The sequence below is a fragment of the Sparus aurata genome, chromosome 21 (genome assembly GCF_900880675.1).
Source record: "Sparus aurata chromosome 21, fSpaAur1.1, whole genome shotgun sequence".
Classification (NCBI taxonomy): domain Eukaryota; kingdom Metazoa; phylum Chordata; class Actinopteri; order Spariformes; family Sparidae; genus Sparus; species Sparus aurata.
The window spans coordinates 9973656-10044278 of record NC_044207.1 but is presented as its reverse complement, the minus strand read 5'-3'; the positions used below and the strand labels follow the sequence as shown (position 1 = coordinate 10044278).

At 41.3% G+C, this 70623-nt stretch overlaps 6 protein-coding genes across 11 annotated transcripts in view; 5 read left to right on the top strand and 1 right to left on the bottom strand.

Moving 5' to 3' along the window:
• Window positions 1-105, top strand: part of LOC115572193 (regulator of G-protein signaling 21-like) — a 2370-nt gene extending 2265 nt beyond the window's left edge. For all 5 annotated transcript variants that reach the window (XM_030402026.1, XM_030402025.1, XM_030402024.1 and 2 more), the window contains exon 4: window positions 1-105. This exon is cut by the window's left edge and continues 500 nt beyond it. The gene's annotated coding sequence lies outside the window, so the exon portion shown is untranslated.
• Window positions 106-7109: 7004 nt separating this feature from the next.
• rgs13a (regulator of G protein signaling 13a) lies at window positions 7110-8915 on the top strand. Its single transcript, XM_030401733.1, has 5 exons — window positions 7110-7308; window positions 7436-7489; window positions 7584-7645; window positions 7738-7904; window positions 7998-8915. Exons 1-5 carry the CDS (start codon window positions 7226-7228, stop codon window positions 8181-8183), a joined length of 552 nt encoding a protein of 183 aa, XP_030257593.1. The 5' UTR covers window positions 7110-7225; the 3' UTR covers window positions 8184-8915.
• Window positions 8916-18726: 9811 nt separating this feature from the next.
• On the top strand, window positions 18727-21646 carry LOC115572094 (regulator of G-protein signaling 21-like). The gene is made up of 5 exons (XM_030401909.1): window positions 18727-19085; window positions 19179-19247; window positions 19343-19404; window positions 19499-19665; window positions 20283-21646. The coding sequence occupies exons 1-5, from the start codon at window positions 19033-19035 to the stop codon at window positions 20616-20618; spliced, it is 687 nt and encodes a 228-aa protein (XP_030257769.1). The 5' UTR covers window positions 18727-19032; the 3' UTR covers window positions 20619-21646.
• Window positions 21647-22707: 1061 nt separating this feature from the next.
• On the top strand, window positions 22708-30694 carry ro60 (Ro60, Y RNA binding protein). 2 transcript variants are annotated; one of them, XM_030403956.1, is made up of 9 exons: window positions 22708-22841; window positions 23804-24407; window positions 25636-25856; window positions 26183-26329; window positions 26433-26570; window positions 26667-26783; window positions 27149-27265; window positions 27749-27895; window positions 28580-30694. In XM_030403956.1, the coding sequence occupies exons 2-9, from the start codon at window positions 23822-23824 to the stop codon at window positions 28730-28732; spliced, it is 1626 nt and encodes a 541-aa protein (XP_030259816.1). In that variant the 5' UTR covers window positions 22708-22841; window positions 23804-23821; the 3' UTR covers window positions 28733-30694. The 2 variants fall into 2 exon arrangements, with proteins under 2 accessions (XP_030259816.1, XP_030259818.1); XM_030403958.1 differs by lacking the exon at window positions 22708-22841 and adding an exon at window positions 22907-23122.
• A 324-nt stretch (window positions 30695-31018) lies between these two features.
• On the top strand, window positions 31019-58971 carry cdc73 (cell division cycle 73, Paf1/RNA polymerase II complex component, homolog (S. cerevisiae)). Its single transcript, XM_030402780.1, has 17 exons — window positions 31019-31229; window positions 31936-32041; window positions 32580-32649; window positions 32890-32952; window positions 33211-33263; window positions 34783-34871; window positions 35012-35225; window positions 36815-36913; window positions 37252-37330; window positions 37546-37610; window positions 49078-49135; window positions 53815-53850; window positions 54003-54090; window positions 56526-56687; window positions 57310-57410; window positions 57905-58046; window positions 58167-58971. Exons 1-17 carry the CDS (start codon window positions 31099-31101, stop codon window positions 58201-58203), a joined length of 1593 nt encoding a protein of 530 aa, XP_030258640.1. The 5' UTR covers window positions 31019-31098; the 3' UTR covers window positions 58204-58971.
• On the bottom strand, window positions 39518-45990 carry LOC115572574 (beta-1,3-galactosyltransferase 2-like). The gene is made up of 2 exons (XM_030402781.1): window positions 45139-45990; window positions 39518-42573 (listed from the first exon to the last, which is right to left on the bottom strand). The coding sequence occupies exon 2, from the start codon at window positions 42353-42355 to the stop codon at window positions 41093-41095; it is 1263 nt and encodes a 420-aa protein (XP_030258641.1). The 5' UTR covers window positions 42356-42573; window positions 45139-45990; the 3' UTR covers window positions 39518-41092.
• Window positions 58972-70623: the final 11652 nt, after the last annotated feature.

Genomic DNA, 70623 nt, shown 5'->3' with positions numbered 1-70623 from the left:
GTATTATCAACACTTTATCTAATTGATTATGCAAATATACATCCTAAGTCTCTGAGAAATTCAACTTTCACATGCAAAATAAAAAATGTGACTGTATTGTTAAAACGTCCGTCTCAGTTTTGCTTTCTAGCACCTGTTTCTTGATCCATTTACGTGGATAAATGGAGCAAATACGTGGATTTCCATTTAAGACTGCGGGTGGAGTTGCGTTGGGGTGCGGTCCTTTTGAATGCAATGCAAATCAGCTTATTTGTTGTCAGACTGTAACGTGGTGACTGGTCAAAAGATACACCAGGTGGCAACAGAGTCCTTCGAGCAACATCATTCAGTGAACAAGTCGACACGACGAACCCGGCCAGAAGAAATGCCTCACACTTCCTCTGACACCTTTGCGTGGTGTACTTCTCCAGCGTCTCAGCTGCAGTTGGAAGAAGAAGCATAAAGTACAACGTGGAGAGGAAGTGACTCAATCAACACCGTCTGGAGCTGAATTCACCCGAAATGCCAGACGCAGGGCGGTGGTGTACTTTTGGTGGCAACTCAGATGGTTACATGTTGCAAGGCGGGTTGATTGAACATGAAAACGTATCTGACCTTGAATCTTGTGTAATGGCAAAATCTCTAACAGTGCACATGGTTTAGGTATTTTGCTTGTCATTTTTGGTTAGAACATGGTGAATTTTACTAGCTTATATAATCGTCTATGTAAAAAGTATGCAAATACAGAGGAGCGCGCGGTTCCTACGCAACCAACCTCTAGTTCAGACGAGAGCATGTAGGATGTAAATTAATCATGAAAGCTGTTGTTCTCCTTTTGCGCGTACAGCCTGAAACATGATTGTTGCCTGACGTGTTTTTTTTTTTTTCTTTTGGAGAGGTTGGAAAGTGGAAGTAGGCACAGCGTAGTTTCTTCATGTCACTGCTGGACGAACACTTTGCTCTGTGCATGTCGGTGGCATTGAATGCACATGGGGATTTATTTTTAGGAGCCATGTATAACACCCGCCGTTGTGCAGACAGCTCACCACAACTTCCTCTAGTTCAGACTCTGGTAACTCAGGTCACAGTCACCTCTTAGGGGGAGAAGGGTTAAGTTCGTAGGTTGCTGCAAAAAAAACAAAAAAACAAGACTGTTATTAACCACATGTTCAACCTGCTCTCGCTGTTTTGACGCATTACGACAAGCAGTCAATCTTAAGGGTAGTCGGTGTCGCTTACAAGAAACGCGGGCGACATTAAAAAACGAAAGGAATTGAAAGAAAAAGCTATAATCCTCAGACAACCGTTGATGGAGGAAATCCACAGACGGGTGTTTCCACCGATAAAGAAAAATGTTGAGATAACAGTCTATGTCACCGCAGAAAGGCATCAGCAGCTGCCTTCTCACACCAAACACTTCCTGTCAAGAATACAAACATCAGCAGAGGCAGTGTGACAAAACAGTACTAATCTCTGGTTGAAACCAACTTATTAAGGTGACTGCAATACATTTGTCAGACCTGCAGCTTGTTAACCAAACAATATCCGGTAAATGATAACAGTAATGAAAATCGTATTTACTGGAAACCCGCTTGAGATATGACAGGCATTCATCATTGTGACTGCTATGTGCAGTGGTGGACTGACGAAAAAAGAAGGGGACCAGCAGTATATTTACATTAATATTACAGCAATGTAACCCAAAAATATTACTTGTTAGCATTATTAGCCTGTCAGCATATGTGACTTGTAAGACCACTTGTCCAACCTTGGCCTGTTAGCACATTAGCCTGTTGTGTTAGTATTGTAGCCTCTTAGCATGTTGTTAGCCATTTGGCATGTTAGCATGTGCACCTTGTTGTAAAACTACAATATTTCAATGCTATATTACTGCACCATGCTGAACCCCAATTACAGTTTTTCTTTGTGTACCCTTTTCAATCATTTGATGGTCGCTTCAGAATGCCACTTAAATTCAAATTCACAGCAGCTGTAATATTCCTAATAATTACCCATCATGCACTGCAAAAGCATAATTACAGTAGTTTACTGTGGGACTTTACTATGAAAACCTGCTCTTTGTTCACAGTGTACTATTTTAATACCATAATAACAAAATAACAAAAGCAAAGGGGTGCAATACAATGGCTGCAAGGTCAATCAAATGAATATGGATCAAGTCTGGAAACCCTCATTCACTCAAAATTGTGTTTTCATGTCACTTCTGTTTTATGTTTGAGCTTCGCTGTGCAGAATGTCTGTGTAGAGTTTAACACTACGAGGCAGTGCTCAAATGAACTCGCTAAAGGGGAGAAGTTCCCCTGCACTCAACTGAAACTGATTTTCCCAGATTCCAGATTCACCTCCGCAGGTGAGTTTTTAGCTCTAAGGATGGTAGTGTCAGTCTGTCTTTGGACACTGGTTCTATTATTTTAGTTCAGACTGAAATATCTTGATGACTCTGCCATTTCATGATCATTCACTTAAAGTGCTAGTCTCATTCCAGAGTCGGGGATACTGATAGTTAAGGCTTCTTCATTGCCTTTGCCACTTAGTGTGGAGCCAGACTTATATCTGCTTCAAAATTATACAGTAAAAACTTTAAATTGGTCCTAAGATTTGCAGGTAACTGGTGAAGCAATGCAAGAGTTGAAACCATTTTAATGCACCTTAAAAACCTTAACCACTGTCCGACAAGACAGAATTATAGTGAATGAATCCACATGAGAAAAGGAGGAAAGCATATGTGAAATGGTCCTGATAATTTGGATGGATGAACACTACTGTTTGAATTTCAACTTTTCATGAGCTGAAAGAAGCAGGTTTACCAACTCCAGATATGGACGTGACTGGGTAACAAATTTAAGGTTGTTGACAGAAATATGGCCGATCAAGCACTCTGCATCACGCAAGAGGACCAAGGAATCCATTTAGCATTAGTGTGTACATTTGGAAGCGAGCACTCATTTTCCTATTCCCTGCTGTGTGTTCTGCTGTGAGTCTCCCAGAACTGGCACCATCTCTGGCACCAATACTCAATTCAATGATGTAATGTCCCTTCTATATAGGTCCTTGAGGAAGATCAGGAACTTGCACAATTTTTTGGATATTCGGTAATGAAATTGGTGTCCATTTCTAACTGCCACAGCGTTTTTCTTAAACTTCCACCTGAGGGGGCCAGTGTCGAAATTACACTCATAGCTTAAATAGAGACATATTGGGGTTTTTGGGTTTTTTTTTTTTTTTGCTTTCACGTATTATTATGAAATAAAACCTGATGCAAGGTAAAAGCAATAGAAGGAAGACACCATCAACATTTAGATTGGTTCCTATAACCCTCTCTTTCACCATGCAATTCTGTCTGCTGGGCAAAAAATCTCCCAGGTAAGCGAAGGTGACCCAGTCAGGCGGGCCGCCTCGCCCCATTTCTTTCTACTATTCACGTCTCCATTATAGACTACATGAATGAACACACTCATGTTGCGTCCTGTGCTGTTGGTAGGTGCTTCTCTGAGGAAACAGAAACAATAATAAAATCACAATAAAATTGTGACAGCCGCCAACGATGACACCAATTAAAAAACACTAGGTAGGAAAGGAGGTTGTCAGTTTTCACTTTAAATGACTTATACATATATGCATTGTCCATATTTAAGGGCAAATAGCATCGTGAAGAAAGGCATAAGATGTGATCAGGTCCACGTACAATACAGCAATGCAGTTTTTCAAGAAATCAAGTGAAGACTTCTGAAGGATACCCTGGAGCAGCTTCGGGATGGATATTTTTGCTTGTCAACAAGATTGTGAAAGCAGATAAGTAAGGACGGCTTGGCCACTGTGTACTGTCAAACCTGACTGAATGTTTGTTGGCATTATAAACTGGACGTGACCTGCAGCAGTTCTGAGTCTCTGATCATCGTCATATTACTTACATCATTAGGACTTAAAGTAACCATGGGGCGGAGAGGGAAGGTAAAGGGAATATACCGATGAACCTAATTAAGCGAAAGTCGGATCTTGTTCTCTTTAAAAAACTCAAGTGGAATGTCCAGATGACACGTAAATACTTTGGTCTTGTCACAACTTCCTGCTGATGTCAAAACAGGAAGTGAATAGAAGAGTAAAATAAAACCTGTTATCTATCTAAGGGCATTTACCGTGAGGGCGAGGGGGATCTTCAGTGACACAGCTGAGGAAGAACTGACAGTGTTAGTGGTTTTACTCAATCATGTTGAGAAGTTCATTAGTTCTACATCCTTTAACCTCTGTGAAACCTCTTTTAAGAGATGTCTTGATAAATAAACAGCGATTTCTTGATATTACACCTGTGCTTTAAGCCACGGATATCTGGGTTTTTGTTTTCTTTGATGGTATCATACTTTCTGTGTCTACAGGCTTCAGTCCTGTCCACAATGGAAAAACTTAGTTGGCATCATTATACACTTAGTAACTACAGTGTCCCTGCTTTGGCTCTGGTGGGTGACTTTAGTTTCATGTCATCCCCCTCTCTGTTTCCCCTGTGTATTTCCTGTCTCAACTCCACTGTCGACGATCAAATAATGGCAAGAAGCTACAAAGTGGAAAGAAAGACATTATGAAAGTTATGTAACAAGTCATTAGCAGAAAGACGAGGTTCAAACTGACCATAAGCAATCTGAACTTGTGTTGTGATCGTGTTGTCTGAGGCTATGTTCCCGCCGGAAGCAAAACAGGACATAAGAGAGGCCAGAAGTGGAGAGAGTCGAGAGTGTGTCACCACAGAGTGGGTGAGATCACAGACAAGTTAAAGGAAAACACTTTGTTTAGAAACTCAGATGCCATTACAGGAGCAATGAATAAAAAATGTATTTAAAAAAATACTCTATAGCAACAATTTGTCATTTCTACACAGGTTCAGGTTCACACCGACACTACCAGTCAAAGAAACTACTACTCAATCAGTGTTTTTTTGCTATATTTTTATCATTTTCTACATTGTAGATCCATACTGAAGACATCAAAACTATATACATATGACATGACACATGGAATTATGCAGTAAACAAAAAAGTGTTAAACAAACCAGAATATGTTTCATATTTCATATTCTTCAAAGTGGCCACCTTTTGCTTTGATGACAGTTTTGCTCACTCTTGGCATTCTTTCAATCAGATTCATGAGGTAGTCACCTGGAATGGTTTTTGTAATTAACATGTGGGCAATGTGTGTGTTAATTTGTGTAATGTCTTGCCTTTTTAATATGTTTGAGACCATCACTTAGACACATCTCTACTGTTCAGAGGAGACTGTGTGAATCAGGCCTTCAGTGCTGGGGCCAAGAAACACAAGGGATGGACATTAGAACGGTGGAAATCTGTACTTTGGTTTGATGTGTCCAAATTTCAGATTTTTGGTTCCACCCACCATGTCTTTGTGGGGTGCAGAAAAGGTGAGCGGATGGTTTCTACATGTGTGGTTCGCACCATGAGGCCTGTAGGAGGAGGTGTGATGGTGTAGGGGTGCTTTGCTGGTGACACTGTCATCAAAGCAAAAGGGGGCCACTTTGAAGAATATGAGGTTTAAAACATATTCTGGTTTGTTTAACACCTTTTTGTTTACTGCATCATTCTATGTGTTCCTTCATAGTTTTGATGTCCTCAGTATGTATCTACATTGTAGAACATAATAAAGATAAAGAAAAAACTTTGAATGAGAAGGTGTTGTACATCAGTGGAAAAAATATGTTTCTTTCATAGATGAAGAAATATCTTGTATTATGCTTGGCATTTGCCGAAATAACAAGTAGGCCCACATAGTTTATACATCTAGTGAAGTACAGTAAAGTGAACAAAGTGACCTAGTCAACATTTTGATGTTGCGTTTGAACACATTCTCCCACTTGGCTAATGCTTAACTATCTGGACACTATCAAATGGTGAGGTTAGCTAGTAAGTGGTTGACTGCTATATTAGCTGTTGTCTAACTGAAGTAATTGATAATTACTTTTAACATATAACTATTTGATAATAGAAGTGAAATTATAACAATTTATCAGATTGCCTACGTTTATATGAGGTGCAACCTTATATTTGAGCTTTCCACCCTGAGCACGTTGTCTGAGGAAAAAGGCCGCCATGTGAATATGGTCTATAGCGAGGATGATCAATAGCGTTTTGAAGCCAAAAAAGCTTGACTTCCCGGGCATGAAAATATCTGGATCTTCCCTGTTGTTCGGCCCATACAGTGTGCGCACAAGGGCCCTCCACCAACCGAGAGGGCTAACTTTCAGTTTAGCACCTGGCTAAATTTAATTTTGCGGCTCTTCTAGACTCCCCAAATTTTATTGGACTGAATAGCTCAGATTATGAGATTATAACAAGTCATTTTGTGGTTTGTGTCTCCGAAAAAACTGTATCCACTGTTTTATGGCATCTTCTTTCACAATGTAAGCTTACGGGAAAAGTCTTTTCGGGGGCGCAGTGCATCAAGTAACAATGTAATGACACAGTTTGACCACTACGACAACTGGCTTCAAAGCCTGGCGCTCTTTTCATGTGAGCTTGGATTATAGCACGCCAAGTAAGGCTGTTCACCCCTGAATGTTGAATTGAGTGAGGATGAATTTTGAGGCTTAGCATAAAGTAAAACAGTCTCATTTTAGAAAAAAACATGATAACATGAGAGGAATAGATGCTATTGTCAGGATGCTACTGCTTCTTTATTGCAAGCCATTAGAGTTGTTTGATGTGAAAGTCTTAAAAAATATATATCTTTACCATCTGATACAAGTGCTCCATAAAGCTTAACAGGATATTATTACCTGTTTAAATTGAAGTGCACTGAGTGAGTGATGACACAGCCTCGACATCTAGTTGATAAAATGTTTTCAAAGCCATAAAAACTGTGGCAGTGGCTCCCGAGGCCGACTGGAACAGGGACTAAATCATTTGCCTATCTCCTGCAGAATTTTCCGCTGACCCATTTGCATCCGTACACTTTGAACCAAACAATTACCGATGCAGCAGCTCTCAGCACAGTACACAAAGACAGCTATGGTTTGCAGTGCGCACGTGTTTGCGTCAAACCCAACTTCCTCTTTCTCTGCGGTTAGCTCAGAATAATGCTGTGACGCTACTCACAACCTCGTTCAGGACTTCTGCTGTACTTATATAACCTGACGCCGCGCGGGTTCAACAGAATAGACACAGCTGCAGATCTCCCAAGAGCAACTCAACACGGAATCGCACTTCTACACTGCGTTGTTGTCATGCCGAGTCTAGTCGCATCACCGCCGAGAGAGCTACAGCACCTCAACATGGACACTGACAACAAGAAGAGGGGGAAAGAAAGGTAGATACTATATTATGACGGATGTACTGGATCCACTTTTTTTGTGTTGTGCTGATCAACCTTTTAGTACAAGACGAACATCTTGGTGAAATAAGCCTCATTGCGTTGTCTTTGTTTGGTCGACCAGGGGAGGAAACCTGAAGTGTCAGCTTAGAACGTCTCAAGCCCCTAACACTGACGGGTAAGTGAAGAAAACCTCTCTGGAGGAAACCAAACGGCTGAACTGTTGACATGTTCATTGCATCTGTGAGTGACACCGCGCCCCTCTTTTGCAGGCTTTGTTTCGAAGAGATGTCCCAGTGGTCCCAATCGCTGGAGAGGCTTCTATCATCCAAATGTAAGTTAGTTATTCCCACAGTCTAACACTTTCACAGTCGGTATTCATCCTCGACGTTGGCTAACTGTTGCCGAATTCTCCTATCTGTTCAGACGGCACGAAGATCTTCCAGGCCTTCTTGAAGACAGAGTTCAGCGACGAAAACATTGAGTTTTGGCTGGTGTGCGAGGACTATAAGAAGATTAAGTCTTCCTTCAGGATGTCAGCCAGGGCCAAAAAAATCTTCAAACGCTACATTCAAGCAGAGGCTGCGAGAGAGGTATGTGCAGAGGTCTCTTAATGCAGACAGATGCACTGCTGCTGTGAGTTTACCGTTTCTGTCCGTGCTCATTATTCTTTCCTCTGCTTCCAGATCAACATTGATCACAAGACCAGAGACTTGATCAGGCGCAACATTAAGGCGCCCACCACGGTGTGCTTCGATGATGCCCAGAGGATCGTCTACAGCTTGATGGAGAGGGACTCGTACCCGCGTTTCCTCAGGTCCGACATCTATCAGGCTCTACTTGACTCCACGTCAGAATCAGTGAAGATGTAAAGAAACTAGATGCCCGAGACATCATCTTTGTAGACGTTGGACTGCGAGGCTGATCCCAATGCTGTACTACCTGAGAGAAGCTGTGTTGCGTGTTTGCTCGTCCTGGGACCGCGGGTGGCAATTCCTTAATGCCACAAGTACCAAAGACATTTCCTGGAGCTGGAAAGGACATGCTTTAGGGTTGACCATGGCCACATTGGACTGGGTGATAGAGTAGAAGGCAGCTCAGTTGTAAAAAAGCTGAAGAGGGTTTGCTCAGAACCAGCTGGTATATTGTAAAAGGATATGGGTCAAGGCCAAGAATGGCTACAGTAGTACATGAGTCAATGCTGTAATAGCTGCTAAAGCAAAAGGACTTTCCAGGGATGCTACGTTTGTGCTGTGAAAATGCTGGGGACTTTCTATAGAGACAGCAGGAAGTGTATGTGGTGCAAACAACAGCTTCCACTGATCGCTTTATCTGCGCACCGCCTTAGGGTTATTGTTATCCCACTAAAGCAGTAGAAAAGTAGATGCTCTCCAGATGTGGATTTTCATGCGCAGCATTATGCATTTAAAAGTTACTGACACAGTGAAATAACTGATGTGTTACAACTATCATAATCTGTTATAAGCTATACCGTATGTTGAAAGGCATCCCACAGCTAAAAAAAAAGCAAGTGAAAATGTTGTGTATGTGAATATTTAGATGGATCTGTACATATTTAATAAAATATTATATTTGCATTGATACCTATATGAAATCAATTTATTTGAACCGTAAGATGTGTTCTTAGAGGGAAAGTCACAAGAGAAGTCAGGTTCCCATCAGTCATTCGATACACATTAACTTGAGAATCCTGACTCAGTCACCAATTCATTCATTCATTATTCATTCATTCATTCATTCATTCACATATTCACTCACAGTTGCAGTGTTACTGGCTTGTGGTTATGGGGAGTTTAGAAGTGCCTACAGCAGCACAGTTCAGCATGAATACTTAGTCATGCTCCTGCAATAATGAACAGTGCACAGTGACTCACATTTCTGAAGCTATGTGTCCTTGTCATGTTTATACATTCTGGATTTTACTTAAAGGGGCACTGTGTAGTTTTGAGAAGAAATTCAATCTCAGAATTATAATAGTCATGAGGTAATAATACAAACTCAAATATATCTATTTAATGAACAAGCTGTTCTCAGAGGAAAATAACCAAGAACACTGTTTGAAGCCAGAAAGGTGGCAGGGTCCGTCACATATAAATAAAGCAAAACAGTATGAACTTGTCAGTTTGTTCATTCAATCATGAAAATGAAGAGAGTTTGTTTATTTGGTCAAAAAAAACTTTAGTCTATGACGATCTTTCTATTCTGATTATAATTTCTTCCTACACAGTGCACCTTCAAAGAAACAATTTGATTTCAAACAATTTCGGGAAATATGCTTATTATCTTTCTTGTATTAGTATTAGATGAGAACATTATCTCTCTCTTATCTGTACATTCAGTATGAAGTCAGCTAGCTTAGCATAGCATAAATGCTGGAAATAGCTAGCCTATTTGTGTCCAGAGGTGACAAAATCCATTTACCAGCACTTCTAAAGCCCACATATTAACACGTTACACATCATTTGCTGAAAGCGTACAGAAACAGAATATGTTTGAACAGAGACAGGCCGGCTGCGTCCCCTTGTTTCCAGTTTATGTGCTAAACTAAGCTAAGCTAACCAGCTGTTGCAGATACCATATCTGTTCTATTGACGTGGGGTACAAATTGTCTCATCTAGCTCTCAGAAAGAGTGAATGTGTGTATTTCATTGAAGCATCAGTTTGAGGTGTTAACACAGAGTGACACATTCAGCCCATTCCTGTTCCATTTGGTCATGTTAAAAGACTCAAGATATGTTGTTCATCATTTTGAGCACAGTTCAGTTCAGCCCTGCACGTCAGATGTCTTTGGCAACTTTGAGGTTACCACTGGAGTTTATAATAAGAAATAGAAACGGTTCTGTGGGTTTAAACTGTGCCTGGCTGCCCAGCATGAGGTTTTAACGCAGATCAGCGAGGTTTGAAGGGTTAACAACTGGCACCGCAGTGAGACCTACACTAATAACGCTCCCACCTACGCGGCATCTGTTCTTACATCAGCCTTCAATTTGTCATCAGCCTTTCATGCTTTTTGAATGTGTTTCAAGCCCTTCCCACCATTCATTCAGCCTTCGTTTCAAGCAATCTTTCAATTATCAGTGTAGCAATCAGACATCACCCTCAAGAACTGTTCTCAACGAGGCAGAGAGGGTTTAAAACTGAAAGTATGTACATATCACAGAAAACCCAAAGAGGAAGCTTTTCTCTGGGAACCCATCAAGTATCGGTCTGTTAAAGGTTACAGAAATTAGGGAGAAGTGTTGAGACCCAACTGCTCAACCACATCCTCTTTAAATCTCACTCCTATGTCCTTGTGTTTGCACAAGCACACACAGACACACACTGGCAGATTCACTTACATGTGTAAAAATGTCTCTGAAAGTCTCTTGTGCTTTTTGATAGTTAAAGAAAATAAATTGTTAGTATATAAAGGCACCACGGTAAGTTCAGCTTCTTATTTCTCACACAGGTCGTTAGCTGTTTCTTAAATCAGATGCTGCTGAGGTGTCAAACTGACGTTTGTGGCGACTGCCTGTCTGGTCATCATTTCCTTATTTGCACACCTCTGTTTATTAGTTACACAATGATCCACCGGCTGATTAGTCATATGACTATGAGAAGCTATAAGACCAAAAAAAATCGAGGTCACATCTGAGAGAAAGGATGTTCGAGTTGTCACGCAAACCATGACTCACATCTACAAATCATTGATGTAAAAGGCAGCTAGCCACTACATAAACCTCTCAGTCATCCAGACATTCACACACTCTCTGAAATTCACCTCCTCTCTGAAAGCCATAGGTTAAGCCATGATGTGTGTCACAAGACAGAAGTCATCCTTTTGGAACTACATGGCTCTGTATACAGGAGGTCACTGGATTACTGTGTGATGCTGCTCGACCAGTTTAACAAAGGAGGCTTTGTTTCAGGTTTATTTCAGTGGCTGTTCAAAAATGTTCCACTGTGGAAATTTCATCCCCAGATAAAAATCTATTTCAGTCAAACATGAGGTTTAAAAAAAAATCTGTCAGTGATATAACTAATTACATCACAATAAGATCAACAACGGAATGATTGTTAGCATTTGGACAAATTACAGCACCTAACAGACAAAACAACAGTTGGGTTCACAAAGGGAAGTGTTGTAAAAAGTACCCAAAGTCTTCCTTATATAAAAGTAAAGAGATGTTACTAGAATATGACTTTGGTAAAAGCGAAAGTCAACCAGCTGAATGTCAAAAAACTTGACGTATCTCATATTAAATGTATTCAATCATCACATGTAATTGTCAGGCAGTAAATGTCAAAAGCCAAGTCAAAGAAAACATGTATTTACATGTGCAATATGTATATACTGTATGTATGGTGTGGGTTGACCTCTAATCAGCTAGGCAGATTTCTCTTGGTTCCAGCTTCTATCAAGATTTGTCAGCCAATGGTGTCTGTGCTTCATCTTAAATTGCCAGTTTATAATTAAAATGTTTCTTTTAATGGCCGATTTCTGGAATCCAGCCAGCAGACTATACTGACCTTATGTTAGCTAGCTAGCATTAGTGACGTTAAATGAGGTAGCATTAACGTCAGCATTAGCGAGGTCAGCATTAGCGAGGTCAGCATTAGCGAGGTCAGCGCTAGCGGCGTTATCTATAACAAACTGGTAACCTCTTGAGGGGTCAGATGAATCCACTTACTGAATGTTATCAAGTTAGTAATTTATCAAATCAGTGCACTACAAAACTTTACTTATTGTACTTGAGTAAAAGTAGGGGTGGTGAAAAAAATCGATTATTGATTAATCGCGATTATAATATTGACGATTATGATTCGATTATTAAATTTCCAAAAATCGATTTAAAAAATATATATATATATATTATTATTATTTTATTTATTTTTTTTAAATAGTAATACAAACTGGAGTCCTCCTCTTACTGGCTTCCGCTACATGGTCCACAGTCTGGAGCCAAGACATGTTATTCCATCCCGGAGCTTTTTCACACTTAAATCGATTCCAAATCTTTACAAGGAGACAAAACTTTCCGTGCAAGTGTCCCTCAACTCTGCTCACAGGGTAGCAATAACCTGCAATGCCTGGACATCCAGAGCTACAGTCTCATATGTGACCGTTACAGCTCATTATGTCAGCAGTTAATGGAAGCTAATGTCCTACGTACTTCAGACAAGAGCTATGGATGATAGCCACACAAGCGCAAATATGTGTGAGTTTCTCAAAGCAATGGCAGACGAGTGGGGAATAGAGAAACATGCCCTGGTTCTCGTCACCAACAATGCTTCTAACATGAGTCCGGCTGCTGAGCTTGGCAGCTTTCTTTTAACAGTGAAACACTACATTTAAAACAAATTAAAGAATAATAATTTTGATATTACAGTTACACTATACAATATTGAAGGTGCTGTGAGGTGTTACTCCCAAGATAAGTAAAATAATTCAGCAGCTGACTGAATTGAAAATCGAATCGATAATCGTTAATAATCGAAAATCGATTTGTAATCGAATCGAGACGTCAATAATCGGAATCGAATCGAATCGGGAAATTGGGCCGATTAACCACCCCTAAGTAAAAGTACTTAGATTTCATCACTGACATACTGTAGGGTCTGAATCAGCAAAGCTCACAGTATACAGAGACAAGAGCTAGCGTCTCAGTAAGGCTGTGTCATTGTGAACTGTACTTCACTGCAATGCCGTGCTTCCAGCTAAATGCTAACATCAACATGCTAATATGCTCAAAATTGCTGTGCTAACTGATGTTTAGCATGTCTACTATACGCAGCATCTTAATTTAGCATGTTAGCATGCAATCAATTTAATAACAACCCATACCTAAACTTACAAGATATTTAGAAAGCAAAAACTGTTGGTGTGCAGGTGTTGCTAGAGGAAAAGTCAGGTGATCCCTAAAGTCAGTTGGAAGTTCGGTCTGGACTGAAGTGGTGGACCAGCCGTCATTGACATCCTTTGCTTCATGCTGCAAACATGGCCAAGAACAAAGAGTGCACTGTCCATTTTTCAATTTGCATTTTTAACTGAAAGCAGGACTGACTATATACCACATGCAAGCCTTCAAATGTCAAACCTCATCTGCCAATACAGGGTTAGTAACATGTATACTTCTCACCGTCTTTAGCCACATGGCAAAATTTAGTATCAGGGTTAGGGTTAGGTCTTAAATCTATCAAATCTATTCTAGCCCACCCAACCCGCAGGTATTCAAACTGTGAGTGGATACTAAAGCACACAGGGGAAAAACCCCCCGTTGACATGTAAGCAATCGTTTAAACATGTTAAACCAAGCGATGAAACCACCTTTTTACCACATAGCCACTACACTGGCCTGATGTGAAATGCAGACGGAAAGTTATAAAACTTTTTTCTACCTTGGTTTTGGCTGCCAGAGCTGTAAAAACCTGATCTAAATTATACCCGAATGAGTGCAGTCATGTAAATCTAGGCTCCATATTTAGATCCACAGTATATTAGGGTTGTATAACTCCTTAATTTAGAACAACACCGTTTTATATGCTGTAAGATTTGACTAAAGTATTTGTGCGAGTAGATGATTAAAGCTTAAAATGATGATGACAGTGATCTAAGATGAGGGTGACCCACTCTGAGTTTTATCAACACATCAGAAAGTAACACATGACCTGAATTAGTGTGATCACACCAGGTTTCTATGTAGGTAATGGTGTGACGCTCACGTAAAAGCAGACCTAGATGTTCTATTTTGCTTCCCTGCTTGTGTTTACACTACTTCCTCAGCAATGACCTTAATAATGAATCATGTGGCCTACAAAACTGTCGTATCATCTCACACACATGCTTTTAACTCTTGCTGAATAGATTAGTTCATGTTTTTGAGTCAGGTGAAGCTTATGAAGGGTCCTGTTGTGTGAGGCAGAAAAGAAGGTGTTTATTGCAATAATGTAACTGAGATGAAATGTATGCATAACGTTCTATACAGGTCTCATTTTTCATTTGCGTTGGCATCTCTTAAAGATATGATATACAGTGTCTGTGCTTTCAAACAATGTTGATGGGTTTACATCAGAAATGCTGGTTGTTAAACAAAAGACCCCCGCTCCCATAATCCCACACTACTTGTGTTGTTTGTGTTGTTTTGATTGAGAGCCCCATGGCAGCAGTAATTACATTCGATTCATAGCTTAATGAAGTATGTTGTGTGCCTATACCTGACTAAACTGTCTCCGTTTGTAATCTAGCGTATCGTAGCGTAGTGTAGCTTAGCTTACCTTAGCTTAGCGCGGTGTAGTGAAGCGTAGCATAGCGTAACGCAATGCAATGTTGCAATGGGCTTCCATATGACTCCAAAAAAACAATTTCTGCTTCACAAAATTCTGTTTCTTTGTTTTGTGCAACGCTCGACTGTTTTCTTTGTTTTTCTTTGTTTGTCATTCATCAGTAGCCATATATTTGTATTCAGGCCTCCAAAAATAATTAATTCTAAAAAAAGTTATACAATCACAACTGTAGTTGCAACTTTAAAAGTGTGCATACTAGTAGTAATTGACAGACAGCATATTTAGAGGTCCCATATTATACTGTTTTTCACTTACCTGTGGCTCGGGTGCAGTTGCTGGGTCCAGTATGGCTGGGACTGATCCTTTTACGAGGGTCAGTGTCGAGGAAGCCGTCCGACGTGAAGTGGTTAGCACACACATACAAGCTGACAGGAAGCGCAGCCAGCACGTTGTCGTTAAAAATGAAACGCAACCACCGTCTCTTCTGTTGTTCTGTAGCTGGGACAGAATATAGGCTCTTGTTGATTTATACAACCAACAACAGAGCAATTTGTGTGACTAGCTCTGAGCGATGACATTGAGAAACACTGCTAGCTTAGCGCTGGACACACCAAACCTCACCTCGGAGATGAACGCCCCCCTCTCTGATATCTCCTATCATCACGCAGAGGAGGCCTGCCTATGAACATCTCTCCTTTCGTTACGTGACGACAGGAGCTGAATCTGAACAGCCTGTAGGAGCGCCGTTTTACCAGTGGGTGGGCTGCAGAGACCATGCAGGAATCGTTTCCTCCTTCTGGGAGTTGGTAGGCTCAGGGAGGACCAGTTTATATATGTAAAGACCAGAGAAAATGTGTTTTTCATAATATGGGAACTTTAATTACAAATACATACAATACATACAATATAGGCCCCAACACTGAGTTTATGAGTCGCCGATTGCTTGGACAGGAGATTTTCACTGATTTGTTCAACCCAAATGAGAAACCACTGAAAATGTTTGCAGTGTACATTTATGCAAACCGTGAAAATGTTGAAACTCTACACTTCTTCATGTTGCAACTTTATATTTCTTAAGGTGTATGTTACGACAACGCTTGTAATCAGAATCAGAATCAGAAATACTTTAATAATCCCAGGGGGAAATTATTTGAAAATATAAATATTGTACTAACGACTATTACAACTAAAGTAGGGTCTACTGTGTGCATGGTTTTATTGTTAATGCTGCAGGATCAGTTACACTGCTTAAGATAAAGGCGTACTCTAAGAACATGAGATTAACTACACTTTTTTTTTTTAGCATGCAAGCTTTAAGTTATAAAAACTTTACAGCTCACTTTTGGGTGGCTGTGAGGCCACTCTCACTGCTACTTCCTTTTCCACACAGCGCAGCCTTTTCCTATAAAGCACACGCAAGTTATTGTGCAGTAAGTTCAAGTTTCAGCGGTGAGTTCAAGTTTAGTCTCGTCCAGACCGGTTTTGTTTGGTTTGTGTGATAGCATCTCACTCGCGATGACGTTGTTGTCAACAGCTCACATTCCAGTCATTGTACATAGCCCACATTCATACCCTGATGGTGTTTTATTTTTAGCTCTCAGAGTCTATTAAAAGAACAGTCCTACCGCATGTACATTCTGATCATACTAAAGACGTCCTAACAAAGAGACGGATGAGCCTTGATGTGTTTTTGATGAACAGCCAGAAGGAGGACAACACAATAAATCCTTTCAGATTCTGATACTGAGTCGTGACTATCACTGCCTAACATTTAAAATTTCAGTTTTTCAACTGTTGGCTGGATTGATGTGATATTAGGTCAGTCACTTTCTCTAGAGTCATCTTTGGGTCAAACTAAATTTTGTCCAATAGACTACTCTGGCTTATGACCAAATACCCTTAGAACTGGAAGAATTCCCATCAACCTCAGCTGTACTTTGTGCTAAGCACTAATTAGCAAATGTTAGCATGCTAACATGCTTAACTAAGATGGTTAAAATGGTAAACATTACCTGATTAGCAAAAAGGGTTAGGGTTATCATAGCATGCTGACACTGGTGGACTGGAGCTATTGCCTCGGAAAGTGCCCTCTTGGATGGCCCTGTGGTGTATAAAACACAGTGTGTCCTTGTCTATTTTGTCCACCTTCAAATAGACAAGGTCAGGTACCCTCTAGGATGGTCTTTCAGAGTAAAAAATCAGTATATCACAATTTTTTGTGCACTGGTGCCCTGCCTCATACATGTGATGCTCTTCATATTTTTTTCGCCCCTGCCCCTCAAACACCCCGAGTCCACCACTGCATCTGATCTTACCTCAAAACAGCATTGTGCCAAAATCACCTGCTAGCTGTAGACTTTTAGCATTATTATCTAATTTTATAATTTTGACGTAATGTCAAGTTATTATTCATAACAGTAACTGCTTCCAAAGGAATCAAAGAAAGATGTGTGTGTCCTCCTTGTTCTCCACGCCCATCTCCTCCACCTTTGCATCCCTCAACACAAGTAGAATCAAACACATCAGATAAATAACTATGTCAATTTAAGAAGCTCAATCTAACAATGAGTCATTCATGAGCCACGTGTGAGCAGATTGTTGCAGATAGCAGATAGCCACAGTAGCAAACATTAGATTAGAAATGGACTCTGCTGACGTAAACAACCAGCTTCCAGCACAGATGTTCCACAGAGCACCTTTGAATAATGGAGGAGAAGAAAAGCAGGTTGAGTTCGCTCCTTCCAATCTGCATATTTGCACCCATCATATCTTTTCTCCCTTTACTAGGCTACTGTGAAATATTAATTATAAAATCTCAATATGCAGAATATTCTCAGTTTATAATGTCTGTTTCTCTGGTCTTATTCCGCCTGAGGCTCTAATTTAACTGAATTTCTAGTTGTACGAGTGTCCGTCTTCATTTTGTGACCTTGCGGTGCAGATGGTCTCGGCCAGTGTTTGCTTATCTGCTAAAGTGCTGCTACTCTTTAAATTCTAAAGAGGCACTTATCTGAGCGGGCAGAAAGTAACTGAAGTGATTTATTTGAGAGTAATTGCTCTTGCCCCAAAGAGCATGTGCACTGAAATATAATATCCATAACTAAGCCCATTCAGACCTCTGTTAATGCCATCAACAGCTAAATCTCTGTTTGTCTTACTTTATGTAAACAGCTTATAAGCAATATATTAAACATACTCCAACTATATTGTGTGTTTAAACACACTGTACTCGTATTTAAGTGGTCAAACTTTACAGATTGGGCCTTTGAACCTTACCTAAATGCTAATTATACTGAAGTGACTTCAAAATGATATCGGATTGTTCCCTTCTTGAAAACAGCTTCCACCATATCCCAGCTTCCGACATCCCAGTGACAATGCTATCACTTTCAGAAAGACCGTTTCAAATACGCAAATATGTATATTTTAAAGGGGCACGCTGCAGTTTTGGAGAAATGATTCAAGCTCAGAATTTTAAAAATGTCACAAAATTAGTTATAACTAAATAAATGAGCTGTTCTCAGAGGACGATAAAGTCTCAAAACATTGATTGGGGTTAGAGAGGTGTCGGGTCCGCCACATATAAAAACAGTACAACAGTATGTATTGTCCTTCAAGGTCAGTTTGTTCATTCAGTTTGTTCAGTCTTGAAAACAAAGAGAGTTTGTTTATTGAGTTTGTGGAGGCATAAAAGATGAGTCACTAAAGATCTTTCTCTTCTGAGTAAAATCTCTATATAGTGCACCTTTAAATATACTTGTTGGTTAAAAATGATTTTATACAAAGGCCTGTGGCTTATTTAAATCAAGACGGTTGAAATACAAAAACTGCCAAAACACTGAAGAACTTACAATGGTGGTGGAGGGGAGGTAATCTAGAAAATGGGAAAGGAAGACAGACAGACAGAACAGCAACCAAAAAGCCAAACTGCCAAAAGAAACCTGTGACTTGTTGACCTGTGACTAAGAATAGCACAGACTTGAATGGTGAGTTAAATAACGAAGACGCTGGATGACTTTCAAAAGCCAACGTAATGCACTTAACTGAGGAGAATGTGATGGGTGTTGTGATAAATTAAGGAAGAGCATGAGGTCTGACGTACTTTGAGCATTCATGTGGCTTCTTCTCATTATGTAACAATCTGTCCGTATGTCAACAGAGGTTAAAGATAGCGAAGCACAAGGGAGGGAACCAAAGTGCTGAGACCCTTAAGCTAAGGGAGAAACGTGGTGTCTTGACATAACAGACGGATCCCACTCCGGCTTTGACCCTCATCGGAAGAAGGAGGCTGTCTGAATCCAGGGGTGAGGCTGCGAGGTTGGAAAATCTGGTGGAAATCTATGGAAGAATTTTCAGGGGACTGAGAGCATTGTGCTTATAGAGAGATATTGTGGAATTATATATAATTCACAGAGGAGGTAGTGTAACTCAAGATCAATGATGAATGGGCTCTCGAATACATCTCTGGCCCTTCAGGACACAAAGACGATGTAAGTACATTATGTCTCATTCGCAATGCAATGTTTTACACAACTGGGACGGTCAGACTTTCTTAATACATCTACTGTTGACTTCTCTTGCAGACATAATGCGTGGAAGTCCCGAATACACAAGTTCATCCAGAGTCCATTACCATGGAGAAAAATCAGCAGGTGTTCTTTTTATTTAATCATGCTGTGTATTAATATTGTGCCTTCTAATGTTTTATTCAAGATGTTAACAAATCTTCCTTTTCCTTCGTCCGCAGACAGGAAACAAATGAAGCAAGCCTGCTGGTAGAATCTCTGGAGGCACTACTTTCACAGAAACGTAATTTCCCTCTTACTGCAAGCAATACAACGCTAATATCATGGTTGTTGCCCTGTTGTCTTTATGATGAGGTCATGTTCCCTCGTGTGTAAAGGTGGGCAATCAGCATTTCGGGACTTTCTGAAATCGGAGTTCTGCGAGGAAAATCTGGACTTCTGGCTCGCCTGTGAAGACTTCAAATCCTATGACAGTCAGGAGGAGCTGACACGGAAAGCAGCAAGTATTTATGAGGAGTTCATCGAAGCTGACTCTCCTAAACAGGTAAAAAGAACCTCCAAAACCAAAATACAAGATTAGCATGAGGAAGTCATAGTTTGCACACCTGTATTCTATGTGTCAAGTAAGTGACAATGAGTGCATTTGTTTTTTTTGTTCTATTTTTTGAGAAAAAAGGTCCAATTAGTTACTGCCCTGAATCATTAAAGGGGCACTACATTGTTGTGGAGGAGAAATTCAAACTCTTTTTTTTATGCTTACAATATTAATCAGGTATTAATACAAACTCAGATATTAATTTTTTCTATAAATATAAACAGGCTGTTCTCAGAGGAAAATAAGGTCCCCAGAAAACTGTCTGAAGCTAAAGAGGTGGCAGGGTCCGCCACATACACAAAGTAAAACGGTCTGAAATTGTGTCAAAAAGAGTTTATTTGGTTTCAGGCATAAAGAATCAGTAAAGATCATTGTCCTCCGATCACAGTGTATTCCCCCAAAACTACATAGTGCACCTTTAACACAGCAGCCAGCGTTTTAAATAGTAACATTCTGATTGTGGCAATGATGCATGTGGCAGCACATACTGTGTATACAATGAATGTCTGAACTGGAACAGCGGTGATCAGTTATTTTAGCTGCGTTTGCTTAACATGTCTCTGCAGGTGAACATAGACTTCTACACGAGAGACATCATCAGCCAGAGTCTCCAGCAACCGAGTCCATCGTGTTTTGTTGTGGCACAGAGGAAAATCTACAGCCTGATGGAGAATGGCTCCTTCCCACGCTTCATTCAGTCAGAGCAATACAAAGTCCTTTTTGATGCAACTTCTAAGCCGAGAGGCCCTGGGAAGCACAGAACGGCCTTGAAGATAAAGAGCACTGGAGATCTAATGCAGCATGATTCAAAACCAATCATTCTGCAGAGAGAGCTCTATCTTTGCACAAGGACTGACTTTGCACATGCAGATGCTGCAAAGTGTTGCACGGGAACAGACTGAGACACTGGTGTTGACAGACAGGGTGGAGGCACTTCCCCTTCCTTCAAAATGTCAACAACATAAGACTCGGTGACAAGACTCAAAGTTGTTTTATGGACATAACACACAGCAGGGGGTGGCATCTGATGCACAGTGAACACTGTGAAAGTAAAACGTGAACTTTCGGCTGAGACAGCCAGCCTTTCAAATGAACATGCAAATGACTATAGGATTGTTGAGCTTGAACAATATTTATAAGAATGTGAAAGATTGTGATGTGTATTTATCATAATATCTTATCTTAATATCTAATATCTTAATTCATACACAAAGTTTAAACTGTTGAAATGACTCATTAACTGAACAGCAAAACTATTTATGTCATCGTGTGTGTCATAAAAATGCAGCCTGTGTACAGCTGATATGCTACTGGCACCTAGTGGTGACTCACAAAACCTACATTTGGAGCTACTGGATCGTTCACAGTAATGATAAACGCTGTGTGCAATAATGAGAAAAACACATTTTGTGACAAGAATGATGATATTTATTATAACCTGTATTGTTTCATTTGTGAAGGCTTGGTGATTATTTTTGAAAACCATGATTGCTCTCTGCTTGTCATCACACTCACCAGAAAAACACAAACAATGACCAGCAGGAATGTCGAGTACGGAGTCTGCTGTAGATCATTTAGCCTCACCGATTCCCTCAAATAAACAAGTCACTTTGTCATATTAAAGAGGGGTTCCTCCTGGGTTCCAGTCTGTTTAGAATCCCATGGCTGAAAAAAGCTCCAGCTTCCTAAAGGGGCACCATGTTGTTTTGGAGAAGAAATTTAAACTGAATCAACAAGCTGTTCTTGGAGGAAAATAAGGTCCCAGAACACTATTTGATGCTAGAAAGATGGCAGGGTCCGTCAAATATAAACAAAGTTAAACAGTATGAAGATTTCATTATTTAATTTGTTTTAGGCATAAAAAATAAAAAAAAATCAGTCGCTTCCATGTCCTGTAGTAAGAGGTAATAAAAGTCAGTCTAAAAGGTGATTCTGTTTGTATAGTATATTTTTTTTCTAATGTTGATTGCTTAAAGGTGCACTATGTAAGAATTACCTCCTGTCAAACTCATACTTAAAACTAACAGAGAAAAGCACCCAGCATAACAGCTACCTGCTGCTAACTTGTTATTGTGGTGGTCCACCACTTCTACTGAACTACTGAAGTCCTCTATCTCGGTGCCACAGAACTTTGTATGTATGTAGCACGTTTGAATGCAGGACTTTTAGCCTGCTTGTTCAGTTTGGTATTCTTACACCGTGATAGAATTACCTTTAATAGTGTAATGATGTGTCTTACTCTGCACAGAAATCAGCCTTATGAGCGAAATTAAGCTGTCAGATGTAAAAACAATGTTTTATGACCTTGTAACCCGGCTGTAAAGCGAAATGAAGATAACCTGTGGCCATCAGTGCAGCTGATGCAGCGGACTGTGAGCTATAGTTACCCACAGTAGACACACCTCCACTGTGGCTGACAGAAGTTGTAGTGTCTCTGTGGCAGGGCAGCCGCTCTACAGTCAAACGAGCGCATAAGTCTCTTTGAGTCTAGTGTCAGGGTCTACAGGAAAAACTTTGGCTGCCTTTAAGGCGAATTCATGGAAGGGGCTGGTGTTCAGATTCAGATTCAGACAACAAATGCTAGTAGCTACTCGAGTTGCACGCCGAGCGCCACCACATGCTGGTCCGTGGTCAATGTGATTGTGGTGCTGTTCCAACTCACTGCAATTAATTTAATCATCAGTGTGTGTATATGAAGTGTGTTTCTTTCTGCTCAGTGGGAAAACCAGCGACACTGAAAAAAACACCCTAATAATCCCGTCATTTAAAGGAAAAAAAAAACATGAAGGGGAAAATTTGAAAGACTAATTGAAACCCACTGCAAAATCCCCCAAAATAATACAAGTAAAAGGAAATTATTTTTAACGTCTAGTGTTTAATTTCTATGTAATCTGTAATCTGTTTTAATGTGGATGTCTCCTCTGTTCCTTCTGGTTTTGTTTTCAGTGACAACTGTTACTTTCAATGCTACAGTTCACTGTCACTGTTCTGGCTCCATGGGCACTCCATATCCCGGCACCCATTGCGGCTCCGCCCCTTGTTGACTCACTGACGGTCAGAGGGGAGGCCTCTTTCCATCTAGCTAGCTGACATCAAAAACTTGAGCACTGTGCACATATATTGTGGTAAGTTCATGTAGCCTTATATGTGGTGTCACTGTTGACCGAAATGATTAGCAAACACTGCATGTTTGCAGCTAAGCCGACTCAGTTTAGTCCAGGTTAGCGGAGCTAGGGAGTTAGCCAGCTGCCCATCCCAGGCGAGCTGCATCAAGCCGCCTGGTAAACTCAGCTGTCCGGTGTCCGGCGAGAAAAAAGCGCAGATTTGCGACTTTATAGTTGGTCGTTAGATGAGAGCAGAGGGCGAACACTTCAATAGAGCTGTAGCTGAGAAACGTCAGGAGTAGGTCGGTTATTTTTTTTGTTAAATGACTGACCAGGTTTTTATTAACCATCACTGTTGTTACACTCGGCTAAACCAGTTGGCTAACGTTAACTAACTAACTTCGCCTTGTCCAGACCGCCCTCCTTTGCTAGCTTACCTAAGTGACCGGTGGCAAACCTGAACTGGAAACGTTAGCTCACTAAAGCTTTGCTAGCTAGTTAGCAGTTAGGTTTTTCTACTGTCCCCTGTTTGTTGCTCAGTGGGGCTCGTATCTGTCTCAGGTGTACCATCATGTCCTGTAATCGGCTTTAAGTTATTTCTGTCGGCGCACCGATGCATTGAGTTAAATTGCAGTGTTGCCAACATTATCTTGTGTTCATGGAGGCTCCCCGTTTGGATATTAATCTTGACAGCACTTCAGTGGAGTTCAAACGGGTGGCTTTTTGTTAAGGCTTAGCCAAGTTGCATAATAAGCAATTTCCCATGCTGCCTGGGTCCTATCCCATACCAGCATCCTCTATATCCTGAATGGGAAATTCACTCTGGTGTAATCCCTTTAATCTCAGCTGTGGTTGGTACATTTATCCACTTATTGTATTGAGTTTGATCTGATGTGTGACAAAGTTGTTAAGGTACATTTCAAGTTTCAACCAATGTGAATATTAATGACATTAAAAGTCCCCTGTACCACTGTCTGTTCCAGGCCTTCTCTAGTGTTACAATGGAGCCATCGGGAAGTACCACCATATCTTCATCGAGCAACCACACCCTGAACTCAACAGGTGGCGGTTGTCCGTGGGACGTCAGCGAGAAGGCCAGACTGTGTCGCTTCCTCTGCTATGGCTCAGAGGGAGATGTCTACACTGCCAGAGAGGAGGGTCAAGTCAGCATGGAGAGCGCCGGAGCTCTGCTGTCGCTGCTGCAGGAGGGTCGAGGTGCGGAGGTGGTGGAGGAGATAAAAAGGTTCACTCAGGATGGGCGAGCTGTCGGACTCGGCCCGTCCTTTTTCGCCTTGGCTTTGTGCTCCCAGCACTCCGAGCTGAAGACCAGACAGGCGGCGTTCAAAGCCCTGAAGGAAGTATGTCGGGACCCTGCCCACCTGTTTGCTGTCATCCAGAACAAGAAGGAATTGAAAGAGGGGATGAAGTGTGGGATTTGGGGACGTGCCCTGAGGAAAGCGGTGTCTGACTGGTACAATGAGCAAGATGCCATGAGTCTGGCTGCGGCTGTGACCAAATGTAAACAGAGAGAGGGATGGTCGCACCAGGATCTGCTCAGGCTCTCTCACACAAAACCAGCCAATGAAGGTTAGTGTGCACAGACCAACATCATACACAACTGTTGAGAGGGGATGGTGCAAAATATCATCCCTGTGCGATCCTCTCATCCTTGCAGTAAATAACAAGGTATTAACCGAAGTCTGTGTTATTGTTTTTTCACTAATTATCTGTAGAGTTCTTCTTTGTAGAAATATGCCTTGTCATTACTACCAAATTACTGTCATGTTTTCGGAAACGTTTTACCTTGTTATATTATTTACAGTAGCTGCACAGTGTTTGTGGATTCTGGATCAGCAGGAATAAGGAAGTGAGGCTAAATTACAGTTAGCTGTATGTTGGAGCTTTAACAGAGATCTGACATGTTGATTGTGCAATGTAATGGCTCTAGAATATTTGACAATAGGTTGGTTCCCTATAAACCTCATTATGCAGTTCTGTCAGCCACGGGACATGAAATCTCCCGGGGAAAATGAAGGCTGACTGGCGATCTACTCAGGCTGGCAGCCGTCTCCATTATAGACTAAACAAGTAAATATACTCATGATTTGCCCTGTGTTGTTGATAAAAAGAAAAAAACAAATGCATGACTCTACTTGCTTCTCTATTATGGCATTGGCACTGTATTGTAAGATATATCTGTCTATATTAAACCTGACATGCTCCTCCCTCAAAATTAAAACTGCACCTTGCAGAGAGGCAGACTGCAACGACTTTGATTGGTCAGCTTGGTTGCTACGCATTTCGGGCTTTTCCTCTGGTGCTTTGATGTGGTGATTAACAGGACGTTACAACATGCCGTTTCCCCCAGTAAACACACCGACCTCGTATGACTGACCGACCGTTGCACTGCTTCTGGACTGTGTCTGGGTCAGAGAGAGCGGGCTGGATGTCCAAAGGGTGAGCCGCCCCTCCAGTAGCCCGGTGGCAAAAAAGCTGCCTTGTCAAAACCAAAATCCTGTGTCCAAGCTCATTTTTTTTACGGAAGGGCAGCCCTCCGTGCAGACATTCAACCTGTCCACTCTGCCTAGGCTACAGACACAGCTGCGAGCCAAATGGGTCAGTGTGTTTACCGAGTTACAACCAGTTACATCTTAGTGCACATATACTAATGCTTACAATTCCATAGGCTCTATTTAGAGCATACGTGCAACCATTGATCAGCCTTAGGATGTACATTTCAATCCTGAGTTGTGACTTGGATGAAAAGAAATACCCCTTAACTATGACTATAATGCTCATTTATTTGGGTTTTCAGCTATCACCTTGATCAGCAAATATGTAACAAAAGGATGGAAAGAAGTCCATGCTGTGTACGCAGACAAAGAGAATTCAGAAGAGGTCGTCAAAGTGCTGTCGTATCTCGAAGTTGTGGAGAAGGTCAAGCACAGTTGTGATGAAACAGAGGTCATCAATTTAATAGAGGAACACAAACTGGAGAGGGAACAGCTGCTGACAGACCACCTGAAGTCCAAACAGGTGAGTGTTTTGTGTGTTTTCAAGTCATCATTATTGTCACGGAGATTTAACAGCAGGACTATTTTTCAGACCTGTCCTTGTCGTCATAGCAACTGTAAACACTGGTACTGAGCAGATTTTCCCACAGATTAAGGTTTTTTTTATGTTGGACCTGGCTACACTTTTATTTCTAAGCAGACAACGAAAGAAAGAAAAACTAAATTATTATTAAAATGTGGGTAGCAGCACATTGTTGGATGGCCTGTGAAAGATATGCATCTATAGTATTTTGCCCCATTTGTCCTGTATCTAATGTTTGTTTATATTTGTGTGTTTTTTTTTCTGAGGTATGGAGAGCTTTGTTGAAGGAAATGCCTCTCCACTCACTGCTGAGGTGTTTGGGAAAGATGACATCAAACAAAATTCTTGAACAAGGGAGTGCGGACACACAAGCAGTGTGTGACAGAATCCAGAATGAGGCAACACTAAAAAAGGTACGAGATCTTTCTTATTAATATACCATTCTATGTTTTTATCTGTTTTTTAAGTTTGAAGTCAGCATTTTAAAGTATTTGATTTCTGTCTTGAAACCATTAGGCAAAGATCCACCCTTACAGCATACTCTTGTTTTCTGAAAACTACAAAAGAGGCCAAGGCTATCAAGGTAAAACAAAATGGGAACCAGACAGCAGCATCCTCAAAGCATTGGACTCTGCCTTTTATAAGAGTTTTATGGTAGGTTCTTTTTATTTTCACAGCTTTGAACAGACCATCAAAGAAGTATACAACCAGTAGCATTAGCTAACATTCAACCTTTCATTTTGTCCCCAGAACGTGGAGCCTGTAGGTAAACGCATCGTAGTGGCAGTAGACGTGAGCACATCGCTGAGCAGCATTGTCCCAGGGTCATCAGTCAGCACTGCTGTTGCTGCTGCAGCTATTACTATGGTAGGATAATTCTGGATGGCTACACAGACAGTGTGTGGGTGATTGTTGCTCCGGTTGGAACAGCTGCGTCTGTTAGCAGGGCTCAGGCCGCCCCATCTTTGGAGGACATCTGGATCAAAGAATCGGTCTGTTTGCACATACTGTGGATTCCTGCAAAATTCCTTCCGCATTGCGATTATCTTAGTCCAGAGGGCCTCCAAGGCCGCATGAGCTGAGGGACATGTCATCACAGTGATGATTCTGAGCATTATAATTCTTGTTTTTGTTTTATTTTTGGAGCATTGGTCATGTGCGAATGAGAGCGAGAGGAATTTTAACGAATAGCGATGTCATGTTTTTGCTTTCTACCTTTGTGACTGACACAGATTTTTGCAAGGACAGAGGTGGACACACATGTGCTGGCCTACTCTGAAGGAGCCTTGGTTCCGTGCTCTGTCACTGCTGACATGACTCTCACACAGGCAACAGTTGAACTCGTTAAGGTAACACATGTCACAGCATCAAAAAAATAAAGCAGAAGATTGCATATCTCTGACAGGAACAATAGGAAAACACTGTTGATGTAACCCATAACTTCAAAAAAAAAAAATGCAAACAAAAGAATCAACTAATACATTACTGCCATTCAAAGAGGACTAGTTTGAGGATATCCCCTTAAGCAAAGGTCTTGTAATGTCAAACTTGTATTAAGATTCAGTGCCACGTTGAGTATACCAAAATAGCCTACACCTGTATGTATACAACAGCAACTTTCCAAATCAAATGAATAAAGGACAATTCAGTAGTATTTAAAAAAATATTGTCAGTTTTCACATTGAACTGGAGGGATTACCCCAACCACAAGAGGTCCTTGAGCGTACAATCATAAATGCATGATTAGACTTTTTTTTTTTGTTCTGTCTGAACATATCTTGCTCTTGAACTCAGTTTCTGATCTTTTTTTTTACCACACTGTCTGTTTCCAGATCCCGGGTGGGAGCACAGACTGCACCCTTCCCATCACATGGGCCACGGAGAATGGGAAAGCAGTAGATATGTTCATCATTCTGACCAACAACCCATTGTGGGCGTTCACTGCCAGCCCAGTGGAGTCTCTAAGGAAGCACAGACAAGTACATTCATTCATTCTTGTCTGCTTGGGGAAGGGGTTTAATTGAATAATGCCCCACTGTGATAAAGACTGTCTCACACACAAACACTCTTAAACACTATTAAAACTGATACCTGTGCTCTCAATTTCAAAAATGTATGGCATTTGACCTTTCCAGTTACTTTCAGACATCACGCTTGGGGCTGCACAATACAATACACCTTAACCCCAACAAATGTCACATCATCATGATTTCGACTAATAATGTGATATTATTGTCGTTATGTTTGATGGACATGATAGGACACAGTCAGTTTTCTGTACTAACATGACAGTTACTGGATACATGCATGCTGCTAGGTCCTACCAATTGTAACTGGAAAAGACTCACAATACAGTCAGCAGTACACTTTAAAAATGTTTCTTCATCAAATCAAGGAACGTTTAACGATTTTACCCAATTTGGCTTTTTATGAGGAACAGACATATTAAGCGTGCATTTTAAATAGATCTGGGCATACCAGGGTTTGTGAAGGTGCTTGGAATCCTTAAACACTTTTTTTTTTTTGGATAAGTTCCTGAAATTACTTGAAATTGAAACTGAATTGCTTCATAATTAATAATTAATAGATGTAGGAACGCTGGTATACATACAAATGCTTTTCGCTCATACTTAACCCCAAATCTTTTTTTTTTCTCTAAACAGAAAACAGGAGCCAATTCCAAGATGGTAATGTGTGGGCTGACTTCCACTGGACACGCCATCGCAGACACTGAGGACAGGGGTTTACTGAGCATCTGTGGCTTTGACCTTGGAGCTTTGAGCGTCATTCATAACCTCGCCCAGGATCTGATCTGATCATGTATTAGGACTGTCTCTGAATTAAGTGGTTAGAGTACAAAGAGAAGGCACAAAGTGGACCAACGTGGCTCACTTAGCATGAAGAGCGCCCTAAGACAGCACTAATCCAAAAGATGTTGACATTTACAATTCCAATTTCTTTTTGTATTATGTCACTGACAATTCAATTGACAAAGTGTCCAGCGGGCTGGACAACACTCTAAAGTGTTTTATTTTTTTTCCTGAAATGTGAAGAGGAAGTGATAAGACCTGATATGTCTTTGCATATCATGCTGTCAAGAGGGCAAACAGTGCATAGTATGATGAGCTGTTTAGTGCCTCGATGGTACCTGGTGAGACACTAACCCATTCAACAATAAATTCCACTAATTTATAGCAAGATGATTGCAGATTATAAGAGGAACAGTTTAAAAGTCAGAATGTTAGAGGCTTAGTTTAACTGGAGGTTTATATTATGGGGATTTACTATAGTTTGTAGTTTGCTGCTATGATATGATTTTTAGCCGGTTTGATGTTATAGTAGAGGCATTTTTAAGTGGCACTATGTTGTTTTGGAGAAGACATTCAAACCAAGAATTCTAATTATTACAATATAAAAATAATTAATGAAAACTCGGAAATATGTATTTTTCCAGAACTGAATAAAGCTGTTCTCAGAGAAAAATAAGGTCCTCAGAACTCGGTTTGAAGCTAGAAAGGTGGCAGGGTCCGCCACATACATATAAACAAAACGAAACAGTTTGAAATTGTGTTTAAGGTCAGTTTATTTATTCAGTCATGAAAACGAACAGTTTATTTGTTTAGATTGTTAAGTCATAAACAAATCAGTCAATAAAGATCATTATCTTGTGATTAAAATGTATTTCCAAAACTACACAGTGCACCTTTTAAAATATGAAAGCCGGTCCCTCTGTTTTATGTAGCATTATCATAAATTATTACAGTGTATACTCTAAGAGAGAATAATTGAGACAAAGCACTAAAAGTTAAAAGACTACAATGTATTCTGATGACTTCTCTTTAATTTTTTTGATCAGTAAATGTTTTTTGTAATAGTAATGTTAATGTCTAGAATTTCATTCAAACTATTATCTTTAGCCCATCTACAATTTTAGTTTTTGTATTAACACTTGTTTTCCCCTAACCCAGTTTTATTTTAAAACTGCACTGTCTGTTCTGCTGTTGTTGAGTTTTGTCAACCAGAAACATACTCTTGGTGCTCTTAAATGTGATGATACATTTTTGGGGGAATATTTGGAATTGGCCGATAAAGCCAAGGTTTGGGACTGTAAGTCGGTTTACTGTAAGTTGGAGAATGGACTTGTCATATTATTAGTCCGAATTCTTTGCATTACAATTTTGGATTTTAGTATGTCCGGGAAGGAAATATCATGGCTAGTTAATAAGTGTTAACTAGCAAGACTGAATCTGCTGGCAAATGTTTCTGTATTTTTGATGTAAGACTGTTCGGTAGGCAAAAGCTGAAAAAAACGGATAATTGCCACCTTCCTGGAACAAAATGAATTGAATGTACTTTATAAAACCTGTAGCAGAAAAGATTTAAAGTACACTGATCAGTTTCACGGAATAAAGACAGGCTGCTTACAGAATTTTAGCATTAGGGACCAATTCATTTGGCGAAATGGAAATGCTGTTATAGTCAACAACAGGTGCTGCAATTACAAACAGCATTCAATAAAGTTGTTACTGATCAATCATTCTGATGTTATTCACTCCTTACAAAGAAATATTTGTATAAAGTGATTTTTGATACGATTGTAGTTGAAAGTCTGGAACGAAGGATAGCGAGTAAGAGGTATGGTAGTTCACAAGTGTTTTACCACCATGACTAACTTCTTTTCTGATCATATCGTCTGTCGTGTCCAGTTTGCTTAACATGCAAGTACTTGACTGTAGTTGCGATGAAGCTCCCTAATAAACACCTTGCTGCTCTTCAAATATAGTTGTGAGTTTGGCTTTCTAAACTATTATTACTGACTTTATTGAGAATATATAACAGGGACTGTGCCTCAAGTGTCCATGCAGTGGAAGTGTCTTTGAGCAATGTACTGGGACCATTCCAGTACTGTGTGTGTGTTTGTGTGTGTGTGTGTGTGTGTGCGCGTGCGCGCGGGCCTCGCGAGCCAATTGGTCAAGCAAACCAGTAAAAAATGTATATTAACGTTTAGCAACGGCGCATATTTAATTCCGCCTGCCACAAATTGAGAAAATGTGTCTTTTGCTCGTGCTGGGGTGGAAATGGTCCCCAAAAAAAGTTTGAGTCAGATCAGGCATCCTGCGCGGCCGCATCATGTTGATAACTGGGGGCCTCGCAAACACACTACATCAAGAGACAAGTGAAGATGGCGGATGTGTTGAGTGTTCTCCGTCAGTATAACATCCAGAAAAAAGAAATCGTCGCTAAAGGAGATGAAGTTATATTTGGAGAGTTCTCCTGGCCGAAAAATGTCAAGACAAACTACATAATCTGGGGGTATGTCAGCGGTAAAATGTCCTTAAATCGCTTCAGTAGTAGGCCCGCACGTAAAGCTCAGCGCAGCCTTGTGCTGCTGGTAACGGAGGAAGGCTCGCTACAGCTGCTAAGATGCTAACCAAACTCCTCTCCCTGTTGTTTTACCCAAAACTTTAAGCACTCTGAAATTACTTTTAGCGTGATACTCGAGTTCTGTGCTATAGTCCATGGACTGTCTTTACTAGTTTAAGGCTTTGTCTTTTTTGTTTAAAGCTAAAAGGTATCTACGGGTGGTGTAGCTACAGCTAAACTTGCAGTAGTAATTTGCTGCTAACTCACCAGCTAGCGTTGAGTTGTGTTCCCATGGAGTCCAGTGGAAATACTAGTAATTTCAGTTTCCACTGTCATGACTGAAAGCAGCCGTGTTCGACAATGCAACAAGCAAACTTTGCTCATGTAAATCAGAAAATAAAGTTGTACAAGGATTAGCAGATTAGCACACCGGGTAACTTGATAGTTCCGTGTTTATGTCACGTCAGAACTTGTGTTTCGTCATAATCAAATCACTTTACTATGTGTATTGCATATTGTACACCTGTGCAACTCAGATCCACTTAAATATTCCACCTCCAGCGGTCTGTGCAGAATAAATCGCATGTTGTGGTTGACAGATAATCTTGTCGGGGGTGATGGTTATGTTTTTCTTTGCTTGTGTTTCTTCCTTCAGTACTGGTAAAGAGGGCCAGCCCAAAGAGTACTATACTTTGGACTCTATCTTGTTCTTGCTCAACAATGTACATCTCCCGCATCCATCCTATGTGCGAAGAGCTGCAGTAAGTGCCCTGGAATAACTTCAAACTGCTTAATCCTGACTGTGCCTGTACTTCATTAAAGGTGCATTATCTAGTTTTGAAGAAGAAATATAATCTCGGAATTTAAGTATTTACAGTAGTGATGAGGTAAGAACACGAAAGCTGAAATGTATAATTATTTCCACAACTGAATAAACAAGCTGTTCTCAGATGTAAACAAAGTCCCCTGAACACTGTTTGAAGCTAGAAAGGTGGCAGGGTCCGCCACATATAAACAAAGTTTAACAGTTTGAAATTGTGTTGTGCTCCAAATTCAGTTTGTTTATACAGTCATGAAAACAAAGACATTTTGTTTGGTTGGTTTGTTGAGGCATATATAATTGGTCAAAGAAGATCTTTCTCTTCTGATAAAGATTTCTTCTTCCAAAACTACATAGTGCACCTTGAATTGGTAAAATACTACTTGAGGGGAGTCCCCTGTTTCAGTCTCTCTTTTTGTCTCGCATGCAAAATTACTCAGTTACTCATTTTGGATAAAATGATTTTATGTTGTTTATAGACAGAGAACATCCCTGTTGTCAGACGACCTGATCGAAAAGGCTTGCTGTCATATCTCAATGGCGAAAGTTGTAAGTAGCACTTGGGAGATCTGTGGTGATTGTCTATTGTGTGCAGAACATTAGGGATTTGTCTGTGTGTCCTCCCTCAATGTATTTAAACAATGTCCTGATTTCTCATAGGCTTTGACTGACTATAACATTGTACAGCATTGACAGGTTTCATTGATGGGAACATACGAGGAGTAGAGCAGGTTTCGTTTTTCTCACTGGTTACCTATTAATACAGTTTCTTATCTTGTCTTTTCACAGCTACATCAACAAGCATCGACAGAAGTGCGCCTATAGAAATAGGTTTGCAACGGCCAACGCAAGGTAAGTTCACACTATATTTGTTAAATGACGTTTGGATAGCTAGTTACACCTGCAGTAAGAATGTATTGCCTTGTGAGCATGGATCAGTAATTTTCATTGATAACTCTGGTTACAAGCCAAATCTGTATCCTGCTGCCATCTACTATTTCATTTCTATTGAAATGGTATTGTCTCAGTCAAAGTTTTGAAGAAAAAAAACACAAAAAAAAAAAAATAGACTTGTGTGCAGTGAATAACACCACTTTTGTGTTTCTGCAGTCAAACGAGCAGCTGATGAGGTATCTTCTGAAGCCAAAAAACCAAGGATTGAGGTAAACTTACACAAAATATGGCAGCACTTCTTTGGAATAAACACTAGACTCACATGTTGGTCAGTGCTGTTATATAATTTACTTCCTTTTCTACATTCCTCAAGCAGGAACGGCGCTACTATACTGATCTAATACATATGTGTGAGAGCAGCTGGTCCTGATAGCTGTTCATCCACATTCAATTTGAATTAGACCAGAATATTTACAGCAATGCAAAAGCTCAGAATTTTATTTAAGATGGCTGTTAAATATTGATTAAATACCATTTTTAAAGGTGCACTGTGTAGTTTTGGGGGTAAAAACATGCACAAAAAGTTGATATTTACAATATTATAGAGGTGATCATACAAACTCAGAAATAGTCATTTTATATATTTCCATATAACCATGCAATCCTCAAGGGTTATAAGGTACCCAAAACATTGTTTAAAGCTAGAGAAGTAGCTACTTGCTGCAAAAAACACAGTAAAGCAAACAATATGAACTTGTGTTGTCCTTTGACGACAGTTTATTCAGTTTATTCAGTCATCAAATTCAATCAGTGAAGATATATCTCTTCGCTTAATGTTTCTTTCCCAGAACTACATAGTCTTCTTTTTGATTTAATGAACACGGTTTCGAGAGATAAACATCCCTTCGGTCGTGTTCATTTTCAGAATCACAAAAGCTCCACAGAAATTGCTAAGTGAAACATTTGATTGTCTATTTGAAATTGTTTTGTATATATTTAGCCAGAATTAGGGATTTATGATTAATTGTAATGATTTTTGCATCACAATTTTAAATTTCACAGAAAAAAAACTATGATGATGTGAAATTTGTTGCAGTCCGTATGCAACAAACATGTTCTCTTAAGCTGGAAATCAAGATTTGTAGTCCAGGAAATCTCTGCACCACCACAGTACTTCATTATTATACTTTTTTGTTGCACATTTTACCTTTATCAACCTCCGACATGGAAAAGTGCAGCGGAATGGTCATCCAAGATCTGTGCAGCCTGATTTAGCCCAAACAACCACTTGCAGCAAGTGTCCATGACGCTTTTAGAGTGGAAGTCGGAAAAAACCAACTCAGAAATCCAGACTTTCAACTTGCAATTGAATGCAGCATAAGTTTAGTAATGAATTAATGCAGTTTGTTATTTAAGACATGGTAACCAGCTCAGTCTTGCAACGTTTAAGGAACCGTTAAAGCTGTAGACTGTAACTATTTTTTTTGTTATATTTCCTAATATTGTCATTATGATCTGGCAGTAGAATAAGATACAGGTCAGCTGTGTAAAAATCCACTGTCTGTGGGTCCACCCAGTGGCCCAGGGTAATGATTACATTGTAAATCCGTCTACCATAATCTGAGGAATAAAGTTTGTTACTAGTGATATCTACAGTGATCTGGCATCCCCTGTTACCGAGGTTACAGGCCTGCTCGTGCACGACAGCCTCCTCTGTGGGGAGGTACAAATACAAGATCCTGTTATATTCTGTGTTTGCTAATAGTTTGTACACCTCTTCATTTTAAGGATGAGGAGCGTGTGCGTCTGGATAAGGAGCGTCTGGCTGCCCGTCTGGAGGGCCACAAAGAGGGCATCGTGCAGACTGACCAGATCAGGTATAATGGACTTGCCTGTTGCAACAATTGGTTGCTTAATCAATTGATAGAAATTATCACTGTTAATCTGACACTCATAGACGAGCTCTTCAAAGCAGTGAGATGTTTAAATGATCAAATCTTGCGTCTTCCCTCTTCAGATCGCTGTCTGAGGCCATGTCAGTGGAGAAGATTGCAGCCATCAAAGCCAAGATTATGGCTAAGAAACGTTCCACCATCAAAACGGATCTGGATGACGACATAACCTTGAAGCAGAGAAGCTTTGTGGACGCTGAGGTGGATGTCACCAGAGACATTGTCAGCAGAGAGAGGGTCTGGAGGACCAGGACAACCATTCTCCAGAGCACTGGAAAGGTCAGAGTCCGCTTAAAACCCAGGATATCCAATCCCAGTGATGCGTCTTTGCAAACAATGTGCTTTCTGTTTTTACAGCAAACAATTGTGTTTGCCAAAATGTTGGACTGTTCCTTGGAGGGGTGTTTTGGTAGACAGAAGTCACCATTTGTTTCACACCACAGTACAGGGTTACTGATTTTGTAGAATACAAGGGAGACTTCAAGCTCCAGTGTTTCATTTTTGCTAGCCATTATGTGACTGATGTTTTGTTTTATTACTGGACACGTGTGAACTTTGTTCAGCATTACTTGTATTAATCTAAATATCGGGTAGTTTGAGTGCGGTGTTGTGCACCAGGCAGTAAACCAGTCTAACCACACACACCTGTGTACGATTAGCATATGAATGCCAGGATTTTCCAGTGGATCTATTGGCCACGGCGAGTCAAACGGTGCCACGCTGACAGTTTTACCGTATTGAGTTGAGACAAGCTGCCACTCAGACGGACCTTTTCCAGAGCTGAGCCAAAGCCTGCCCGCCTGGTCTCCAAGCGGGCAGCATGACGTCTCGCAATTGCGACCAATCAGCGACGACTCCCCTTCTTCGTTTCAAACAAGCCTGCGTTGTGATCCTCGACTCATGCCTGTGCAGGAGAAGTGGGAGACAGTATTTTTTCAAATTCTCTGTGTTCAGCTCACAGTAATTTTGTAGTTTCTGACCAGATCTGTTGTCTCTGTCCTCTATTCTTGTTCATACTCTCAGAAATCTGCTGTATTTGTCTGTTTAATTGTGTTCAGCTTTCAGCTGTTTTGGCAGCTGCTGTTAAACAAGTTGGGAATGAGACTCAAAAATCAACTTTTCTTACAAATAGGATGTTTAACTCCTTTACCGTACATACCTGAGTTGGACAGCAGCTGTCCTTTTTAACAAATTTGCTGAGGTCTCAGGGACAAAACCATGGGTGTGGTGAAAACTTCCACCCGGCTCAACTGTAGAAATACCCAGTGTGTGTAACGAGGCACAAATCTTTTACCACTAGATGGCAGCAGTAGTATGGTTTTCATTCATTGCATACATGTTCTCAAAATAAGAGTCTTTACTGGGGTACTGAAGGACTTTGACATGTCCTTGTCAATGCCATTATTGTGTTGATCAGCGGTTTGCTTAGATTAATTATTTTGGCAGAATATAAATCACTTCCAAAAATCTGATTTCCATACAAAGGTACTCACAAAAAACAGTTTTATCTGACAGTGTTTTGCTGTCTTCCGTCCCCCTGCTGTGGTGCATTTGGTTTTCATAAGTTTTCAGGTACAGGATGCTGTAAAGGCCGCTTGTGTCATAGGAAAATGCTGTAGTTGTTGACAGATCCCATACAAATAAGGCTGTGGGTAAAGACAAACACATCATTGCATATCATTCTAAAACTTTAATGTGCCTACAGATGGTGGTATTGAGCGCAACATCCAGGACTTTTGATGTGACTTTAAACAATTCTTATGAGGGACAGTTCTCATTAGCTGAGAGCCTGAAACCTTAATGTATTTAACTTATAGTCATTTTACGCATGAACTAATTATATTGTTATATGTGTTTATCCACTGCAGAACTTCTCCAAGAACATCTTTGCCATCCTTCAGTCAGTGAAAGCCAGAGAGGAGGGGCGAGCACCAGAGCAAAGACCAGCACAGAACACTACTCAGGCGGTAAGAATGACATTCTTTGTGCGTTGCTAGTTTATTCAAATTTTCAAGGAAGTTTACATTTGCCCAGACACCAGTCAAAATAAAAAAGTGTGTCTATTTGTGTGTGTGTGTGTGTGTGTGTATAGTTGCTACTTTTCTACTTTCTACTTTTTCACATTACTTTGCTCAATAATAAAGTCTGGAATTAATTGGGAGATATACGAAGAAAGGGTCAGCAGTTATTTAAGTCATTCAAGGAACAGCAAGTATAGAAATTACTTCTCAGGTCTGTACTAGGACTGCACTGTGCTCTGACAGGTGTATAAATTAAGCAACCGTTTGTTTTATTTTGTTTCCAGGACCCGTCCCTAAGGAACAAGCAGCCTGTCCCAACTGCTTACAACAGATACGATCAGGAGCGATTCAAAGGAAAAGAGGGTGAGTTTAACCTTTGATTCTGAAACTAATTTGAATCTAGAAAGGAGTGTGTGTCTGTGTGTGGTATTGTACATTTGCAAGTGGGGATGATAAGAAATGAAAGGTGCCAACTTTATGAATACAATTTTTGTCATTTCATTGCATGTATGCATTTGAGGAAAAAAACTATTTTGTTCTGCCAGTGACCTGCAACATATTGTGTGTTGTTTCCTTAGAAACGGAGGGTTTCAAGATCGATACAATGGGTACCTACCACGGCATGACCCTCAAGTCTGTGACGGTAAGATCAAAGCTCTCCTGTTTGCTGATGGTGTTAAAAGAAGCTACAGAAGCTACACTGCAGGTCGATTTTAGCCTGAGCACATCTGGAGAGACCCATTTATGATTAATATAATTCATGATATCTGCAGCAGCTAGCCAAACCCTCACTGTGGCGTACTTTTATGATGTCATATGTGGTTTTGAGGCAGTTAAAACAAAAGTGTGTAACATATGATGTTCGTGATTATTGGCATGTAGTGGCTCACAGCATCAGTCAGTTCTCATTCACTTAATCTATGTTTCTCAGGTAGTTAAATTAGGTCATTAAAGTAATAATCTCAAAGATTTTCATGTAAATATATTGGTAAATCACTACCTATTGCCGAATGAGGTAACACAATGATGTTTGAGCCTATGGCCCACTGATGAAAGCCCTTGCATTGGCTGCTATACCGAAGTGTAGATGTACACTGGGTGTCGACTTTCCCGGAAAACATTGCAAGCGGTGCACAGTTAGTGACACGTTCATCCAGCAGTGGTTGGTCGTCCAGAGAGAGTAGGTGGAACACTTCATTATGACCAGAATAAGTTAGCCTAATGTTAGACAATGAATAAGTATGTGCTAGGGTTAGGCTGATGAATGACCCCACTACTAATCTTTGACCATCGTAGCATCGTGATTTAAAAAGGCTCCCCACCAGTGCCATAGGACAGTAGTTGTTGTTTGTGACATGTAGGGAGAGAAAATGAAAAGAAGTATGTTGCTTCTCAGTGCACTAACGTTACATCTCCATGTCCAGTTTAATATTTTCTTATTAAACCAGCTCTTTTAGGAGAACCCAAGACAATTTGTGGCAGCAGTGTTTCTTTTCCCATGGGCCACTGTTTTCTCTCCGTCATGCTGTTTTCACAGTTTCCTTAGCTTAGCTTCCTTGGCTTGTTGGCCAGTGTCAAGTTAGGCATATGAAGCTGAGCAAAGCTAAGTGACAGGCTTGTGATGCGGAGACAAGGGCGCTTTTAATCCTGGCACAGAGATGTATGTCGGTGGTAATGGTTGATAGTTTCTTCTGCTGGGTGAGACAGTTGGCGATGCATGTCAGAACAAAGATGGGAAACAGCAGCAGCTAAAGCAGTGAGCTAATACATAACTGCTGCCTTGGGACAACACTGAGAGGAAACACTGCCTCAAATTTATAAACAGCTATGTCATCTTCCATCATGGTGTTTCACTGTAGATATTGTCATATGCGAATTCGGCAGACATCACCCCATGTACAAAACATTGCCTTTATAGCAACCATTTTTTATTCAGTAAATAAAAAGTGTTGTAATGACTGTCTCAGAAAACAGAATTTCATTTTTGCTTTCATGTGGTGTTGTTATGGAGCCGTGGCAAAACTGCCAACTGACTGACGTCACACGGGCGACACTGGACCTCTGGGAAGCAGAGAAGTCCAAAAATACACCTGCAATTGTTGTTACCAGAAATCTTTGAGATTGCCATTTTAACATGAATTATAGTTTTCAAATACAGAAACAAAATGCACAATTTATTCCAGTTTAGTTTAACATCTAAAGTCAGCAGAAACTACAAAAAGGAAATTATTAAGAAATTTAAGAGGTGCATCATCTAAAATCATGTCACATCATACTACATAGCTGTTTACCAGTTGGTCTTTATAACAGCTAAAAAGGGAATTAAGATAAGATGGTACAGTACTAAGGTAATAAAGGGAGGTTTGTGCTTCATTAAGTCCTTAGATGTTTTTTTTTTAAATGTTATTTCCAGAAATAGACTTTTGGGACGATTGATGCGCAAAAGTGGCTGGTCCCACAATTGTTTTCAGTCTGCAACAATCCCAATCACTAGTAGATGGCTTCATGCGGAAACAAGCTTCCTTGGAAATGACTTTGTTGACTATGTGATACATGGGTGGAAATGTTTTATTGGCACTGTACCCTGTCCACTTTGCGTACACAGTATAAAACAATTACAGTAGATCTGAATATTATTACAAAAATGTAGCTTTTGCACCACAGTAAAACACAGCTTTTTTTTGTAAATATAACTGTATACTTAAACTCTCCAGTGGTTTGACTCAGGCATATCAACAGTTTGTATCTCTTCTGTACAAAATCATTTCAGAGCGCTTTGTCAGTTTTTACACAATACTTGCAGCATTCAGAACAAATGCTCTTCTACATACACGACTATTAGTCTTTCGCCACCTTTTATGCATCTTATTTCGTTCCACATTTATCACCGTAAAAACATCATTCTAACACAAAAATATTCAGCTCAATTAGGAATGGTGTGCTATTGCTTTTCTCAGTCATACTGTTTATGCTTTCAGAAATATCTAAGGTTTTCTGAGAAATTTCCCTCATTTAAATTCACTGAAGGAATGTTCAAAAATCCCGGACTTTAACATTTTTTCTGCGCTTCGAACTATCAGCTAGAAACACAATTTTCAATGCATTAGGGTAGTATTCAACTTTCAAATCACATTAAAACTTTTCAGAATATTAAAGAATAATATATGAAAGAATAATATTGACATTTTAGAAGTTTTAAATGTCCTGCCCCACCCAGGCTGTGACTGGTGAGTTTATGAAGATTGACATTGACAAGCACATTTACTTTATGAAAAGTTGAACATGTTTCAACAAAAGGCACCCAAGATGACTAAATAACCAGCTTGCCCCATTAATCTTCAAATCGCAGCACTTTGTGTGCTTCCTGGGAATTGGGAGTATAATAAAGGAAGTGTAGGGCCCCGCAATGCACTTTTTACAAGATGTGTGTAGTAAATTGAATTGAATTCATGAGTCAATCCAATAAAAGAAAAAAGAAAAAATTATGAAAAAAATAACATAAACACAGCCAGCATTTTAAAGCATACTTGTAATGACATCCAAATATAAACACAGCCATTGTTTAAAAGCATAATTGTAAAAGTCCAAAGTTCCAATATAAACAATTCATTATGAAACACTGTGCAACAGCATATTCCCATATTCCCTGGTATGCTAAGCCCATTCAGTTAGTGCTTAGATTTGAGTATGCTTTTTTTTGTTGTTGTTGTTGTTGTTGTTTTTTTAAGCAACGCATTTTAGCTCCTATTCCTATTTGGGCAAAGCAGTTTAGCTCCCACAGTCACTATGATGCATAATTTAATTCAGCTGTTTTCCAACTCCTCATACTCCTTAAGTTGCTTCTGCATACAAATAAAACTAGCTATTCAGTTTAACTACAGCTTTTCAACAAACCTGAAAATATTTCACATCTTTCATAGATTATTGAAATTATACAAATTAGTTTTAGCTTTTTAGTAGCCAACATTCACACCACACATTCTTCAGAAATTGCCTTTTTTCTAGTTTGTTTTGGCTACCTGTTTGGATAAAGTGTGTATTAATCCCTTGGTGTCAATTTAAGAAGTCAGTGTGCTGGGATATAAACCATTGGTATGTAACAAGGAGTTTAACTCACGACTTCAGTTATTGAGCAGACTTCTCTTTGTTCATTCTAGCTGACTGTGCCCTGCCTGTTCTTGCCCTCGGTGTGTTGATGCAGGCATTGCGTTTGTTGCTCTGCAGGTGATGCCAGTATTTAAGTATTTCATTGGGATGAAAACCATGTGATGTTATCAGATGGCTGTACTTGCAGCTGGAATAAGAAACCCGCCAGTGGTTGAACAGGAATGCATTGGATGGAGGAGTGGGCTCAATCCGGAGCTTGGCCAGGCATATCCCTACATATACATCCTCCAGATGGAGCTGACGGATACTTAGCGACACTCGATAGATTTTTCTTGCCAAGTCTCCAGAGAAGACATAACCAGTCCCTGAGCAAAAGGTGGGATACTTTTCACTTGGGTACAGGTCAGGGGGCATGTACCACTTGCTGTTTTTATTTCGATTCGGTGCAAAGCCTCTCATGTTATTTCCTGTGAAGTAGTTCTTCTTGGGCTTAATTTCTGGCCTAAGCAGCTTGTAAATGAGGTACTCTGTGTTGACGAACATGTCACTGTCTGTCTTCATGACATAGCTGGCTTGTGGGCAGTGAATTGCCACCCAGTTCATTCCCATCAATGTCTTAATGGTCAGGTTTTTGTATGAATCCATGAAGTCCTGCTGAATGATATCGTGATATCTCCGGCTCTCTGCTTCAAGCATCCTCTGCTGTAAAATGCCCAGCTCGCCCTCATTTTTCCCTAGCAGAAACAGCCTGATGAATCCTAGAGCTGGTGCAACGCTCTCGTTCCCCCATGTCTGCCGTATTGCATTCCTTGCCTCTACCTGCCGAGCCTCGGTGGCTATCAGCAACACTAGAAAGGGTACAGGGCTGCTCTCAGCACATTTGTCAGGCTCGTTGATGATATAAGTGAAGGGTCCTTGGGTTATAGTGCCGGTAAGTTCTCCCTCTATGCTCGCTGCCAAAGTATCCTCAGAACTTTGGTCTAGCGGGGAAACGGAGACTCCATCCTTTTCGGGGGAGCTGATGTTGGCATCAGCCTTGAAGGTTGGTTGAGGAATAATGACAAACCTCCATGCTGAGTGTTGGGCGCTTACGTTCCACTTGGCTTTGGTGGTATGAAGTTCACCACCTCCATATACCACAGGGTGGCCTCTCCACCATGGTATATCTGTGAACCTAGGCAGCCATGCCTGGTGGACAAGAAAGACAAAAACACCCAACAGTGAGAGGAGATAGAAAAGTTTAGCTGTGTGTGTACAGCAATGACGTCTTCTCCACTGCATATTCACAGCAGGACTTGTACAACCAGACAGCTGTCACACTTTAAGGGCAGTCCTCGTCAGCAGCTTCTCACAGGGCCTTGTGAAGGGCTGCCTAAAAGACTTGTGAAAAGACCCAGTGTTGAGATCTCATTCTCGTGTATCCAGATCGCTTTGGTTCTGTTCTGACAAGCCAGCTGTGAGGTGTGGGTCCACTCTAAAGTTGCATCTCAAGTGATTTCCTAGGAGACAGAGGAGGGGATATATTGAAATCATTAGCTACATACAGCATGTCATATACTCTCTCATATCCTTGTTTTGGTTTTACAACCACCAACTTTATTATTATAGTTCACTTTCACAGCTCTCACCAGGCAGCTGTTATCGGTAAAACCACAATTGCTAGCGACTAGCTGGCGTGCACTATCATGGGACTTGTTATATATCAGGTGGCCAGAAACATCTATCTATAAATGCGCGGAGTGTGTGTGTGTGTGTGTGTGGGTGTGGGTGTGGTTGTGTGTGGGTCAAATATCTCTGCGGATAAGGATCACACTGACCCGAGACTTTCAACATGGCTGCTGCGTGGTTCTGTGGTGTGCATCTAAGCATTTGTTTGGACTGCAATGATACCGTGAATAAATTATTTCATAAATGCTTTACAAATTCCGCCGAGCATAGTCCACCAGAGCCACCACAGTCACGTGCGCACCAGAGCCAATCACTGCAGAGCTCAAGCCCACGACGTACCTGAAGAAACAAGCGGATTTATACCTGCAGCGGCGCAAGCTGGACCGGGATTTTGCCGGCGGTACGGTCCGTTCTGTTCTGTTCTGTTCTGTGCATCTAAACTGACTGCTGTGGATTAATGAGATTAAACTAGTCCGGACCGAGTCTGTTCGGGTCTGAGGAGATCCGGAGATGCGCGGACAACAAAGTGGAATCGGAATCTGTGGATGTTCATGTGTAGCTAGCTGCTAGCGGCTAGCTGCTAGCTACACAGCCCACCTCCCGAGGCGACGGACCGGACGCATCGGCACGTCCAAAACCGGACCTAGGGTAAATAATGTCCGCCACGCTTTTTCGCGAACATTGCCGTCACGTTTGCTTTGTGTCTGGTGCAGGAAGAAACGGTAAAAACGGGCTTTTGTCACGAAAGTCTCCAAGCAGCAAGTTTGGTTGTTGAGGAACAGGAAGTTGTGGGAGGGACCTAGGCGGGTGATTGACATGCAACGAAGGTCGGTGTGTAGACGGCGATATTGAGAGTTGAGAGATTTGTGACATTTAGTGTGTTTGGAGTGTGTAGTTGGTGTGTTATGTAGTGTTTGGTGTAGTGTGTTTAGTGTGTAGTGGAGTCGGTTTTTTGTTTAATGAGTCAGAATAATGAGGAGAAGCTGAATGTGGAGCAGGCAGTGCAGCTCTAAAGGAGCACAGGCAGACCTGAGCACTGCCTGCATTTAAATGTAAATAGTTACATATAACTTTGTAAATTTTTTTAAATGTATGCACAAATTTAGCAAACAACAATTTATATTTGCATTATAAGTTAAAAAAGAAAAATGGTTTGTTAAACATATTTGTGGTTTTCACAGTAAAACAATCAAACTTTTTCTACTCGGATTTTATGTTTTTTTGTGATTTTAGGTCCATTGTGTTAATACAGTATGTCAAAATGAAAAAAGAACTGTACAGTCACACATGTGAGGTTGTGCAGAAAATAATGACACCAAGTAAATAGCTTTTAAGGTGAAATATAATGGCAAAATCAAAAATAGTCAAAAACAGCCAATTATACCCTGGAATATCGGATTTCACAACAAACCTAAATATCCCTGACTTCCCACCTTCAAACACAGCCTCATTTGGCCATCCATGAAAAAGCTTCTTAACCTCCCACTTTTTTATAGGAATACACTTTTCTTACGGGTACTGCACTAGTGACTCCAAATTAATGATAATGTTGGTCCCTAACTACTGGATACGTAAATGAGCAGCGGACTTTGCATCCCTTAACAGTATTTACCGTTGACCCTGTGTTTTCGTATGAACTTTAATTTGTTTATTGTAATGGTTTGATGAACGACGCTTGAATACTGACATGAATCCAATTTACTTCCTGCTTTGACTCATTAGTAGTGTTTGCATAGCAGACTTATGTAGAACAATATATATTCCATAAAAGTTGATAAAGGTTCTCAGTCATCCAGTTCATGGTCGGTTGAGAGGCGAAATGTCTTAAAGAAACTGAAACACGTCCAGTTGCCTACGATACAGCACTGAGAAAACACTCCATACACTGTTCACTGTATATCTTAGAAGTTATTTTTGCATTTTGTGCAAAACTTCGTTTTTTGGTTTTAAAATGTTGCATTTTTGGTTAAAGGAACATCTTATGTTGCTTTCAGTAAAGGAATGAACAGAATATGTTCTGCTTTCTGGCTCTTGAACAGTATCCATGAGAGGAATGCTTACTGAAAGAACAGCCTATGCTTGCAGGCTGCTAGCACCCTGAAGTGGAGTGTGTTCTCTCAGTTTTTTACTGAATTACACACTACCCTCTTAAAGGACCCCAACAAGACAAAGGGCGGTTTGTGAGAGCTCACAGAAGCACTGAAAAGACTGCTGTTCGCACTTTTGCATGCATCAACAGCAACAGAAACTACTGTTACCCTTGAATAGGCACACCCTTCACATCCTGTGGTTGACATATAAACTGATGATTGATTTTAACACATAAATGATTTCTTCAGTGTAGCAATGTGCTGATGTGTGTGCTTGTATTTTAAGCCTTCGCCTCACAAACTCACCTTTTTTAAATGTAGCTAATCATCTCTCTCTGGCATCCATTCCTCCTACATATGATGAATTACAATCCTCACACACTGATGCTCCGGCTGCACTGTTAGCCAGATCACAGTACAGCTTATGCGTGACGACTCAGGTTCTCCGTTATTTCCTCTACAGTATTCCATCAATCATTATCTTCTTTTATCCCTACCCACGTGTGGGTGTTGATGGAGAAATGTGGTCCTCTTCCAAGCACTGATGGCCATCTACCACATGCATACACAAGTGTGTGTGTGTGAGTGCGTGCATGGGCAGAACATGTGTCAGATCTCCAGCATTGCAGTCTCTCCGTCTGCCTTGGCGCATTGTCCCCAGAGGCTTGATGCTAACGGTGCTGCGCTGCTGCTGCCTTTTGGCCAACAGCAGTCAGGAGTCGGCAGTTAGCTGCAGCCCAGGGTCCTCTCACGATCCTCGCTTGTAGTATTTTTTTGTATATCACAGCAGCGGGGGATAGAGGGGGATCATCTGGGTGATGCATAAGCCTCGCTTCTCTGTGTTTGCAGCTCAGCTTTTGTTCCATTTCCTTGTTGATCCTTATTTCTTCTTCCTCTTTCATTCACATGCTCTCATGTTAACTTCCCTCCCCCCATGAGCATCCATGTCTTGGGGGGGTTGTTTCCGCTCACCTCTTCTCGCCTTCCTAAATCAGCAGCTCTTTGCGCTCCGGTCTGTGCTGTCGTTTTGATATCTGCGAGAGGGCTGGAAGCAGCAGGGGAGGAGGAAGATGAACGCTGTGAGTTGTGTGTCAGCTCCAGGCTTGGTGGCAGTACGCTTTCCCACCACGTCACGCCGTCTCTGCTGCTGTTGCTGCCTGCTCTGTTTGAAGGGCGGGGGGGGGGGGCTGGGCTGCTGACCTATTTGTATTCACGCCCACTCTCCAGAAAGAGGAATAAAGCATTATCTCGGTTTGGTATGCTGTGAAGTAAGAGGAGGGGGAGGGAACCCTTCATGTTGGCGTTTCCACAAATCTTAGAGATTTGCAGATTGCCTGGTTGAAATATGGCAACACGTCAGGTTACATCTTCTTATCAGTGCAGTGATGAACGGTGCAGCCCAGAAACCCTGTATAGTCTTTAAATGCGTCTCCTGACGATCTCTTGAACTGGGTGATGATGAGAACACGGATAATTAAAACAATGTTTCCGCTGTGCTCATTCAGCTGTGGTGGTCTGTAACCCCCACATTTTCACACTCAAGGGCTGCCTTGCAGTACAGAAATATTGGATTTACAGGATTTTTGCATTGATTTAGTGGCTATCATCTGCCTGGAAAGTCCCTGATTGGTGTTTCCATTTATCTTCCAATTCCTTGAATACTCTTTCGTAAATCTGTAATGTGAAGCAGAGTATCTCTTTAATCTTTCAGTGCAAAGCATACTATCACGGGAGAGAATGTACAAGTGTCCAAGCTGTGGCTGAGCTGCAGACAAGCAGTTTCTCTGTAATTGACAGCGATCCTGCGGTGCTGCTGACAGACCCTGCCCTGCAGCGATTGGGATGGCAGGAGAGAAAATTAATTTGGTACTCAGGGAGAGACCTTGGGGCCCGCTAATGTTTAAGAGTGGCTGTTTTCTAATGCATTTATATTATCAACAGTGTGCAAATGGTAATTTCCAAACCTCAGCTTTGGCACAGAGCTCTTTATTTCTCAGTGCTCAGTAGTTTGACATCACAATTGCTTGGATTGGCAGGGCTGAACGGTCCTTGCATCGGTGGACAGCATGCGGATGTCTAAATGAATCTTATGAAATATTCAAATGCTGTTCATTATTTTTACTATGGATTCATGGCTTGAATAATGTATTTCAAAGACCTATTTTGCATGATAACAGCAGATTCACACAGATCCCTCACCCCTTTATTCCAGTCGGGCACATCTTTGTTACCTTGAGTGTGCAGCGCTGATTTGCCTCGATCCGAAATGTTCGGTTCTGTTCTGCTCTGCATGTGACTTTCCATCCCACTGGGAGGGTTTCAGAAGAAGGGCGTCATGCCTGCCTGATCTTGTTGAAATGCTCAGATTGTGTTTATTGCATCCTTTTTCCTTGATATTTGTGCCTCTAATGTGGTTGAGTAGGCTCCATAGTTGAATCGTCTCATCATTTGTCTCTGTTAAGTTTTTTATTGTTAAAATTTCCTGGTAGTGCTGTAGATCACGAGTTGGCGCAGGGCGTTTTTATTTTGAAAATCGACCCGCTGCACTATGGCATTAAGCTGTGCGACTTCCTGTCTGGCTCGATCTGCTCTGTGCAAATTGATGCGGCTGGAGTCCACTTCCATCGAAAAAATAAACTGCACATTTCTCTGTGGAGCAGAACAGAGAGCCGCAGCATCCAAGGTCTTCTGGAATGTGCCGTCGCATAACTGCTGGAAACACAAGCGCAAACACTGTGTCGTGTCCGAGATGGGCCCGGCCGAAGCTGGCGGTTACAAGTGTAACAACAGCTTAAGGCAATGGTGTGACCAATCCTAAATAGTTTTGCTTTTTACCACTTCAGGAGATATTCACCATAAACGTTATCTTCCTCATACCCCTGTGAGATGGTGAAACATTCAAATTCTTTTGTCTAATGTAAGACATAGTGAATTTTGCATGAATACGTGAAGACAAACTGAAAGGGTATGGACCTTACTGTCCTGTATTTTACATGCAATAGGCCTGGAATTCAAGCACATGGAAATTAAACTATAAATTAAAGAAGTATATACACTTCAAAAATACAACTGGGACTGTAAAGGTCTGTTTTGACTTTCACCACTGATGGTGATGGAAAGAGAGGGAGGTAGTAAAATTGATGAGAACTGAAACCACTAGTCAAATAATCGATTAATCGATCAATCAACAGAAAAAGTATCACCACGAAACTGGTAAGAGGTTAATTACTTAAATCACTAGTTGGTTAAATGGTTATTATTTTTTAGTTTTTGTACTCTTGTAAACAGTCTATCTTCTGGGTCTTAGACTGGATTACAAGTTTTTGGCGTCCCACTGCTCAGATATATTTTCATAGTTTTCACACTTTTTATAGATTATTGAGAGGGAAAAATGGACAGACTCACATAAATCATATATTGTATGTGTAATTCAAGGTTCAAGCCTATAAAGCTTGCATTGTGTGTTAAATTGATAATGGAGATAGGTCATGTCTTTAGCTAACACTGATTTTGTTTCTACATATCACATGAACTTCATTCTGTGGCAGAGTAACATTAGTATGACTTTTTTATTTGTGTAAACAGAGCAGGAATTTTTTTTTCTCTTCTCTTTGGCAAGCCAATGAAATATTTTGTTATATTTGCTTGGGTGCAGCCAGACAGCCTGCCTTTATATAAATCTATCGGTTAGATCTTTCTTTTTTCCTACTATTATTTATTTAAGACATAACTGTGTTGAGTTCGTTGAATTCAGGGATGGTATGGACTGTCAGGCAACATTACTCTGACAGTATTGGCAATGATCCGCCTCAACCATAGGCCAGCCAGGTCTGCATGTTTCTGTAGCTCCTCTGTCGGCTTGAGCTCCAGCCTGCGGGAATGTCACTGGATGATGGATTACTGCAAGTCTGTGACCCTTAGTGTAGCCCCCATCACTCCAGCCACCACGTGCACGCACTTGCGCACACACATGCGTCTCTACACAGAATCAATAGTGACCTGGAAGGAGGGCAGAATGAGCCACTATCAGCAAAGGACCATGTTCTCCCAGGAGAATTCTATTAATGTAGAAACAGGGTCACAGCTTTTAAATTGAACTTCTCCCATTTTCCAATAACTCTGCTTTTTTTAAACTACATTTTCCTCTCAGACTGGCTGTTTCATTACTTTCAGTAATTTGTAGCGCTCAAAGTCTCTGAGTTAAGCCTCTGGATTTTCATGCACGTTGGTTTTTGTGTTTTCCAGGAAGGGGCATCTGCACGGAAGGCCCAGACCCCGGCGCTGCAGCCTGTCCCTCGTCCAGGTTAGTGTCCACGCACATTCATGCATATGTCTACCTACAGTGTTGGATATTGCTAATTTCTGCAACGTGTAAGAATTGGCCACCTGTGAAATTCCTCCTCGGAACCAACAGGGGCAGCATATCACCAGAATGACTGTTAAACGCTCCGAACAGTCGCAGCCCAAGCTAGTTGGCCAAGTTAGCCATGCAGCATGTTAACTTCAGTAGATATTTTTGCAACACCATAGCAGTGCTTTCCACAAGCGCCGGCTGCCGGCCATATAGCCGACTACACAGTTAACTCCAGCCGGCTACTTTAATGACTATTATTTTTCGATTTTAATAAAGTTAAATGTTTTTCTAACAGACTGACAATAATGTCAAACTGAACCGCACTCATTAAAATTGTGATTCGCTGTGCTTGTACTGATAATAATCACAAATTACTCCGATCATCGCCGACTTCATTGATCACAAGGGAGAGAAACTCATCCGCGGCCCCGACACGCGGTGTGTGTGTGCGCGCGCACTCAGCGGAGTCAGTGTGTCGGCCGTCGGAGGCGAGAAGCAGGGCTCACCATAATACGCTTATTTTGTCACCGGTTATCCACTCTTCTCTTCCAGCATCCATTTAGCAATACCTGCGACACGTGCTGGCCTCAAAAAACACTGTCGGTTGTACAAATGAAACCAAACGGACTCTAAGAGTGTATTTTCATTAGTTGCTAAGGGAGAAACGTTCACTGAGTGTTTAATTGTGTAGCCACCACTGCAGACTGTGAAGGTGTCATGCACCGACAATAAGATATTTACAAGCCCAGAACGCCTCATGATGCAATATTATGTGAGCTTGTATAGCCTGTAATTTATTATTTTCAGTGCGCAAATCACAGTTTTTATTGGTGCATTAGCGTCTGGCATACTTAGTTACACTAATGAATAAAAGAAGATGCGATATTTTCTAATAATAATAATATAATATATAGAGTAGATATTGATGCTGATAATAATAATAATAATAATAATAATATTAATAATAATGATAATAATAATAATAATAATAATAATAATAATAATAGAGCAAATGTCTGAGAAATTAATATAGGCTGCCTGTTCTGCAGGCACACTTAGGCTAATAATAATAATAATAATGTAACATTATTATTATTATTATTATTATTACATTTAAGACCAGTGTATAAGATCGTACCCCCCCGGCTGGCTACTTATGTATTATGGCTGGCTAGTCTGTGTCTTAGTGGAAAGCCCTGCATAGGCCTGCATAAAATGTAAAAAATTGTGTTTATGTACATTCTGCTGATAATTTGTAATTGATTTTTAAACAACTCAAAAGTCTTCTATATTGCCCCTTTTTAATGGGTGCTTGTTTTGGATTGGGCCTGTTGTTCTGTTAAAGAGGGATCCCAAAAAGCACTTTCCTTATAGACCACTATCATAAAAGTAACATCTGTAAAATGACTGAAGAGTCAAACAAGCAAACATGGTTAATTATGACTATTACTATTCTTGTGAATTTTTTTTGTACGGAGGCTTAACGAAACTTGATGAGCAGTTTTTCTGTTTTTTTTTTAGTTTTTTATATGATTGAATCCCAATTTTGGGACCTAATGTGCACGACAGTTGAACAAGAGCAATTACAGTTCCTCACCAGCCAGCAGTAGTCGTGCCAGACTTTCATCACTAAGCATATTCAGAAGTACAGGTTGTACAATACAGCTACTGACTGCTTCAACTAAACAGAGCAGCTACCTGGCAGGTGGGACAGACTGGATAAAAAGTACAATCGACATACTGTTCAATCGACTCAAGTGGGTTCGCCTTTCGTAACTAGAGATCATACCTCGTAAGCAAACAGTGCGCAGATCAGTCTGCACTCTTTTCTTTTTTAGTCTGTGCCTTTGCAGATGAGTCTATAAAATTCACAACATCAGTGGGTCTCAAAGGGCTCCTAAACTGACACAAGTTTGACCACAGCCCCTGGGTCGATAAGACAGTCCAAGGGTCCCCCATCTATGAGAAACCCATGATGTATAGTCATGCATTCATCATGTGCCTTACTTATGGGTGGATCTTTTTCGTTAAAATGAATAGTCAGAGTCAGAGCCAGTTAGCCACCTGGAATCAAGGGAGGCCTGAGGTCACCACAGTCCTGGGAAAACCAAATTTATCATGCATCCCTGCAGTTTCTTTTTCTTTCTTTTTTCAGGGATAATGAACATGATGAAAAAGTGGTCATTCTCGCTAATTTAGGGAATTATCGCAGTCAGTATATCTGTCTACATAATCACAATATGAACTTTTTTATTTTACCAACATGTGGATGCATCCCTACTACTCATCTTGCAGTCTACTGGATTTTGTTACAAGAAAGCATTTTGAGTACAATGTAATAATTTGCGTCCAGTAAAAACATGATCATGTCAAAACTAAATCTGAATCAATTAAATGAATTGGATTCCTGCCCAGCACTTTAAATGTGATTACATGTGTATGGATGTTGGGCAACTTCATGTAAACAGGTTTACGTGGTTGTGTAATATTCTCCATTAATGTAGCTTTGTTAAGGAATCCGATTACTGCGATGCATGCAAATAGACTGAGACTAACTGACACAAAGACAAGTGTCTTTTGATGTGCCAACTGTCATGCATCATCTTATCTATGAGCCAAAAAATGTGACTAAACTAGAATAACTCTGCCACAGCCCCCTCACGTCCTGTCATTATCCTCTGTAACCCGCTGATAGTGATTTTCATCAAGTGTTACCAAGTCGTGTCTGTCCTGGCTGTGGGCGGTTTCTCTCCCCACACCGCCTGTCAGTAAATGTTGGACAGCTGTCTGCATGTGTCAGTCATTTAGATCTCCCACCCACAGCTTAAAAGGATGATCTTTTCCCTTTTTAACTGGGACAGTGAGAGGAGAAAACACTGCATTATCCAACCAACAAATCAGTCAGACTGCACAGAGACTAGCAGCTGTTACATGTGACTTTCTGTAGCTCGAGGAGGTTTCCTCTGTTCACTTTAGTAGCTACTGTCCATGAAATTGTCCACGTGGAATTAGACAAAGTGTGGTAGTCTTCATTAAAGATACATGACAATGATTATCGGAGACTGTGACCGTGCTTTTCTTTTTAGCTTTTGCTCATCCAGGGAAATGTTACAAGGAACTTCAGTCTGCCTAGAGCAAAACATGTCAGTCACAGTTTCTGTAATGATTAGTTTTTGCCACACATGGCCATCCCACGGAAACTATGCACATGGTATCTGGATGACGCCGCCTCTGTGAAAGGGACTTTTGTTTGGTGAGAAGAATCACGTGTCTGTTTCTCTCCGAAGCAAATATAGACCCCATGATGCTCCTGCAGCTCTCAAGTGGGAGCATGTCAAAGCAGCATCAGTCAAATTTGTCTCGCTTGATAGATGTAGGCCTGCAGAAAGGAATGCACAGTCCTTGCAGCATAGAGATCTTTAATGTCATTGGTTATTTGAGGTTTTGAAGTGAGCCATCTGCAGTGAATAAATTCCAGGAACTTTTTCAGCTAAAGCATTTAATTTTGTACCAGCTAGTGTGATTAAGTAGATAGTACAGAATATGTATTGGTCACATACAATCAAACTCGGTACCAAAAATGTGGAACTTGTTCTCATTTAACTGATCCCTGAGCAGTGTAATAAAAAAAGACCCAAAAGTCACACTAAAGTAAAAATATCTTGTTAAAAGTGAACATCACCCGTATAACTTATACTTGAATAACAGGGGAAATTACAGTATTTTTGTATGCAATATGTTTTCATAATTTGGTAGTTAATGATTCAAACTAATCAGATATCTTAGAATTCATCCAGCATATCGCCTCAGTGTAGTCCTTAGAGGAAACTCAGAACGGCAAAGTTGGGTCCACTTGAAGTGCTTGGTGGTGTTGCTTGATGTGTCTGACAACATTATAGCAATGATTCCAACAGATACGTCACTTTTTGTTTAATGATAAGATCTGTTTTACCAGAAACCCAAGTCAGGCTCAAGGAAATTTCTCGCTCAATTCACAAGGACATTCATACCAGTTGTTGCTCATCTACATTGTAGAAATCAGTTAAATCATCAACCATGACTTTGGAAATTAATTCATGCTGGCAGTTCCTCGAGTTAAACACCATACTCTTCTCTCCACCTCATGTATCCACCATCTTCTTCCTTAAACAACTCACTTCTCATGAGATTTCAGGAGAGACTTAAACAAAACTAGTTTTTGGTAACAAAAGCAATCCTATTAACAAAAATGTCTCTGTCAGAATTGTTTCTGTAACCTGTCAAACACTTAGAATAACAACCTGAGCCAATGCCATGACTTAAATTAATCGATCAATAATGTAACTGGTAACTAAAGTTCTCAAATAAATGTAGTGTAGTGAAAGTATGCAGTAGCAGAACATGGAAGTACTCAAGTGAAGTACAACTACCTCAAAATTGTATTTAAGTACAGTACCTCAATGTACTTAGTTACATTCCATCACTGTCCCTGAGGAACAGTGGGCAGTCACTGTACAGCGCCGTGGACAGACTCCAGTTCTATGCCAGTGTCTTGTGTCATTATATTATCTGCTCTCTGTGAAATGTAACGCTGCCTGTATATGTTGTACACACATTTTCACATTTTCTTCATCTTTTATTCCCTCTAGTTTCTCAAGCCAGACCCCCACCTAATCAGAAGAAAGGTACGTTACTTTCACTTTGTCAAATGCTCAGTTTTTAGTATTAATGTAAAATACAGAGTGCTGTTTGGTACGTTATATCTGTCACCATTCTGTCATTGGACTTCCTTTGCACTACCTGTTTTTAAGAGCCTTTCCTTTGACTTTGTCAACAGGGTCCCGTACACCCATTGTCATCATCCCAGCTGCCACCACCTCACTCATCACAATGCTCAATGCGAAGGAGCTTCTGCAGGATCTAAAGTAGGTGGACAACTGGTCGCTATGTATTTGGGTTATTCGTCCGACTCAACGATGAACTGACTAGAGTTTGCGTGTCGAAGGTAGATGTTGTGTCACAAAAAAGAAAAAAAAAACATTTCATGCCTCCTTACCGGTGACAGCCGTGGCTGGAGGCATTATGTTTTTCAGGTCCGTCTTTTCTTCCATTTGATTCTTCTGTAGACGATATCTCAAGAACACAAGAGGGAATTTCTTCAAATTTAGTACAGATGTCCACTACAACTCAAGCATGAACTGACTAGAATTTGGTAGCCAGAGGTCAGAGGTCAAGGTTACTGTTACCTCACAAAACACATTTTTGGCTGTAACTCAAGAATTCAAAGAATAATTAGAAAAAAATCCAACATACCATTGTCCAGTAGGATAAAATAATGAAGTTATGACACCTGATATCCAAAAGGTTAGATGTTGAATGCACTGTGACGTAATATTCTGCAGTCTCAACAACACAGTTTAGGCAATTTGACTGGTGCGCAGAGACACAAAACAGCGATGTGATAATTGTATTTCTTCATAACCAAAATATTCATATGCTTAGGGTGACAAAATTCCACAGCAAATGTGTAGCAGGATAAAAGGACAATAGTTCGCTGTGCATCATCATGTTCTGCAAAAAAACAGTTTTCTGGCCGTTATTCAACATTGTCATCTCGGGGGAGATTGTGACCATATTTCAGATTTGGTTGGCTCTAATTGTGGCTGCCTGACTTTCAAACTGTGAAACTGTGGTTGTAGTGATCTTCTGTGCTGCCTGGTTGAAGACGCGTGTGAAGCATCCACATTTTACAAGTTTGAAGAACAAGCTGAGTGGTTTTGCTGATCTTGAGCTTCAGGTGACTGTTGGTCCACCGTGTGAAGCAGCTCTCTATCAGTCCTCTGCACTCCTCTGAAATTGTCTCCAAGTGAAGACGGCACGCTTCTCATTAAAAAATATCATGTTAAAATATCAGTCAGGACAGACATGGACGTAAGATACAACAACCCTGGGGCAGTAATGCTACATATATTTGTGATAATCTCTGTTTAATCTGCTCACTCTTACACTTCCATGAACCAAAGCAATTGATGGAGGATTTTTATCTTGGTTGCGGCTCAAACTTTATTTTTTCCTCAGCAAAACAAGTTGAAAATGTGTACTCATTACAGCACACTCAAGCTGCAATCAGAGCTTTGTGTGGTGCTGCATGAATCTTTTACATTTAATCATAGCTGGTTGTATTCCTTCCCAGTTATTAAATTAAATGAATCAAAGTACACATGAGCACGTCATGTACTCAACGCACACTGTGCCTTGATACACCCAGTGGCACAGTTTCCCTTTTCTCTGTAATTACAGCAATTAAGTAATGTGCTAACAGGATGGTGACAGTTGGACAGTTCATGGTTGTGTAACAACCACATGAGGAGATGCTGGTGATAACACAGCAGCCCAGGAGGAGATGATGAATGCGCTTGTATCTTTTTTTTAAACACTTTTTTTTTTTTAATTGTCAACTTCTCTGTATAGCAAGAGATGATAAAGGATGAGCCTCCGGTTTTGAATGTGACAGCGAAATAATCAGGGCTGGAAAACATGTACTTCTACCATTATCTATACTTGAAATGAATTGTGCGACTAAATATAGCAGCCATGACGAGGTTGGAGAGGAGAGGAAGTAATGTTTGCTTGTGTGGCAATGAATCCATTAGAAGCCGACAAATCACGATTCTTTTCTCTTTGGGATTTGGAGTTAATACAATATGTCAGCTCAAGGTAACACATCACTCACGTTAAATGGACAAGAAACCAGTGGTCGTGAATACGTCTGTGCATGTGATGCACTTGACCTGTTTCCAAATAGGATCAGCATCCGTGGACGCTGCTGATGTTTAACCATCACAGTGCAACAACCCCATCAGTCTGTTTACTGTATATCTGCATGTTAGAGGAAACAATCTCGTCTTCAGCATCATGTTTACCCTCTATAATATTACATAAATACAGTACATGTTTTGAGGTTGTGTTTAACACAAAATATGCTGTAACCATCAACCAGTGGGGAAACAAACAGAGACAACACTGCACAAGCACAAAACTCATGCATGGGCGCAGGAAACCTCTAAAATGTGGCTGTGACATTTTATAAAGGCGGTTTGGGGTTTCTCTGTTCAAGTTTAGTGCTGATAGAGCAGATGTTATTTCATGTGCTTCAGATAATTACAATTGTGCTCACATATTTCAAAAAAGCTCTTTGCCTTCATTCTAAGCTATGATAGGACAATCGCTCTTCAGTTTATCAAATGACTAATTGAAAGTCATGTTTGAACTCCAGTAAGAACATGTGAAACAGTGACCAAATGATGCTTGTGACACACAAAATCAAGAAATCAGTAGTATGATCATTGTACCATGCCAGGTTTGTCACGTCAGAAGAGAAGAAGAAGCAGGGAATCCAGCGCGACAATGAGGTTCTGCTCCAGAGGCGCAAAGATCAGATCCAGCCCGGCGGCACAACGCTGAGCGTCACTGTGCCGTACCGCATCATCGATCAGCCGCTCAAACTGGCTCCGCAGGACTGGTGAGCATTTATTTACTGTTTATATACTGTTTCATGGCTTATTTACAATTTCCCCCCAAACGGAACATACACGTAGAGATAACCAGCACGGCTCTGAGGATTGCATAGAATGAGAATATTTCTAATGTAGTAGCTTCTTCTACTGTGAGCCTTTCTGATGAAATACTCTGCTCATTTATGTATAATAGATATATATAATCATTCTAGTTTTACCTTGTGAAAAAGCATGCAAAGGATTTGACCTTCATTTGAATCCTTTGCAGCTCAAAATTCTGTTTGCAGATGCACAGTTACATTTGTACAGCGTGTTTGCATTAGTCATTGCATTAAACGACCACTTGTCAGTCCACTCCTCAGAGGGCTCAGCTGTTGACACCAGCGTCTGCGAGACTGAGTCGGTAGTATTTGAGAAATATGACTCAGGGTTGCAGTTGCAGCCTGTGTTACGTGCACAGCTTTTGTTCTTCAGGATATTTACCACTTTGTGTCATATTCTAATTACTTGGCAAATCTGGCCTTTTACATCCTGGTGGAGTGCACCAATCTACATGCTAACATCTACACAGTTGCTTGACAAACACGTCTCAAAAACAACATGAACGACTGTTCTTTCTTCCTGCAGGGATCGAGTGGTGGCTGTGTTTGTGCAGGGTCCTGCCTGGCAGTTCAAAGGCTGGCCGTGGCTGCTGCCTGATGGATCTCCTGTCGACATTTTCGCCAAAAGTGAGTGATACCTACTGTGAAGTTCTTTATATACTGGTACCGGAACAGAGCAAACGACTGCCTGAAAAGTGCTAAGAAAAAATGATGTTATTTATGCACACATTGAAAAAAAACAAAAACACTATGCATTGTTGTAGACTCCCACAGCTATAACAAAAACATTGTTTGGGAGACAAAACAGTCCTTGATCAATCAGCTCATCCACTTGCTCAGTAATTTCTTGTTTTTTGTAACATTTGTTACCCTACCCACAAGACCCAGTCTGCGTCCCTCTACTTCAAGGAGTGGAAGAGGGGCCAGTTTCATGCTCTATGAATTTGCTGTATGTTGCTTTGCATGTAGATTAAGGTGGTGCTTCTAAATCTTCAGTAAGGAGCACCAGTGCCACTATTGGAAGTGCCACTAGTTATGTGTGAATTTTAAATAAAGGTGCCCCAGAAGAGATGGCACCTTGTTTCCTTCCACCCTCAACTCTGTGCATGTTTCCCCTCCAGTTCGAGCCTTTCATCTGAAGTATGACGAGGCAAAGACGGACCCCAACGTGCAGAAGTGGGACGTGACCGTCCTGGAGCTGAGCCGCCACAGGCGCCATCTGGACCGGCCCGTCTTCCTGCGCTTTTGGGAAACCCTCGACAGGTCAGTCTTTATTCTCGTGCAGGTCCATGTACACCCATCTGTTTTTGTGGACTGCAGTTGTACAGAAATATGTTTCAATTTGCATAAAACTCACCTTTCCTTCCTTTTCTTATTTAACAGATACATGGTGAAACACAAATCTCACCTCAGGTTCTGAGCCCAGATCACATCGTCCATCTCCGACCTTCCAGCTCTCCCCGGTCCACCTCTTGCAGAGGTGTACCCTCTAATGCAAGCTGCCATCCCATCTTCCATCATTATCCCCATGTTAACAGGAGGAGGAGGACAGATTATCCAGTGGACTTCTCCCAACACTTCTTCTGTGGATATGTTGCTCTGGAGATTTAGGGGATTTTTGTGTTTTTGTTGTATTTGTTTTCTAATGTTTTCATGTAGTTCAACAAGATACCAAAATGTTTTATATAAAATGGCAACATGCTGTGGGGACAAATACATAATGGGGTCGGAGGGAGAGAAGTTTGCGTTTTTGTTTGTCAGTGAATCCAACTCAGCAATGTTTAGACTGAGAGAAGTGTGAACATGACTCTCGGTACAAACCCAACAGCCACTTAGTTTAAGGAAAGAGACTTCCTTTACAGTTCTCTGTTTATGTTGGGTGTTTGTGGTCTGAATGTACATATATGATACAAACCGTCAGAGCCAAAGCTCTTGGAGCAGAGAGGACACAGGTAAGTGATTTGTTAATACTTCAGAAGACAACTCTGCTCTGGTTCAGTTAAATGATCTCAGTCAGTTCCTAGTTCAGTTTTTGACAGAACAGCACATATTTGGTCATGCAATGACCTTGTTAAAGTCTTTTTTTCTTCTTCTTCTTTGTTGGTCTCGTGCTAGAGGAGAGAAGTGATGGAAAGTATTGCTTTATGTCATTACATGAAAATAGACAATAAAGCCTCAAAGAAACAAATTCCTGTCCACTGCCTGTTGTACATGGTTGAATTTCACTTGTCCTTTGCTCTGTTTCTGAAATGTTTTATCTGGTCTTTAAGGTCCAGTATAAAGGGTTTAGGAATATTATATTATAAAATATTCATAATTATGTTTTCAACTACCTGAAACTACTAATCATTATCTTAGAATGAGCCTTTATTATCTATCCAGGGAATGTGTCATCTTCCACAGAGCCCACCATGTTTCTACTGTAGCCCCGAGCAGACAAACCAAACACTGACTTTAGAGAGAGTCTAGTGCTTTTAACAGCCACCATAGTGGGTGAGTGTGCGGGTTGAGGGGTATTCAGTTGGTTGCACCTGGTAAAAAAACCCATTATAAATTGCCCTCTTGGATGTCCTTCCAGTGGATTATACTTGAAGTAACCTCTCTTCACTATAAATATATCACAACGTTCTGCAGGCTCGTGCCCACCACATCCATGTGGTGCCATTTTTGATTTTTTTCTGTCCCCGCTTTGACAAGAAGCCTGTCGCGGGCTGTGGGCCCCACCGCCCTCCACTCCTCAGGCTCCTAGCCAAGGCACAATGATTCATCCCAGAGGGAGCGAGCATGGACCGGCTCACCGCCTTGCCATCCTCCCCATCCTCTGCTGCTTCACGCTGCCAGGCAGGAGACCACGTCAGCCGGCGTTCCCAGACCCTGCTCTTTTTTAGAACAATTACGTCACACAGCCAGAGGCATCAACACAAGTGAAAGACTGTGTGACAGTCTTTACAGCTGCCTGTGTGTGTGTGCGCGTCGCTCTCATGGGGATAAATATTCATCTCATGAACTTCACTTCTGCTTTTCAAAGATTAGCGAAGAAAAAGAAGCACTCAAAGCCTTAAAACATTCTTATGTTCTCAGTAAACTTTGGCTGACAGCTTGTTTTGCAGCGAGGTCAGGAGGAACTTTTCATACATCAGCTTATGCTGTTAAAGGAGATGTGTTCTTCCTCAGCCTTCAACCAATGCCTGGCTGCAAGGCATTTGTAGCAAACTATAACTGGGTCAGGGACACAGACGAAGTGTTGTAACCACAGTATTTACTCTCCAGCTGCATTGGCACATGTGGTCTGCAGCAGTGGCGGTTCTAGACCAGTTTTAATAGGGGGGCCAGATTGGGGCCGGCTTTTTTGTCAGGGGGCACATACAACCCGGAAAAAAGGATCAATCCCTCATTCAGACAAAGCAGTGTTTACAATTTCAGCAATTTTGATTGGGTAGTAAACTGCTGAGACACTTTATTTCTGCCTTTCCCTTCAGAACAAAATCATAGCAAGAAATCTGTCATTTTATTATTAATGCAGACTTACTGTCAGGGGGGCCACAGGGGGGTCCAGACTCGGGGGCACTGGCCCCTGTTGGCCCCCCCCCCCTAGAACCCTGGTCTGCAGGGGATGTTTCCTAAATGAATAGTAATGAGCACTTTACCTCCACCGCTCAGTCCACACAGTGGGGGACTAAGTGACTACCTCCAAGGGGGGGGGGGGGGGGGGGGCGAAGGAGGATGAACGAGGAAAAAAGGAAAGTGAGCGTCTTCATGAATCAGAGAAGGCAGGGAGGGATCGGTGAAGGAGAGATCAATACAAAGCTCTGGAGAAGGAGGGTCTCTCACAAACACACAGAGGGGAGGACAAACTGCACCCAGACCCTACTTCCTCTTCTACAGCATCCAATCCTGCGTCACTTCCTGGAGCTGCTGCCCTTTGGGAGAGATGCAGCAGTTCTCTACGTTCGTCGAGGATTGGTTTCCGCCCTCTTTTTCGTGAAGGAGATCACGATTACAAGTAACTGACTTGAATTCTCAAAGATCAGTGTTGTGTCCTGAGGCATGGGGGCCTGGAGAGGAAAAAACTTACTATCTGAAGACACGCAATACAAAAGCGATATCCCCCTGGTCCCTAAGCTCCGATTCCAAACTGCTAGCTGCATGGCTAACTGAGCTAAACTGCAGCTACAGTTAGCAGTAAGTCTGGTGATGTATTGTCCATTGTTTGTTCGCAGAATGAATTTGACAGGCGGTTAATTCTGACATATTGTTTTCGTGAAACGTGTTTTCCGTTTTTTGTAACGTTTTAGCTAACTTCCTGTCAGTTTGGCAGTGAGCGACCCCCTCCCTCCTCTCTACGTCACCACATGAACACAGGGCAGTAATGGTCGGCCATAGAGGCAAACAGGAGGATTCCTGCCCTCTGCGCGTTCGCCAGCAGACAGGGCCGCCTCTTTATGGAGTTCTCTGTCCTGATTGGTTAAGTGGGCAGGGATACCAGGGCTTTCTTTTCTTTTCTAGGAGGAGGAGAGACATGGGTTACTGACCAAACACTCTTTAACAGCGATTACAGTTGAAATAGACACACGGTAACAAGATCGGGACCTATAAATTCTTTCGTTATCGACTGTGCATCCAGATGTTTGCCTCTAGAATGACAGCTGCCAAAAAGGCCCCACTGAGAACAAACATCAGGCTGCACAGCGTTGTGAGCGAGGGACCGACTGAGCCAGAAATTATGAAGTGGTTTCAGTTCATTATGAAGCGGTAAGCGTTTGGTCAGTGTTTGGTTAATGCAGAGGTTAACGAGTGTCTGTCTGAATCCCATCCAGCCGTTACTTGCAAAACGTGTGAAACATATCTAAACTGCTTCACTAAAGGCCCGAATGTGCTGTATGTATGTGGCCTCTGAGCAAGCCTGCTGCAGTCGTTTTTGTGGCAGTAACATTTTCTTGCTGCAGCTCTGCAACTTACCGCGTCTTAACGTGTCACAAACGAGCAGACCAGAATGTGAAATTGTGCACTTTCTTTTCCTGTTGTTTTGACACGCCACAGTGTGGTTGTGGGTTGCGAAAGGGTGTGATAGGGTGTGATAGGGTGTGATATAGCGTGATATAGCGGCTACAGACGCGCGCGAGGAGGGGGAAGAATCAAGAGAAATTATTTAACTTTTCTATTTATGCCGGCTTGAGAGAAACTCTGCCCGGAGAAAAGGAGTAATCAAAAGGAAGAAAAAAAGAGAATATGAGAATAAAGTGCGTGTGTGTGTGTGTGTGAGCTTTCCCTTCAAAACAACCAAGCTATTAATCAGCAAGGATGCAAATTTTCCAGAATGCAAATTCATTCAAATCAATTCATCATTGTTACTGTCAATGAAAGAAAAGAGGCAGTCAGTTAGCACAGGGCAGGAACACTGACTCTACAACAGGGTACGCACGGTTAAAATCAGCACACTGGCTGTTTCTATAATCAAGGAAAGTGCGTTTTGGCTTATAACTCCCACATACTTTGTCGCACATTCAAAAATGTCCTTATATCCACGGGTTCACTAAATTATGCTGAATCTCCTGATATAGGCCATGTCGCAAACCTACTTTTTCGAACTCCTCCCAGGTGATTTCACCGATTCCCACGAAACTCTTCACACAGCATCTGTGGACTCTCCTGACAAAAAAGTTATTAAAAGACTTTTGATATTCCGAACAATACTCAACTTATTAAATAACAACTTCCTGTCCATTTTGCTCAAAACACAAAGTGTTGGAAATCTCCACATTGGTCTGTCCGAATGACATGAAACCAAGGTGACTACTTCCCCAAGGGCCACTAAGGCTCTGTGAAAAAATGATAAACGTACTTTTTCCGTAACTCCTCCTAGGCTATTTGACTGATTTGCAACAAACTTTGCAAGTAGCATCTGTGAAACAAGCCGTTCTGCATCACGAAACTCTGTTAGACAAGTAAATCGATGCATCTCACATGTCTGTACGGTCGACATGAAACATACCCAGCAGCCAGTTAGCTTAGCTTAGCATAAAGACTGGAATCAGTGCAGGGCTGCTTAATTCTGTCACCTTCATCCAGAGCCAGGGTTTTATGCTAAATTAAGCGTCCCAAAAATGCCCAAGCAGGCGGACTGAGAGAGGAAAGGGGAAATCGGAAGGTGAATTTAAACACAACAAGTGTGTATGTTTAGTCCCAGAATAGAAAATAGCATGATGATATAAAGGATTCACTGGTAGAGTTGGTTTGGTGTCTGTACTGTGTTTTTATAAATTCATAATGCTCTCACACTGTCCCTGAACTGAGTTCAAAATGATCCCTTAGGTTACCGTTCACATTAGCATTCATCACTGTGGGATCAGAGCGAAATTAAATGGCTGTTAAATCGGCCTCAAATACTTCGTCACTGAATTACACAAATGTACAGACGGGTGACAAAGTCAAGGACACACCACAAATAAAGTGCCATAGTAAGGTGTCTCTGAAACTCTCCTGGAGGGATGAATTTCATTATTTCAAATGTTATTTCCTCTAGTTAGTGCTTTGAGGATGATGACAGTGAGCATCATCTTAAAGGAGACGGATTGCGGTTCATTTTCAGGTTGGTAATTTCATGTTGGGTTCCCACTAGAATGGGTTTACAAGCTTCAATGCTCGAAAAATACATCTAATCAGTTCACTCGTGCTGCTAAATGGATTTTAAAAAAAGTGAACATTCTAGAATGTTGGGAGAGGTGTAGAAATGTTATGGGTGCTGTGACCTCGGCTTGTTTCACAGACACACCGTTACTGCTGTAAGCAACGGATCGTGACGAGAGAAGTGAGGAGGGAAATCACGCCAAGATGCACAAAAGAGAAAGAGAAGAGAGGAGAGAATACGTGAAGGAAAGGAGAAGAAAGAGAAAAAAAAACACAGAAGTCCCGCATGAGAGACATTTCGGAGACATGGAAAACAGCCCCGTGATGGACGGATTTGCTCTGCTTTCCCTTCAAGGAAACATGAGGCGCGAGCTCAGGGACGGCAGGGTGAGGCTCTGTAAGAAACTGTCTCTCACTCTGGATGATCTCGATGCACAGAAGTCTTACAGCAAGCTCCTTGAGGACAGAATACAAAAGATGCAGGAGCATAGTACCATGAAGATGGAGGAGGAGGCTAAATACGTGGAGTCACTGCTGGTCAAAGGCTCCGAGACGCTGAAGAAGGCTAACGATGACCTTGAGGAGCAGATTTCTAAGAACAAGGATGTTCAGGTCAAATTGGAGGAAGTGGAGGCTGAGAATGAGAATGAGGGCCTTAAGGAGCAGGTAGAGGCAATGGAGTTAGAAGTCTGTGCTGTAAAGCAGCTGCAAACATTGGCTGAACACAGCACCGAGACAACCATACGAAGCCTGGAGGTGCAGCGCTATGACAAAGAAGCAGCAGAGTTTGAGGCTCGCATGAAAGCCGAACAGCTGGAGGCCGATCTTGTATTTGAGAAAGCTCAAGTTCAGAAGCTGCAGGAGAGACTGGGCAAGAAAACGGAAGCTCTTCAGAAACAAAAGGAAGATGCTAAGAAGGCTGTAGAAAGAACCCAGACTTACCATCGACTCCAGACTGACGAACACAAAGCAGAAACCAGGAAGGTCACATCTGCCCTGAAAAAGGCAGAGGATCTGCTGGAGACTGACATCTCTGCTGGCAGCAGGAGAAATCCTCCCTGCTGGAGGAGAGGAGGAAGCAGGAGGAAGCCACAGCTCTACTTGCGGATCAGCTGGACGAGCAGAAACACAAGAACGACGCCCTCATGGCTGCTCTGAGGAATGCTGAGCAGGAGTTGCAGGATCATCAAATTAAGTGGCAGGAGTTAAAGACATCCCTCGTTCAGGCCTCAGAAGATCTTAAGAAGACTTTACAAGACAAGGAGGAGGAGTGGGGCGAGACAGAAAGCTTCATGAAGGCCCAGCTGGAAGATCTCATCAGCAAGAGGAAGAAAAAGAAGAAATGGTTCCAAAAGCTCTTCTCCAGCCCAAATCCACGCTCAGGAACACTTGAGACTTGCTGAAGACACACACGCAGTCGTCAATCCTGTGCTACAACGGGTTTTCTCCGGGTGCTCCGGTTGGCCCACTTTCATTGTAGAAGAAATTCTTCAATAATGAAAAAAAAAGTTCCATCAGTTCGGCTGCATGTTAACATCTGCACAGTATCGCACATTCTGGCCTGTATTCCCCTATTTAGTTATGGGAGATTTTCAGAGAAAGGTTGTTCATGTTGAGGGCAGAAGTTTATGTACGGCTGAACTTTGTTGCACTAGCGGTTTGACAAACTGATTTTTATTACATCTTTTATCACATCTCTCGCTGTGTTTCAGCTGAAACAAGACGCGAAAATAAATGTAGTAAAGGACCAGTTTTAAGTACGTGATGTAAATCCAGACGCAGTCTCAGAAGAGGTGGAGTGCTCTACTGGATATTAATTTTTTTATGTTACTTCAACTTTAAAGTTACATTGTTAAATAAAGAAATAAGTAAGAGCTAATGTGACACACAAAGCTCTGTTGAGTCTTTCAAAACAAAAATTTAGCTCCCTGATGGTCTTGTGGTTGGGATTCAGCGCTCTCACTGCCGTGGTTTGGTGCCCTTAGCTGTGTGTGACCCCCTCTCTCCTACCTTGTTTCCTGTCATATCTGAAGCTGTCCTATCAATAAAGCCATGAAAGGCTAACAAAATAAAAGAAAAAAGAAAAAGTAAACTCAGAAAAACACCTTTTTCAGTTTGTTCAGTTTCTTTGCTGCTGTTTTCATTTCTATGTACTCCTAATAAACTATCTCATAATAGCTGAAACAGTAACTGAACATTATCACCATCATGCAGTTTGTAGTCCTAAAACACAGAAATCTTTTAGCATTTTGTACATCTGGTTCCCCTCTGTATAATGCTTAAACAGTGGTTATAAACCATTATAAGCAGTCATTGGATGCCACAGAGTGTCCTTACTTTATTTAAAGCATCCAATGACCGCTTATAATGGTTTATAACCACTGTTTAAGCATTATACACTCTCATACGGCCATTATTTGACATAACACTTATAATAAATTATAATCACGTTATAAAGTATAATAGTGATTATAATGCTTTCATGAGAGATAAGTTAGAATACTTTATGATACATTATGATGGTTGAACCCTTATAAAACATTATAAAAAAAACATTAATTGTTATAACACATCATGAACATGTATAAGTAATTATAACACCAATTATCAATCATTATAACTTCATTATAACCGTATTTAGTCGCATCATAATGCGTTATAAGAATGGGCTTCATAGAAAGTGTTACCAAACCATCAACTCAGTATAACTTCCACATACAATTTGCCATCTACTCCACATTGCTCAAACATGTAGAAGGTCTTGCCCCGAAGACATCTACTCGGCACCCCCTCGACGGCAGCACGCCTCGACGCGCATGGGCTGCGAGGGCCTGTTCATCGCCGCTTGCAGCTTTGATTAGGATTGTTTTTCACCGTCACCGTACTTTCCTGTCTGTTCGGGTAGCTAGAGGCAAAATAACTGACCACATTCGAGCTAGCATTAGCATTCAACCACTTGAAACACTTCAAACATCACTTTTTGATCCTGTTGCACGGTAAGAAATGCATAAATTCGTTATAAATAACCAGCTACTCTTTTGGACACATTTCTTTAAGCCTGGGAGTGAAACACACTGGATGTAATCGAACATTAATGTTCGCAAGGAAGCGGTCGAATGCTAACGTTAGCTAATGGGTTATCAAATATGTCGTTTTGCCTCAAAATATGACCCAGTTTCCCTCCAGAGCTTCACTGTTCGATAACCTTTTCATTTTCTGCTCAACCAATAAGTGATGAAATGATAGCAACTTGTCAGATTCCCTACATCTATATGACCAGCAGCACAGCAGCATAACGCTATCCCAGCAGCATAACGCTATCCCAGCAGCGATGGGCGATGGAACAGGACGATGGAACACGCCTCTTTTCAGCGAGGTGTTCCTCACCTTTACCCTCGTTCACGTGATCAGGTTCTCTGTTGTCAGCAGTGTTGTATAAAGTACCCACAAGTCATAACAGAAGTCATTTAAGGGACAGTGGGTTCAATTCTGTGTTTCATTTCTTAAAACTCTTCCTAAAACTCTGTTACAGCCAGGGCCTAGGGGAAACCCTGGCGCAACAAGAAATTGAGACTCCCCTCTTCCTGTTCCCCAAACACCACCAGCAGCGAACGTTTTAACAAAGTTTTATTCAAAACAAACACATTTTCGACAAGCATGCTGGCATTCTGGGTCAATGGAGGAGAGTCCCCAGGAACTGGGCAGAGCCTGCCTTTAAACTCTTGTTGTCAGACAGGAACCAATCAGCTCCCAGGGCAACCTGCAACCACTCAAACACACCTGCACCCAATCTCAAACACACACACGTAAAAAGAGGGTTATTAAAGGACAGACAAGCATTTGACCTCTAGGGTTGTAACACCTCCCCCTTAAAACTGAACATTTCTCCCCTAAAGAAATGTTCAAGTTAATGCAGTCAGGTTTTGAGCAATCATAAGTCTGTTCCCCCTTAAAACCAATCTACATAAAAACACTTCTGCACAGGACCAAAATCAAGTCCGTGGGTGCCACCCCCACAAACAAAATGGCCACCACCATGAGAAGAGAACACAAAAAGCAAATGCACCAACTGTGGTAACAGACACACACACACCAAAACAGCAACAGGTGCCCAACACAACAGTGGAGTGCAACAGCCACCACACAAAAGGCATCACTGTGTAGTCAACACTACACCCAAATGTTGCCAGCTTACACCTAAGCTGCAACCACGACAAGTGACCCAACAAAAGTAAACTGCCACTACCACACCCAAAATGGACACCTTGTGATCTCAAACCACACGTTACTATATCATGGAGTGTAACAAAGAGACAAAAGTGACCAGACAAACTGGGAAGCCACATCCACCAATCAAGATCCACTGATCTGGGGAGTGACACCATGCCAATCATACTAATTAATACACTAAATCAGTAACACCTGTTTGACCACACCAAAAGTGGACTGCAACAACCACACACAAAAGGCATCACTCTGTAGTCACCACTACACAAAATGTTGCCAGCTTACACTTAAGCTGCAACCACAAGTGACCCAACAAAAGTGGAGTCCAGTTACCACAACCAAAAGGTCACAAAAGTTACTGCGCACAAGTATTAATTAGGGCCACACATCACAACGTGACCAACACAAAAGCAGCCATCTCACACAAAACTACGTTGCTGTGCAAAGTATAAACGAAGGGAAACAAACTGCAGAGACACCCCAACTTTACCTGCCTATAAAAAGGTGGCTAACTCACCTAGCTAGTCTTCAGTGGCTTGCCGAGCTCGAGGCGTCTTTAAATGCTGAACTCAGTGAATCACCGAAGACCAGGAATCTAGTCAACTGCGAATCACTGAAGCGTACCCCCACTCAGGATTACCACCAAAAATAAGAAAGGCAAAATAACAAACATGGCAAATCCTTGAAAATGCCTGGCAGCTTTCTGGTTAGGGTGCTCAGTCAGAAACACAACATGCAGCAACAACTTAACAAAAAAGATGACCACTACACTTAACTAAAGGCCACTTACACAAACAAACTAAACCAAACCAAATCTACCTCACCTCATGGACATTCAGATCCCGGACGAGCCCCCAATTGTTACAGCCAGGGCCTAGGGGAAACCCTGGCGCAACAAGAAATTGAGACTCCCCTCTTCCTGTTCCCCAAACACCACCAGCAGCGAACGTTTTAACAAAGTTTTATTCAAAACAAACACATTTTCGACAAGCATGCTGGCAGTCTGGGTCAATGGAGGAGAGTCCCCAGGAACTGGGCAGAGCCTGCCTTTAAACTCTTGTTGTCAGACAGGAACCAATCAGCTCCCAGGGCAACCTGCAACCACTCAAACACACCTGCACCCAATCTCACACACACACGTAAAAAGAGGGTTATTAAAAGACAGACAAGCATTTGACCTCTAGGGTTGTAACAGCACCTTGTGGTCCTTCTTACGTTTCAGCTGTTAGCCAAACTGTCTGGCGTTGTCTTTGGCAAGTGACCAAAAGAGCGGCTGTTCATTTGAAGGCCCATATCAGTGCTGTGTGCAGTTTTTAGGTGCAGTTTTAAGTTTTATTATGAGCTGCTTTTTTATGCAGTATAGAGATCCAAAGTCCCGCCCCCTCTGGTGGACCTCATGAGACCTGATGTCGGAAAAATGTCTATGAACTATGTCGTCTCGCTCAGCATGCATCACCAACACCAACATGGCTGTCGCTTCAGCACAGAGAAAGTATCGACAGGGGTGAAAACACAATAAATCAGGCCGTATTGACACCTGCAGGTTCGTCAGAGGAGAGTTCGTCAGATCTGCGAGCATACGCTTACCTCCCGTCTCCTGCCACTTGTAGACTGACAGTTTTCTTTATTGTCCACCCCGTAATGAACCATGGCTTTGCTCACTATGCAAACAATGACTTAGCTTTCTGATGCAGTTTATGAAGTTATTTTGTTGATGCCTAATTTAATCAGTCGGCCTGCGTCATAGTTTATCACAGTGCAACGGCCGCAGTCGTCAAAATACATGGACCGAAAATCATCCACCTTCTTTATATTGTAGATAATAACATTGGATATCTTTTTTGGGGCGGGGGCCTTTTGGCTTTTATTGAAGAACAGCTGAAGACATGACAGGAAACAGAATGAGAGAGAGGGGGAATGATACGCAGCAAAGGGCCCCAGGTCGGGACTCTAACCCGGGGCCGCTGCAGCGAGGACAAAGCCTCTGTACATGGGACGCCCGCTCTACCAACTGAGCTAAACGGCACCCCATAACATTGGATATCGTAATGACATATTGGCCCGTGTTGTCCCCAGTTTATAGTTTTAGAAATGTGGCCTTGAGCGTAGCGTGAATAGGGTCAATTCATGCGACCGTGCAGGAGGCCGTGTAGGTCAAGGAGGCTGTTGGAACAGTAAAGAGGAGAAAGGCAGCAGCACACATCCATTTTCTGTTCTGTGATGATGAAATTGCTTTATGGTGTGACTTCTTTAAAGAAGCTGTGAAACTGATGTCCATGTCTGTCATAAACGTACAGTATGCCGCTCTGACAGTTAAGTTGTTGAACAGCCGGGTGAAGTGATGCAGAGCACCTGATCATCCAGCAGAGGGCGATCCAAGACCGACACGCAGTCCCAAAACACAGTCGGCATTGGTCACGTCAGAATCCATAATACTAATCTAGGTCATTTTAATACATAAGATGGAGGATGGCTTCTGGTCTGGTTTTTGTTTAATAATCAAATAAACATATTTGTTTGTCGGTCGCCGCGGCTCTGACCTCTGGCCGGACTGTGTTTGGTATTTCTTAATGATGACCTCTGATCGCAGCAGTCCGGGAACTGATTTTGAAATCTGGACTCCAAACAAACAAATCACTGATGTTTGTTTGTCCTGTCAACAAACTTGTTCAAAAGAAAAAGCTCTTTCCTGGAATGCCACACACATTAAACTTTTTTTTATTTTCTAAATCGAAGATTAAAGTAAATGTAAAAAAAGCTGTTATTTACACTCTTTATACGCTAAAATATCTTCACTTTAGCTGCTGAACTGACCTGTATGGAGCCATTTTACATTGTTTGGGGGGTTTTTCACTTTTTGTTTTGTTTTGTTTGGCAGAGTACCTCAGATTACCTCCTTACCTTCATGCCACAGGAAAGTCGTGTGAAGTGGCACAGTCCACGAAGCTGTGCCACTTCACACGAAGTATTTCTGGAGTTCACTGCG

Excerpts from the sequence above, each read along its gene's own strand:
- rgs13a (XM_030401733.1), top strand. The coding sequence starts at position 7,226 with ATGCCGAGTCTAGTCGCATCACCGCCGAGAGAGCTACAGCACCTCAAC. Across the intron at positions 7,490-7,583 it reads CAAGCCCCTAACACTGACGG|GCTTTGTTTCGAAGAGATGT; the intron begins GTAAGTGAAGAA and ends CCTCTTTTGCAG. Across the intron at positions 7,646-7,737 it reads GAGGCTTCTATCATCCAAAT|ACGGCACGAAGATCTTCCAG; the intron begins GTAAGTTAGTTA and ends CTATCTGTTCAG.
- LOC115572094 (XM_030401909.1), top strand. The coding sequence starts at position 19,033 with ATGATGAATGGGCTCTCGAATACATCTCTGGCCCTTCAGGACACAAAG. Across the intron at positions 19,086-19,178 it reads CTTCAGGACACAAAGACGAT|ACATAATGCGTGGAAGTCCC; the intron begins GTAAGTACATTA and ends CTTCTCTTGCAG. Across the intron at positions 19,405-19,498 it reads GGCACTACTTTCACAGAAAC|GTGGGCAATCAGCATTTCGG; the intron begins GTAATTTCCCTC and ends TCGTGTGTAAAG.
- ro60 (XM_030403956.1), top strand. The coding sequence starts at position 23,822 with ATGGAGCCATCGGGAAGTACCACCATATCTTCATCGAGCAACCACACC. Across the intron at positions 24,408-25,635 it reads CACAAAACCAGCCAATGAAG|CTATCACCTTGATCAGCAAA; the intron begins GTTAGTGTGCAC and ends TTGGGTTTTCAG. Across the intron at positions 26,571-26,666 it reads CCTTTTATAAGAGTTTTATG|AACGTGGAGCCTGTAGGTAA; the intron begins GTAGGTTCTTTT and ends TTTTGTCCCCAG.
- cdc73 (XM_030402780.1), top strand. The coding sequence starts at position 31,099 with ATGGCGGATGTGTTGAGTGTTCTCCGTCAGTATAACATCCAGAAAAAA. Across the intron at positions 49,136-53,814 it reads GCAGCCTGTCCCTCGTCCAG|TTTCTCAAGCCAGACCCCCA; the intron begins GTTAGTGTCCAC and ends TATTCCCTCTAG. Across the intron at positions 57,411-57,904 it reads TGTCGACATTTTCGCCAAAA|TTCGAGCCTTTCATCTGAAG; the intron begins GTGAGTGATACC and ends TTTCCCCTCCAG.
- LOC115572574 (XM_030402781.1), bottom strand. The coding sequence starts at position 42,355 with ATGCAGTGGAGAAGACGTCATTGCTGTACACACACAGCTAAACTTTTC.